This window comes from Eublepharis macularius, chromosome 2, assembly GCF_028583425.1.
Source record: "Eublepharis macularius isolate TG4126 chromosome 2, MPM_Emac_v1.0, whole genome shotgun sequence".
NCBI lineage: Eukaryota > Metazoa > Chordata > Lepidosauria > Squamata > Eublepharidae > Eublepharis > Eublepharis macularius.
In genome coordinates this window covers 182,379,714-182,451,802 of record NC_072791.1, presented here as the reverse complement: position 1 = coordinate 182,451,802, position 72,089 = coordinate 182,379,714, and positions in this window count along the sequence as shown.

Sequence of the window (72,089 nt, the reverse complement as noted above, 5' to 3'; positions counted from 1 at the left end):
ACTGGAAATGTAAGGCTGGTTCCAAAGACCATTGACATCAGTCATATTTGCATCCACAAGGCCTTTGGATCTGACTCCCATTTTACTGCAGAAAAGAAATGAGAATCATCACTAAATAATCCAGCTGTCTCCTGCAGTTTGATGTACTATAGACTACTGTCTGCATATCTGCCTTGGATCTTCTCTTTCCTTCCCATTCCCTCTTCCTTTTCTATCACCCTTTCTCCGTGGCTCAGTTCAGATATCATATGAAACCATGGCTTATTTAAACTAACTATCGTTAGTGTGATCCTCCGATTGTGGGCCATTCCATTTACTATGCTTAGTTAGGCTACATCAAACTAGGATCTGAAACGATGGTTTGAAGTTGGTTTGTTAACTATGATTTTGCATGATATATGAACACAAACATCCTGGTTTGTTTCCCTGCACTATCTACGCTACAATGAAGTCTAGTGTCCCAATCAAGTTCTGTTAGGGAGATAAAAGGAAGGCAGTAAAATCAGTATTTGTCAAGTAAACCAGTATTTGAATGATCATCTATGAGCCAAATCCTGGTTTAATAAACAAATTTTAGCTAAAATAAGCATGATTTCTGGATATCTGAATAGATCCTAGGTGTCTTTTCTCATCCCTCTTTGCACATCTTTTGTCTTCTCTTTCCAAAACATGTTTGTGTCTTTATTCATCTTAGTTGGGGCTGTAGCACATCAGCTAAAGTCCAGTAGATCAAGAGGTGAAGGGGTTCTTTTTTGCCCGTAGCAGTCTGTTGTCTAGAAATGTAGTTACAGACAAGTAGACAAAGGAAACATATATTTATTCTTCTAAATGATGTACAAAGTGGTCCCATGTCATTGTGTGTTCTCCCTTTTCTTGTTTTCCACTCATTCCTATACAAGGGATAAGAATGACTTTTTTCCAATTGTCTTTGAAAAAAATGAGCCTTACAAGGAAATATGTTTAGGAGTTGGACTCTTGATCTGCTAATTCTTATAAAGAGTACACATTCCTTGAATTTCCTTTGCATTTTATAAGGAAATATGGATTCTGTTGTTTCCACAATATATCAACCTGTTGTCTTCTATCAGAAGTTTATCTATTGGCAACACACATGGATGAATATCTTACAATTGCCCTACAGTAAATTAATTAGGACAAAAAATGAGAATTGCTGCTTTTACTAAGCAGCCCTCTAGTCCATTTCAGCAACAAGGTTGCATACTATTGCTAGATGAAAATTATTTTAGAAAATCAGTGGAGTATGAAAGTAAAAGAACAATATGGTAAACCAAACATATCCCAAAGTTACTGCAATATTCTTCTACACTTTAGTTAAATGTTATATATGACCAGAAAACAATCAGAATATTAACAGTTTCCAAGGTTTTAACAAACAAAGGATTAAAGTGTACAGAAATGCACAATGTATAACAAAATACTACAATAGGTCGAGGCAGAGATGAATGGTATAAAGATGACAGGTTGCTAAATAATAAGAGTATCTCTTTGGGGGAGATATTTTAGAACCTCATTCAGATCCCCCTTCCAATGGTAAAATTATGAAAAAGCAGCCGTTTGATTGGTTTAGATTAGTTTTTGTAAAGAAATGTTATGAGAGAGTAAATAATTAGGCAAAAATAAAAGGCCTCCCTGAATTTACGTGATAGATGAGCAAGACAATCCCAAGTGTCACTGATATGGGCCCATCACTGATGCCCCTATGACACTGATATAATTGGCCAATTTCCGACACTTTCTTAGCAGAGAAAAAAGAAATGACAAGAAAGCCCCAGTCTCAAGGAGCTAAGAGCATAGCAACTGCAGCAGAATCCACAACAACACTGCCGACATCCACCCATCATGGAGTGAAAAAGCCAACAACCCCCTCAAGTCAACCTATTATGGAAGCAGCCAACTAAAGCATGGCAGTGCTGGAATGCCTCTGTGAAGGTTATTGTGCCCTCACACACACACATCCCAACAGATTGGAATGAACAAAGGCAGCACCCCTCCCCTCCCCCGCCCACACACACACTGTATGCAGAATTATGGCATGGACAGTAGGAGCAACACTAGCAACAGCAAGTGTGGAGGCACAAGCATTCTTCATATGGTGGAGAACTACAGATTTGATATACTATAATCATTGAGCCAATACTTCTAAGGTGCAGGTTTTGGGTTGCTTTGTAATCACCACTCGTGAACATGCCACCAAATCACCAATTGATTGGACTGCTAATTGCCAAGCAATTAGTTGGAGTTTGTTGGTCAGCTAAAAAGCAGCAAGTGCACCCACTCAGCTTTCACACGTACCTGTTATCGGTTACACAATCCAATGATGCGGCTTTTAAGGCTCAAATCTTTTCTTTGCAACTATATTTCTATCTAACATGAATGTCTTCCAAGATGAATTAGTTTTAAAGTAGAGCCTACTTTTTGCTATTACCCATTAGCGATTTAACAAAACAGTCGGCATGGTTTTCGTCCCTGCGTTTCCAAAGGAGCTTAGCAATAGAATTTCCATTTCTGTCAGACTGTGGGAAATTAGTCCCACTCTTGCCCCAACCCATTTCTGCCCCTACACTGACACAGCTATGCCAGGATCAGGGATCAGGCTTGTATACCAGTGTATCTCAGGATATGGTAGGTTATCTCCGTATTAGTCCAGCATAGGGATTTAGTTGCCATCCTAAGCAATTCAAGGTTTGGTTTAGGATTTTGTCCTAAACCAGATAACACTGAAGGGCCAAGAGTACCCTTATTCAGAATCAACAACATTTACTTATTTTTTTAAGGGAATTTGTATGCTGCCTGTCTTGGGGAACCTGCTCCAAGTGGTTTCCATAATAACATAATAAAACTGAACATGGGTAAAAGTTATAAATATTTAAACTCAGTTAAAAAAAAGCTTTAGTCAAAAGCCTGGTTAAACAAAAATGTTTTGGCCTGATGCCTGAAAGAAAATAATTTATGTGCCTGGTGAGTCTCCAGGGGAAGGGCATTCCACAGACAAGATGCTACAACTGGAAAAGCGTTGCCTCTGGTTGCCACTCACCTCACCACTGAAGGGGGGTCAGGCACAGAGAACAGATCTTGTGAGGCAGATTTTAACTGGTGGGCTGAACAGTCTGCATGAACAAACATACATAACATATGCAACATACCCATAGTCGCTTTAAAATACTCAAAGTCTAAATAAGTACAAAAAAAAACTCTGAAGACAAATTAGCCTTGTTTTTAAGCACAACAGTGTGCAATATGGTTGCAATAAGGTTTAGAAATAAAATTTAGACTAGCTAATTTATGTTGGGAAAATGCAAAATTATTGATAAAATTCACAACCGTTAGAATTATTGTTGTATTTATCGTTACATTAGACAGATTTGATATTTTTAATTTTATAACTATTGTTCAATTGGCTTTTAATTGCCATACAGTATTTTGAGTACTATGTTATAGAAAGCTGTTTTATAAATAAAATTTACATTTTTCAGTGATCCCAGCAGGGTTATCCTGAGGGACAGGAACTGTTGCCCAACACTTTTTAATGAGCTTTACAGCTCAGAAGGGATTTGAATTTTGTACCTCAAGATCTAAACACAACACTACATCTATAACACAAGATTGATGCTGACATTATCCTTGATCTTTTGTTATAATGCTGCATTTCTTCTCTTAGGACAGAATAAAAAATAGTGACTTGGTTCAACTCTAAGGCCATACTATTATGAGCATTTACCTGCAACTAAAGCCACTGAATATAGTGGAATCTACTTTTGAGTAGACATACCTAGGACAGTGCTGTAAATTGTAGTAACCTCCTCAGTAGCTGCTTGTGATTGTGATAAAGTCATTATTATAACTTGATAAGGTGCTGTGGATCTGCCTCTTACTGTTCTACTCTTTCCACTCTCATCCCGTGCAAATGATGGTGTGATCCAAAGTTTGATTTGAATTGTACTACAAGAGCTGAGGAGGAGATATCAAGGATTCATATACACTTCTCTAAATCAGAATGCACTTCTGAACTGGATGAGTAGGGGAATAGTATCAACCAGTGCTGATATTAGGAACCCTTGCATTTCTGTTGAGAATTAGTCTCCCTGTATGCTTTTTGCATTTGACCAGTGGGGATAAGGAAGAAATGGGTTTTTTTAATCCCCATATAGGAAAGCGTGCCATGTAAGAGAACAGATCTGTGTATTCTCTTCTACAGATAGTTTGATGTGTTGTTTTCTCTCCAATAAAATTATTTCTGCATCTATCAATTTATCTCTCACCCACATTGTTAAGCCTGTTAATTAATCAGTTTACAAATTTTAGTAACTAGTTACATTTTTGCCAAAGGTAAATGAAGAATGGTCACATTGCATAGGTGGTCTATGGAGCACGTTATAATTAACTTGGGTCATAAAATGCTGCCATTTAAGGTGAGAAAGAACTCATAAAGCACTTGTCTGAGTGCCAGGTAATGTTTGCATTAGTGTTCAGCTGGGGTGTAGAATGTGGCTGTTTTCTGCTTTATAAAAGCCTTAACTTCCACTAAAATTGAACCCTTTTTAATAGCTCCACTTCTCTTTCAAGCAGAGCCAAGTCGATGACTATCTCACCATCCTCTGCAACTAACTTAACATAAAGGAAAAGGTCATATTGGTGTTCTGCCAAAATGTAATTTGGGAGAGGGGGAAACACATGTAACCTGGAAGTTAATTTGGACAGTTATTGCCATGTTGGCCTATGCTGTTAGAGTTGCAATTCTATGCGCTATAGCAAGCCTTAGTAAATCCTGTGGGTTTTGAATAAACTTGCATAGAAAAAGACTATAAGAAACCCATAGTACAGAGAATCTTATGAAAAACTCTAGATAACCATGTAGCAGTTTCAACCCCCCTTCCCCCGCCTCCCACAACTGCTACACTTTGATCTCCATCTCATCACAAGCTGCTTTGGAGACACAGAAAAGATTCAAAATTTGAAATGTGGCTGGTGCTAGGGGTACAAATATTAAAGTACTACATATATATCAGCAAAAAAAAGGCCTTCTGTGTTGCAGCAAAATAGAGTTGCAGAAAAATGTTTTTTTTAGAGAGTTTACCAAATTTCTAGCTTGAGTCAGAAGTTCAGCTTTCTTCTGTGTTTTTTCTATGCTTGGGTCAAAATGACAGTCACCCCCTCCCAGCCATATTAATGAAATTTGATAGAAACATTCCTTTAAAAATTGACATGTATTTTATATTATTTATTGTAAGTGACACACAAATGTGAAAATAAAACAGGAAATTTGCTAAAGAATACAAGGAGAGGAAAATGTCTACCAGACCATGTATGTAAATGAAAATAAATTTAAAATACATATTTGTACACCCCCTATTTTATAAAGCGGGTCTCTATAAGTTATGCTAACAGGAGATACCCCTCTCTTGCACATAGCATACTTTTCACACTACCCCTTTCACTTGCAATTTGGCTACTATATTTGAACTCTACTGTTGCAACAATACATTGAATTAATAAATTCTATTATAAATATTGTGGAATCTCTGGATGCTCCTTTCAAGTTCATTTTTTGTTGCAAAAATTCCCTGTTTATGATCCCTGTTTCACAACAGCAAGGGACAAACTGGATCACCCGCAAGGTGTTTTATGCCAAAATCTTCAAATTGTCTTAATCCTTCTAATGTAGATTTGAGTTCAGAAACCAATTATACCATGAAGCAAACTGAGTAACTTCGGCTAGTCAAACTCTCAGTCTCCAGTTGCTTCACAGAAAAGTTGTAGGGATAAAATGAAGGGAGGGATTTATGTATGCTTTCCTGTGTTTTTTATCTTAGCTGAATTATTGGATTCACATTTTTAAAAGCATTTTAATTTCCAGAAGAATCTGGGTAATTGCCTCAGATCACAATTGGGGTAGTCTGTTAGTCAATGAAGTCCCAGTTATGAGCTTGGAGCTATTGTAACCATCAATAATGTTTTCAGTTTACTCCAGGTATTTATATTTGCCAGGCCATAAACCCTTTCATTTTTATGAAGCTTCAGAAGAGCAGAACATGAAAATACTACCATGTAAACAAAGAGTCATGTTTCACCTCTGTGTCTCCCCTGCTAAAGTGGGTGTACAAGTTGCATGAAGAGAAAACTATTCTCAGATATATAGCCCACCTAGGTAACACACTTTCAAGTGTACTTCATTTATTTATTTTAGACCATTTTTTTGGCTCAACCTCATCAAAAATTACTGTCTCTCATTTCATTCTGCCTTTCCTGAAATTGTCCAGATTTTGCACTCCGCCGTCTCCAGCCACAGCAAAGAGCTAGGCCAAGAGGGAAAGCTTTTGAAGAGTTCCCACAGCTGTGAAAACATAGGCCTCAGGCTGTGTGTTGAGTTACTTCAAACAGCTGCTTCAGGTGACTAAACACCTTGAATCTCATTCATCAACTGTTGTTTATACTGGCTGACAGACCAGACTTTGAGAATTAACTTTGGACAAGAAAAAGCTATGCTAAGTATCAAGTATGGGAAAGGAACCTAGTTCCTTATATTATGAGAAAGACAGAGAGAAAATTGCTGATGCCCTTGACAGAGCAATCACTCGCCATGGACAGAAATGGCATGATGAGCATAGTCCAGCTGTTTGGTAGAACCTTTATAGAATTCTACTGCATGAAGAATCAAATGCTCATCCAACACACACTTACTGTCCGTGTAAAATGTTGCATTCTTCTGAGCTTGGATTCTCTGCAGCATGGGGTGCATCTCAGTGCCATCCAGTATGCACAAAGATGTTCGTTGGACCCTGTGTTTTTTCAAATCAAATCACCATGCAATCCTAGCCAGAGTTAGTCCCTTCAAAGCCCATTGACGGAAATGGACTTAGAATGGTATAAGTGTGCTTTGGATTGCACTGTCCAACTTAAAATAATACCAAGGAAGCGAATGTTATTGTGGTTTATTGTGATTAAAGTCAAAGACCACAGTTCAGCAAGTAGGACTGCCAACTCCAAATTGAGAAATTCCTGGATATTGTGAGAAGGAGCCTGGGGAAAGTGTGGTTTAAGGAGGAGAGGGACATCAGCAGGGCATATTGTCCATCTTCCAAAGCATTCATTTTCTCCAGAGAAACTGAATTCTGTAGTCTAGAGATCAGTTGTCATTCTGGATATCTCCAGGCTCCATCTGGAGGTCGGCAATCCTATCAATAAGGGATAAGCACACTTAAGCATACTGAGCTGCATCTAACTCTGTTGGATTGTAGAAACAGCTAATGGGACACTGGTTGCTTGCACAGAACAAGTAAAGGCTTTGGAATGAAATACTCCATTATGAAAGCTTATTGTTCATCACTAACATTAAATATATATCATGTTAGACTGAGATACACACACACTGTATTAAGCATGTTTGCTTTCCTTTCAATAAAAAGGGCATATTGAAACAAAATATAAATGTATGTATTTTTAATGCACCCTTTTAACAAAAGGGAAACAATTAAAGGAAACATGCCCAATACAGTTTACACTTATCTGTTTATTGTAAAGATTCTATCGTTGGCTTCAGTCTGTGGGTTATCACTCTGATTGAGATAACAGGCTTTCATCTTTTATACACACAAGAAGGTGACATGATAAGATATTTGCAATCATGTAACTACTTTGCAATGGATCAAAAGAAGAACGAACGGAAATGACACGAGTCAGCTGCCAAGAGTAGTGCTACTGGTTAAGTAAGCTTTAAATATTGAAGAGGATTGTTAATATTTCCTTTTCATCTAGGAATCTGTCACTTGGTGATTTTTTTTTTGAAAAAATGTTATTGTTGCTAACAACATTTTCCATGGTTTTGAATGTAGAAAAACCACCAAATCATGGCAAATGTGGCCATTTATTCTGGCATTATTTCATTTATGCAGAGCAAATTTCAAGGAAATAGGCCATATTTTTCTACCATAGGAACATGCTTAGAATGAGGGCAGTTTATTATTATTAGAGTCTAGTGTAGTATCTTGAGATTTTAATAGTTTTCCTTACCACTGTAAAGTTTGTTTTTTAACAAAGCAAGCACAACACAGTCTTTATAATAGAAAAATAATGGCTGTAGAAGAAGAGGCCTTAGCTTTTTGACACAGGAGAAATATTTCTATATACATAGAAATACACGTGCATATAAAATTCTGATAGAAGTCTGCATAAGGAAAATGCTAATTCATCTATGTCCTGGTCTAGCAATTTGAACATGGTGCACCCACAACAGCTACCCAGGGAAATGTTTCTTCAATGGTTAAAAAAATAAGGAAGCAAAACATTCACTCTGACCACATAGAACATGATGATGGACATGGATTATCGAAGATTCAAAATATTGAATTTATATATTAATTTATTAAAATATTTTAACCCACCTTTCCTCTTGAATCAAGGTGTCTCAACATGATCATTGAAAAAAAAACCTTTCTCATGAACTATTAGACTCCTCCCTGCATAACATTATCCTTCAACAATATCCTGTTGAATTATTAAATGATAGAGTTGGAAAGGGCCCAACCCTACTGGATAGGATAGTCTTAAAACATGATGTTCAAAGCATCCCACACAAGTACATGTCCAACGATTTCATAGAAGGTGATCTCACAACCACAGTAGGCAGATAGATCTCTTAAAAACTTCTTTGGTTGTATATGAAATCCTAAGATTTGTACAAAATGTAGACCTACAAAATGTCAATTTAAAGCCTGCTTCCCAATGCAAAGTATTCTGAGGTGGCTAACATGAACAAGTTAAAATAATAAGTTAGAAACAATAAATAAAATATAATTATTATTTTATTATTTTTATTTTATTTTATCGTATTTGTATTCCACCCTCCCCGTGAACAGGGAGCAAGGGAAAGCAGGGAGTGGAGAAAGATTTTTTGATAAAACCAGCCAAAGGTCAATTAGGCACCAGCCACATTAGTTATTTATTTGGTTTCTCTTCAGATAGTATAAATCATTTGTCTTTTACTGTTTCTCAAGGCTACCAACCTTATTTCAGAATGTGAAGGCACCCAGAACAGTGCTTCTGAGGATCAAAATTGGTGGGCAGGCTGATAGGAGAACAAATGGTCCTAGACTTGGGGCTTTAAAGGTAACAATCAACACTGTGAATTGTACATGGCTGTGAATAGGCAAGCCATGTCATTTTTTTTAAGAGTGAAGAGATGTATTCTTCAAATTAATGCCTATAAGCAAATTTGTCACAGCATTTGGGACTAGTTGAAACTTCCAAACAATCTCCAAAGGCAGTACTTCATAGATCACATTGCAGTTTAATCTGGAAGTGATGAGAGCATAAATAACCGTATTCATGCATAGCCAGGAAAGGCTAGTGGTCATGCACCATCTGATGTTCAGCAAGGGCATAACATAGACGACTCCCTATGTAGGCCCAAATCTAATAGTACTGCTGTGCTGCAAACTTATCCTTTCAAAGGGACTATAATCCATCTAGAAGAGATCAAATCCTTATTATCTTGTTGGCAGTCTTACCAACCAACAGCACCTCCATCTTATCTGACCTGAGTTTCACTTCATTGGTCCTCAGACAGTATATTACCACTTGCAGACTTTAGTTTAGAATTTCTACTGCATCTCTTGACTTAGTTCAGAAAGATTCAATTAAGTGTGATGGTTTTAGTATGTCTCAGGTCTTAGAAGTAATGCTTGGTGTGCTACAGTCTTAAATTACTATTGACAATTTGTGAGACAGCATCCCATTTCTGCTGCAGATTCAATTTGATCTTACACTGTATAAGAACCTGGTCACAAATGCATGCTGATCACTTTGTGGCATGGATCCAGTGTAAGTGTTACAGTGGGTAGGAGGATTTCCACTCACATGGTGGGTGGGAAGATTTCCACCCACATTGTGCGACTTTCTTGTCTAACCTCCCACTTTAGTGTCAGACTATGGAATCCCAGTTATCTAGAGTTCACCTCCCCCTTCTGCAAGAAGCACAAGTTTCTTGATTCCAAAAGGTTTATCGAAAGGCAATGCTCAGAATACAGTTATCCATATTCCAAGGACTAGGAAAGTCTTGGCTTAACAAAGGCTTTGTTGAGAATGACACACAAAGTGAAAGTAACAACACTTCAAACACCCATTCCCAGCCTCCCCCCTTAGTCCTGTCTGGAAGGCCTGGGAAGGCGAGGACGTCAAGGTCGACCGGAATGGAGTGATAAGAATTCTTCACTCCCATGGATATATGCGGCTTGGGCAACACCTGGGCCTGGAGGGAGAGTACTAAACAACTACAGATTATAACATAAGAATATGGCGTAGCTTTGGCTTGTGAACTGACTAGCAAACGGACACTCTGACATTTAGTCCAAAATACTCCTGAAATGCTGCTTCTGGTTGACTAGAACCCCCAGCAACAGCATTTGGGGGCATTTGGGACTAGAGGTGGGCACGAATCGCAATATGAACAAAAAACATGCACAAATCGGGCCGGTTAATGGTTTGTTAAAATACAGTTCATGGGGCCGCATGTTAACGAACCCCATGACTTTTTAGGCCCCGGTTCGTGCGTTTCATGAGTGGTTGGTGAGCCCTGACAGACTGACGCCACTGAAGTTCGTGTGAAATTGACAGCCCTGTTCTCCTGCTGCCAACAAGCGGCAGGAGAAGGAGGCTGTCAGTTTCACACCCCGGAGCAGGTTCAGACCATGGGCAGAAGCCAGTGTGGGGTGTGTGAAGATGACAGCCCCCATCTCCTGCCTCTAGGGAGTGGCAGGAAAATGGGGTTGTCAGTTTCACACACCCCACATCAGGTTCAGCCCATGGGCTGAAGCCGGCGTGGGGTCTGTGAAAATAACAGCCCCCGTTCTCTTTCCACCCAGGGCAGCGGAAAACGCAAGCTGTCAGTTTGACAGATCCTGCAGCCCAGGGGGTGAGTGAAGCTCTCAGCCCCGTTCTCCTGCCAATGGGGCTGTCAGCTTCACACACTCTGCACTGGCTTCAGCCAATGGGCTGAAGCTGGCTTGGGGTGTGTGATAGTGAAATTCCACGAACCATGAACCCGATTCGTGAACTGGGAAGGGTTGTGAAGTTCGTGGTTCCTGGTTCATGGAAATGCGATGAACCACGAATCATGTTGTTTGTTTTTTTTGTTTCGTGCCCATGTCTATTTGGGACTGCAATGGGAAGGGGTAGGCAAGTCACGCTCCATAGGTGGAAACCTGCCCACCTATGGAGAAACACTCCACTGGATCTAAACAACTGACTGTAGGATATAATGAAATATTCTTGTATGTATAATCAAGCTAAAGGAGATTAATTATGGCGAGAACTGTCAGATTATCTATTTTCAATTAGAACACATTTTTCAGTGGAATCTGTTGAAACATTTGGCAGAAAATAATCAAGTCATTAAAGATGAAAGTGGTACACCTGCATGTATGAACCAATCCTAGAATTTTTTCCTTCTTGAATATTCCAACTCTCCACCCATCTTTCTATTTAGAAAAACTTCAAGGAGTCTAAACAAGACTGGAATATAGAGATGTACATAATCTTACTTTTGTTTCAATTTTATTTTTGTTTGCATTTTATTATTATAAGAGTTTTCTTCCTTTTTATGCCTTTTCCGTTTCAAATGTTTTCAGTGGGGAATATATTTCTGGATCTATTTTTCTCCCATCTAATCATGATTTTTTTTAAAAAAAATCCTGAATTTCCATACCTCACAAAGGAGAGAGTCTCTGGTAAATGCCCCTATTTGACTAAAGTTCTCACTTGCAGAGCTGATGAAAGCGGACATTTGGCAACCTCAGAAAGCAGACAAAAAGAAGGACAATGAGGTAAATCAAATATTAATGGACATTTTGGATACCATGAAGGCAGGCGGAGAGGAAAACTTTTGGCAAACTAGAAAAAGCAAATGAAAGTAACGTGGCAGAAGAGGAAGAGAAGTCTGCATTTGGCAAACTAAGAAAACAAGTGGCATAGAGAGAAGTTTGAAGGCAGATAACAGAAGGGCAGTGTTTACACAGAAGACAGAGCTAGTATGTGGAACCCAACCGCAGCTCAGCAACATGGTGACAATTGCAATAGCAAACTCCAAAAAACTCTGTAAACTCACAGGCTGTCTACAGACAACATTATGTGCATTGAAATCCATGTGCACAGAGGGAGAATATGCATGAGCATGTTTGCCCCACTATCTGCCTTTGCACAATCACCAGATTGTGATATGGAGTCTACAAATAAGAAGTGTACCAACATAGGCTGCAACCCTGTGATCACACGAACAATGTTCTTTCAAATATTTCTGATCACGGGGAAGGAGCCTACGAGTTTATACTTTATAATGTGTAATCTCCATGGTCATAAGCTGGTGATCATGCATAGATGAAGAACAAGGCTAGCTTGCTTCCTAGCTTCCTCAGCATGCATAGATTTAAATATGCATATTATCAGCAGCATCAGGACACTTTCTTTCAGAGAAAAACCTTGGCATAGACAGGAAAATTATGATTTACTGTATTATTAAATATTTCTATTCCTTGGGCTTAATTTCCTATTCCCTGCTCCTTGGCTTAGTAACCTAAATGAAATTACCCAGGTTGTTTGGTTGCTAGTTCTTGGGTAATAATGTCTAACAAAAATGGTGGCACAGTTCCTGTTTATAGGGAATCCAAAAGAAATCTTCCCAACATGAGAGAGGCAGTGAAATGATTGACAGAAATAGTGTCTAGAAATGTTCAATGTACACTTTGCTCATAGGTTAATGTGCTTGCTGCTTTCATTATCCCTTCTAACTTCTTGCTCCCACTACTCTAATCAAACTGAAGCAGTATCAATGACCTTTCTTGATTATTTTATATTGTTTAGTATTCAGATTCAGTATGACAACTATGTCAGTGAGTGAGTTATATTTGGTGTGGGGTTTGACTTGTTTTAGTCTGATTATACTTCCATATTGTGTTACCTGACGTCTTGTGGATGAGATCGGAGGAGAGATGAAGTGTATGTTCCTTTCACTGTCTTAACCAGTTTACACCTCAAATTGCTGGGTCTTCTTGAACCCAACTATCCGTATTTTTTTCTGTTTTAGTTCTGTCAACCAAATAGACACTGTTTACTTTACAACAAAATGGGTGTAAATGTTGTCTCTGGAAATCTTCTGCAATGAACGGAACAACAAGTGGAAATCATGAAGAATCTCTTAATTCAAACTAGCAATTGATTTAAACTCAAAACATTGAGAGTTTATGTTAGAATGATTATTCCAGATTCTTCTTCCACACCCAAAAGTGGGGGAGAGGAAAACTGATTCATCCTGAAGTCATCTGTAACCCAATCCACAGTTCATTCTACATTGCTTTATATGAATGTCAAAAGATTTAGAGAATTCGTGGAAAAGTACACGGACTGTTCTTTTCTACTTGATAGTCCACCAATTTTTAGAAAGAGATATAAGGCAATCTTCTTTCAGAAAGAAATTCAATGATGTTTGAGGCTACTTTGAGGAAGCTGATGATGGATTTTCTGTGATAGATTTTTTATTATGTGGGGGTGATTTTTACTGATAGTTTTCAATGCAGATTTTTTAAAATTTAAATTTTGACAACTATTGGCATGGCTATTGTAATTTACCTTGGTCCCTTCAGGAGAAAGGAGAGGTGCAAATATTGCCAATAAATAAATGAGTGATATCAGCATTGGGTTTTTCCCCCTCTGACTCGTATTTTACAAGCTACTGCCTGAAAGGATGGGAAGATAAGCAGACTAGAAAATGACAAAGAGAATACTGTTGGCCAAATTTATCAAGCCTGAAGATTTCTGAGCTTTAAGAAAATAAAACTTGATTCATTATGAGCAATCCTTTCTGAATTCATTCAGCGTACATATATCTTGGTGCCAAGTGGTTCATGTAACCCTATTCCCGTATCCCCATCCTAGTTAGCTTACCTTGGTGCATTTGTTGAATAAGTGCATAAGAAGAACCCTGCTGGATCAGACCAGTGGTCCATCTAGTCCAGCATCCTGACTCACACAGTGGCCAGCTAGATATCTGGAGGACCAACAACTGGGTACAGAGGAAGAGGCCTTCTCCTTGGGTTGCTTCCTGGCACTGGTTTCCAGAGGTCTATTGCCTCTGAAGGAGAAGGTTAACTTTAGTCACCACTGGTAATACTTTTTCTTCATGAAATGTTCCTGCTTCGTGTTGTGCTTCCATTCCTAGTCTCTTGAATTGCTTTTGACTATCATTTAGCAGTCTAAGTGCTGCTAATTTTCTAGGTGAATGCCTGTCCTTTTCCTGTGAATATGATTCCCTTTTGCCAGACTTCAAGTGTTGATGCTGTGTCGCTTCACTCTGATAGAGCTGCCAGGTGCCACTTAGATATTTATCCCTTGCCAAGAATTGAACCTTATCCAAGTCTCTTGATTTCGGATCTCCTTGGATCTCCTTCCATCTGGTAGGATCAGTAACACAGGCAACAAGGAGATGTCAGGGGCAGCTTTTCAAAAATCTATAGCTTCTAAAATTAGATTGGTGTGCAATTTGGTACATCTAGTCCAAAAATATACCCCAAAAATATTTTACTGGTATTTATGTGGTATATTTAACAAATCCAAGATTCTCAAATATACTGATATTAGTGTTCCTGGTTAATTCCAAACATATTTGGAATTATCCAGGTCCATTATTCTCTATGGGAACAAATGACACCAAAACTGCAGTGAGATGAGGACTGCCTGTCCTCTAAAGATGCCCTCAAGTTTCAAGTAGATTGAGTCCAGAGATCCAGTCCTATGAGCCTCTGAACAAGGTCATCCTAGCTACTCTTTATTTTATCCTATGCAAGGGAGGAATCACGTGCTTTTTCCAGGACAAAGAGGCCTTAGCCAAACATATAAAAGCAATCACTCATGCAAAGTATCCCAAAAAGAACTAACAAAGTCCAACAGAACCAGAGAATCCCAGAAAAACCTACTTAGAAGAAGGCATACAATCCTTACCCTGAAGCTGCAGCTTGGGTTTTGCCTCTGAGGGGCTTTTCCGGCTTTTCACAGGTTTCCTGGTCCAAGGAGGGAGAGAGTGGGAGGCATCTCTCACAGGTGAATAGAAGTACATGCTAGTTACAGCTGAACCGTCTGTCCAGTCACAACAATTCTCTCACAGAACCCATGGCAGATTCTGTTGAGTTTTGTTAGTTCTTTGGGGGAGGATTTGGGTCAATGGCTACTCTTAAGCATTTCGCTAAGGATAAGATACAGTGGAGAGTAGCTGGGAGGGGCTTTTTCAAGGGTCTATAGAATTGGACACCTTGACCTAATTTACTTAAAACTTGGGGGGGGGGTTAGAGGACACGCAGCCGTTACGACACTGCAATTTTGAACATAGTTTGCATGATAAACAGCCCCTCCACCAACCCCCAGAAATATTTCCCAATAGGGATAATGGGCACAGTTATTTTCGGGATACCAAAAATATTAGATCCAAATACAAAATTGGTATTTTTGGACCCAAATATTGGGGATACCTATATTTAACAAAATCAAAAAGAGTCCAGTAGCACCTTTAAGACTAACCAATTTTATTGTAGCATAAGCTTTCGAGAATCACAGTTCTCTTCATCAGATGCATGGAGGGCCAACAGAAACTGGTCAAATATAGAGGAGGAGAGGGGAGGGGGGGAGGAGAGGGGAGATGCAAACAACTCCTTTGATATGGAGATGCAAACAGCTCCTTTTGATGTGGGGATCAGTTTGCTTCTGTAAAGGTTCAAAGGAGTTTGCCATGTTAGTCTGTAGTAGCAAAATCAAAAAGAGTCCAGCAGCACCTCCAAGACCAACCAATTCCACTGCAGCACAAGCCCTCGAGAACCACAGCCCTCCCCGCCAGATGCATCTGACAAAGAGAACTATGGTCCCCGAAAGCCCACGCCAGGTGCCACTGGACTCTCCCCGACCCCGCCTATGTAAAGGAAATCAGTTACCTGTGATAATGAGATAACCATTCATAGTTATTCAGTCCCAGCTTGACAGAGTCAAATTTACATATGAATTCCAATTCAGCAGCTTCCCATTGGATTTTGTTTTTGAAAGGTTTCTGTTGATATTTAACAGATATCCAATACTCAAATTTCAAAAATACTGATATTTTTAAGTACAAACTGCTATGGCTACCTTTTGGCATCAACTCAGACAGCTTCTGTACACCACTTTACATACCATAGTGCAGTGGCTAATGGCACAATACCAAATAGAGTTGCAACCTTACAATTAACCAATGTGCTTAGGAAGATGTAGCTCTCCTTCTGATTAATCAGGGATTGATCAAGGGGTCCTCATTCAAATGTCATCACTGCCATGGGTGCAGCATCTGCTTCCAAAAAAATATCCATCTGCCTTTCAAGATTGTTGAAAATATTATTAAAATGTATGTGATGCATATAAAAACATTTATTTATTTATAAATTTCATTTCTATAAGATTTATTTATTTGAAACAGGCAATTGATTTGTTGGAAGTCTTCATTTTTAAGGAGACCTCAGTTCCAAATACTTCCATGGATAAATGAGATGCATTGGTTTTAAGAAAACTTGCTTCTAATTTATAGAGCTTAAGATCATCTATGAAGCTGAAATTCAAATTGAAACAATGTTAATGTTAGAAGTAGAAGTACAAGATGTTTTACTTTTAACCTTAATACCACCTTTCCAAATTTGGCAAATATATAATTAATGAATATTTATCTTGTAAAAAGTTTATTTTCTCACAAGGTTTCATTAGAGATAAATCAAATTTAGTTTGTTTAAACAAAGAAAATATATTTTTCTGATTATACCTGAGCTCACGAGAGCCTAAATCTGGGTTCCACTGCTTTGGCATTTTCCCCCTCATCTTTTCTCATTTATTTTATGCTTTAAAAGTTTGTTTTGGCTGGGATTGAAATTTAATTTGATCTTCAAAGAAACATAACAATGGAAATATAGAAGAAGCTTTTGTTCTCTCCCTAGGAGTTCTGAAAGGTAATAATTATGAAATGATAAGATTCTAAATGAAAATGTCATTTGCAAAGGTTGAGGTTGCAAACAGTGCAGACCTATGTAAAGCGAGAAAACGTCACATTTGATTCATGAACATAAATAAAACGGGAATGATTTAATTTGAAATCATTGGATGATTTATTGTATAAATATTTTGTAATTGTGAAAGGAAAAATCTTCAAGGCATGCTTGTGTGAGAGACATCAAAACACAATGCAGCTTTGGAGAAGCAGTGCAATTTATTATTAATAATAAATACGTACGCTAAACATATGAATAAGTTACCATAAAATGTGGGTAATTATTCACATGCATTCTAACACTGTAATGAACAACAGACTAAGATTACAGTGCATAAAAGCGACCGCATTGAGAGAAACCAGTGGCACAGCTGAAGGTGAAGCATGACATCTCTCTTCATGCAATGAAGCACATGTACCAACTCTGAACAATGCGCACTATAGAGACTTTCCATATCTCCTTACTTATACAATTCATATATTCCAGTGTTAAACCACCACTGTCAAAAAAGCACCCCCTGCAACTTTCCTTGACATGGTGTCCGTGATCCTTGGCAGTGACTATTGCAAGCTATGACAGAGCCATGTCTTCTCCCTTTTCATATTTGCTTAATCCCCTTTCTACCCTGCTGGTCTGGACAGAAATCCAGCAACAGTTGATCAGTACCCTCAGAACATTCAAAGGGAGAAGGAAAGGGGCAGAGGTTTGAGTCAGAGAGCGTTTAGAAAGGTTACTTCAGCAGGCTAGGGATCTTGCACTGTCTCAAGTCACTTGAGGATAAAGAAGACATATTTTCCTTGAGCTCTGTGAAATCTTTACAAATGCTTTGGCATCTATTTGGACTGCATTTCAGAATTTCTTTTGGTAGGGTCATCTTTCTAAGACTTTCTGGATCAAGAAGAGATTAAAATTGTTCTCCCTCAACTTGGAGTGGGGCAAAAAGCTTCACCTTTCTCTGGAGTAGGACAAGCTTCTGAGGTAGGGCTGCCAGCTCCAAGTTGGAAAATTCCTGGAGATCTGGAGGATGAAACCTGGAGAAACTTAGAGAAAGTGGGGTTTGGGGAAGGAAAGGACCTTGGCATGGCATAATTCCATAGAGTCCACCCCCCAAAGTAGCCATTTTCTCCAGGTGAACTGATCTCTCTGGCCTGGAGACCAGTTGTAACTCCGGAAGATCTCCAGCCACTACCTGGAGGCTGGCAACCCTATTCTGAGGGTACCCTCAAAAAAATCATCTTAGAGCAGAACCACAAGTGACAAAAGGCACAGATTGGACACTTGTCAGCTTCCCTCAAGTTTTGATGGGAAATGTAGGCAGCTTGGCGGAATGTTGGACAAGTGACAGTTGAAAACTCCATTGGACAGCAGTCAGAGAGCAAAGCTGCGAGATCAGGATGCCTACATTTCCCATCAAAACTTGAGGGAAGCTGACAAGTGTCCAATCTGTGCCTTTTGTCACTTGTGGTTCTGCTCCCAGATTTAATTTACACTTCTGATCCTGACACTAATGAATAATCTCCCCTAAAACAAACATAGCCAGAGGCGTCTCTCAAGATGAACCCCCAAAGCTGTGATAGAATTTCAGTAGGGGAGAATGTAACCCATGCCATTTTCTCATAAACATTTTATTTTTATTATAAGTTTAGAATTTAGAGCCTAGGGAGTAAAAGGCCAGTTAGTAATGTTGCTCCTATATTACCAACTGTAAGAGTCCCGCCTCCTCAGTCAGTCTGGCCTGCAGCAGGCGAGAGAAGGCCTAGAGCCTGACTGAAGGAACTGCTGGTTTCTTTGCAGCCCCAAACTGAAGACAGAAAGCCTCAAGAGCAGGAGCCATTGAAGAGCACACAGGGGAAGAGACAGCCCTGCATTTCTTCTATAAGTGAATATTTTGGACTTTGTTGTACGGGACACCACTTGTTAGGGCTTGCCTTTGTTCAGGGCACAAAAGATCCTGTCTTCACAAATATTACTACGTTCATAGTAATTGTGATTAAGTTATTCCTGTAGTTGGGAAGTTGCAGGGTTTATGATAAACGTTTGTTATTTTGGACACTATCATATTTAGAGTGTTTTCTTTGTAAATAAATTTCATGATTATTTACTAAGCCACAGGGTGCTGTCATTTATTGACTTGACCCCCCCCCCCCAACTCTCCAATTGGAAATGTTAATTTAGGAAAGGGATCTATGTTGCCAGCATTCTTCTGGGTTACAGAAGAGCAGAAGAAATTGAGAGAAATGCAGGCCTCTCACCATGAGTCAACTTTTCACCCTAGGCAGACCAGATTTTACTGGTAATTCTGTCAGTTACCAGGGAAAATAGAGTCCCTATTTGGCTGTTAAAGACTCCATTTTGAATGTTGAGGACTGCATTTACATCAAAATGTCCCGCACCAGGCTCTTACATTTCAGAGAACCTTATTGGGATAGGGCATTTATCCGACCCCAAAGATGACATAAATATCGACATGCATAAGAAAGCATTGGGGGACCCTATTACATCCCCCCTTTACTATTCAAGTGACACAGCTGAAAATGCATGTAAATCATACCCCGCTGACAAAATGGGTATGGATATTTACAGAGAGGCATCCAGGGTATCCATTACACAGCATTCCGACTCTGAAAAGTAAACAAATAAAAGTGTTGTATTTACATTTATATTTTTATTTATAGTATATCGTTTGTAGCCTTATAGCATTATAATACAGTTTATAATACTATAGTACAGTTTTGACAGGTTATTATTATTTTCATATGGTTAGAATTGTGATCTTGTTTCTGTGTAAGAATTTTGGAATGTAATTTGTAGAATGTTTTTTATCAATGAAAAATATTTTCCATACACACGCACATATACACAAGCAGGGGACCCACAAGGACTTCGAGATGCATTTCATTTTCCCCACCCCTCTTTCCCTTTTCTCTCTTTTTTTTTCTTCCTTCTTTCTGAAAGAGAAGAGTCTAACTGACCTTGCAGAAGGCCATCATTGCAGTACTTTCTGAACTGCCTCCTGTTCTCGTTCCATAATACAGGGTCAGCAAGTGAAAAAGCAGAGAAATGAACAGAAACAGACAGACCACAGCAGGAAGACAGCCCAAAATGATAACGTGTTGCAAGAGGTGCAATCAGTACAAAGATTGATGCAGTGAGAAGGACTGCTTCAGAGATCCCCCCGCCCCAGGTTCCTTTAACTGTAGATGCCAAGGAATGGACCTGCACTTGACACACCAAATACATTGCATATTTCACAATGGGTACTCTAACCTGAAGTATGGAGGGAGAAGGGAAGGGAAGGGAAAGCACCCCTGTCAGAGAGAACAAGGAGAGAATACAATCTGGGCAGAATCCTTCATATTCACTCCAACAAGAGCAAACAAGTCTGCTCTTACAGTGAAAGGGCAGGGTACAATTCCAGCTGCAAATACCAGTGGTAGCTGCTTGAATCCGTGATTACTACAAGCATACGGTGGCTTCTATATGCACAATGGCTCATTAACATGCCACTCGACAGAAAACCTAATGATTGTTTTTAGCTGACCACCAACTTTAGAATTTGGCATCGTTCCTCAGGGTTTTTATCTGTTAATTCATCACAGTAATGATTTTGCTGGTCTTGGATCTTAATAGTGGGTAAGATAGTCTACATTTCCTTGCTTAAAAGAGCATGGATCTTCTGATCAAGATACCATGTTTCGATTTAAATTTCATCTTGGAAACATCAATTGACCCTCATTATCAGTTCATTGAAGTTTAGAGATAGTTGAGTAGCTGGTTTCAGCATTAAAACCTCCCCATCAGTGCTTCTACTTCAAATGTATCAACCTTTTGCTTAACATCCATTTCACTATGATCATTACTATTTTTACCTATCTGGAGGTGTTTTTTTCCCCTATCAGGCTACATGTGAACATAAAACTGTATATGAGCTTGTGAGCTTGCGGAGATGGGAATCGTCGACCAACCTTGATACCTTTACTGTGTCTGCTGATTCCACTTCTTTTATCACTGTTACTGTTGACCTGCTCCATCAGTAGATTTAAGGATTATAGCACTGCTACTTCACTACTGTTGAGACTGAAGTGAAGCACCTCACAGCTATAATATTCCCTGTACTTCCTTTCCCATGAAACGCAGGTGAAGAGTAGAGGTGGGCACGGACTGGGGAAAAACCACATATTTCTGGTCCATGGTCCGTTGCATTGAACTTTTCACAGACCTGCCCTGGTTCGTGGACCAGTTCATCGATCCATGGTCCATCACTTCTGGGCCCAAGGACAGCCCTCTTCACACTCAGAGATGCCAAACTTGCAGGGAGTCTCCTCCAGCCACCCTCCAAGTTTAGTGAAGATTGGATTTCGGATATCCACGTTATAGACACCCAAAGCAGCTGCCTGCAGGAAAGTTCCATTAGATGTAATAGGAGCCGCAAATGCCAATTGACTTGCATTGGCTCCATTGAGATACATTGCAGCACCAAAAAGTTACAATGCAAAAGTGGAATGGAGTTAAAGAATCTTCCTATGAGAACGGAAAGTGCTCTACAGAGGCACTGTTCTCTGTTATTTCTGCACAAGCTTAGATGCACTGCTCTGCTTTGGGCCTAGGGTTGCCAGCCTCTAGGTGGTGGCTGGAGATCTCCATGAACTGATCTCCAGGCCACAGAGATGAGTTCAACTGGAGAAAATGGCTGCTTTGGAGGGAGATATCTATGGCACTATACCCTGCTGAGGTTCCTCTCCTCCCCAAACCCTGCCTTCTTCAGGCTCCACCTCCAAATTCTCCAGGAATTTCTCAGCCTGGAGCTGGCAACCCTATCTGTGCCTGGAATGAAGCCCCCCCCCCAAGTGGAATGACAGTCCCTGGGAGCAGCTAAACTGCTCTGGGGCTGGAATGACAGCCACCAGAGTGGAATGATGGTCTCTGGGACGAGATCAAATGGAGTTGGTAAAAGTCGGATCCAGATGGTTTCAAATGGATCCTCATGAATTTGTATGATTTTTATATTGAAACAAAACTAAAAGTCCATCCTAATCCACAGGCCATCCTAGTCTACAGACAGCACTGAAACAATCACACAGTCACCAATCCATGGTGCCACCATGGCACAAAAACATGCTTAAAAAGGATGGATCCTCATGGATCTTCTTGATTTTTACATGGGGCCACCCAAAATCCACCACACAATCCCATATCATGTCTATTACCACAAATTGCACCCAAAAGAACCATGCACTCTCCGCTTCGTTGCACCACCACAGTGCAAAAACATGTTTTAAAATCACGGGTCCTCATGATCTAGTGGCAAGGAATTCCCCAAAGGGGGAGGGAATCAGATCCTCCTGGAATGAACCCAGCTATGGACAACAAGACCCTCTGCTGGGATGCAGCCAGAGGGTGGCAGGCCAGGGTGAACTGGGGGATGGGAGGATCCATGAGGAAGGAGGTTAAAATCCCTCTTGTGTGTGTGTGTGGGGGGGGTGCATTCACAGTTGGCAAGGATGAGGGTGGTCCAGAGCCCTGACCCACCCAGGTACCTTCCCAGCTGGGACAAGTGCTCTAAATAATAATGATACTGTTAATAAGTATAATATATAAAAGTATTCTGTGAGTCCTCACAGCTTAGCCCCTGAGCCTCGCTGTGGAACAGAAGCAACCAGAATCTCAAGCAAAAGCTTCAAATACCTCCCTCTGTGACTGAAAATCCCACCCTGCAGTTTCTTACTGCCTGCTGGGAACAGAAACCACTTGCTTGAGAGGTGTGAAGGGGGAATTTACTCCTTCTGCTCTCATAGAGAAGAACGGGAGCTCTCTGTATGACAGCCAGAGAAAGTCTGCAGACATCCCCTCCATTGCCTAGGGAATTGATTGCTTGGTGCCAGCGTGTCTGGTCCAACGGACCAATAGTCCGGCCCAAAAGTATTAGTGTCTGTGAATAAAACCCATCCCATGACCCACCGGTTCGCGAATGCCAAACTGGGCTGATCTGTGTCAAATTTTGGTCCGTTTTTCGGTCTATGCCCACCTCTAGTGCAGAAGCATTATTAGGGATATATGGACTTTCACCACAACCAAATCTTCCAGCTGGAGCAGACCCAGAGCCTTCTGCTTTCCAGAAGATGCTGCCTCTGTCCAGAAATAAATGCAAGTGGGTGTTGTCATGTAGCCTGGGATATTCCTATGCTATGCTGCACATACTTCCCATGTCTGTAGGAAGGAAAATAGTCCTGGTTAGGGATGTGCGTTTCGGCATTCAGAATGCCGAAAGAATGCCGAAACAAAAGTGTTTCGGCTTCTTTCGGGGAATGCCGAAACGTTTCGGGGAATGCCGAAACGTTTCGGGTAGCCGAAAGAAAAAAGCCGAAACGTTTCGGGATTCTTTCGGCTTTCTTTCGGCTTTTCAATGGGAAAATGCCTCCGTCTTCCCGGACGTCTGGGGGAGGCATTTTCCCACCGAATAAGCCCAAAATTGGTGGGGACCTTCCTCTAACCCTTCTCTAACAACCACCCAAGTTTCAGACAGATTGGACTTTGGGGGGCCATGTTATGGCCCCCCAAAGCAGGTCCCCCCATCCTCCCATAAGAAAGCGAAGGAGCAGCATATTGTTAGCATGCTGCTGCTCATCTTTCTTCATTATTTCCTATGGGGAAAAAATGAAGAGGCAGGCTTCCTTTGCCAGGGGTGGCATTTTGCATGCAAAATGCCCCCTTACCTCAGGGGCCCTTCTCCCACCCCTCCTCCCACCCCCCACCAAGGCTCAGCCTGCTCCCACTTGGGGGGGGCCATTTCATGGCCTCCCCAAGTAGGTGCTCTAATCTCTACCACTGACAGCTGGGGGAGGCTTGTGTTGCCAGGGGTGGCATTTTGCATGCAAAATGCCCCCAAGCCCTCAGGGGCCCTTCTCCCACCCTTCCCCCCACCCCCCACCCAGGCTCAGACTGCTCCCACTTGGGGGCGGCATTTCATGGCCTCCCCAAGTAGGTGCTCTTTTCTCTACCACTGACAGCTGGGGAAGGCTTGTCTTGCCAGGGGTGGCATTTTGCATGCAAAATGCCCCCCAGCCCTCTGGGGCCCTTCTCCCACCCTTCCTCCCACCCCCCACCAAGGCTCAGACTGCTCCCACTTAGGGGGGGGGCATTTCATGGCCTCCCCAAGTAGGTCCTCTCAGCCCCTAAAGTCCACCCCTTACAGCCCCACACAAACCCAATTCCCCCCCAGCTGCCACACACAGACCCAAATCCCCACATTAGCCCCTCACAGACCCAAATCCACCCCCACCTGCCCCACACCCATAACCCCAGGAACAGGCTGGCAAAGGCCAGCCCTCTCCCTTTGTTCCCTATGCTGGGAACTTCTAAACTCTCTTTCCCTGGGCAATTCTGCACAGCCCAGGGGTGCCACAATGGTGGGCACACTTCTGAGTGCCAGCTGGTCCCTGTGAAAGAGCACCTGAACCACAGACACCCTCCCTCAAATTCCCCCACCACCTACAGAGATGGCTGGCCAGCCAGCCCCATTGTTCCCTATGATGGGAACCAACTGCACAACAAAGAATAAAACAAGAACAACACAAAATAAAGTTTTAAATTTTTTTTCTCCCTTCCAAAGTACAAGTAGGCAAAGCATTATGACACATTACACCAGCAGTCCCCCACACAGAAAAATTAAAACAAAACTCACTTAACATCAGAGAATCACAAAGCACAATTCCTGTCAAAAACACTTTATTTCTTGAACAGCTTTAGGTTACACAGCAGGGGGGAACACCAAAGGGCATGGCAGCACTATCTTACAAAAAAATAACACAACTCACTTAACATCAGAGAATCACAAAAACACAATTCCTGGCAAAAACACTTTATTTCTTGAACAGCTTTAGGTTACACAGTAGGAGGGCACAACAGGACATGATAGCAATGTACTACAAAAAATAATACAACCCACTTCACCGTTTTTGACAGCAATTGTGTTTGTGTGATTCTCTGATGTGAAGTGAGTTGTGTTATTTTTGTGTAGTACACTGCTTTCCTTCTCTGTGGTGCCTTCCTACTGTGTAACCTAAAGCAGTTACAGAAATAAAGTGCTTTTGATAGCAATTTTTTGGGGTGATTCTTTAATGTGAAGTGAGTTGTGTTATTTTTGTGTAAGATACTGCTTCCATGCCCTTTGGTGTTCCCCCCCTGCTGTGTAGCCTAAAGCTGTTCAAGAAATAAAGTGTTTTTGACAGGAATCGTGTTTTGTGATTCTCTGATGTTAAGTGAGTTTTGTTTTAATGTTTCTGTGTGGGGGACTGCTGGTGTAATGTGTCATAATGCTTTGCCTACTTGTACTTTGGAAGGGAGAAAATAATTTTTTAAAAACTTTATTTTGTGTTGTTCTTGTTTTATTCTTTGTTGTGCAGTTGGTTCCCATCATAGGGAACAATGGGGCTGGCTGGCCAGCCATCTCTGTAGGTGGTGGGGGAATTTGAGGGAGGGTGTCTGTGGTTCAGGTGCTCTTTCACAGGGACCAGCTGGCACTCAGAAGTGTGCCCACCATTGTGGCACCCCTGGGCTGTGCAGAATTGCCCAGGGAAAGAGAGTTTAGAAGTTCCCAGCATAGGGAACAAAGGGAGAGGGCTGGCCTTTGCCAGCCTGTTCCTGGGGTTATGGGTGTGGGGCAGGTGGGGGTGGATTTGGGTCTGTGAGGGGCTAATGTGGGGATTTGGGTCTGTGTGTGGCAGCTGGGGGGGAATTGGGTTTGTGTGGGGCTGTAAGGGGTGGACTTTAGGGGCTGAGAGGACCTACTTGGGGAGGCCATGAAATGCCCCCCCCAAGTGGGAGCAGTCTGAGCCTTGGTGGGGGGTGGGAGGAAGGGTGGGAGAAGGGCCCCAGAGGGCTGGGGGGCATTTTGCATGCAAAATGCCACCCCTGGCAACACAAGCCTCCCCCAGCTGTCAGTGGTAGAGATGAGAGCAGAGCACCTACTTGGGGAGGCCATGAAATGCCCCCCCCCAAGTGGGAGCAGGCTGAGCCTTGGTGGGGGGTGGGAGGAGGGGTGGGAGAAGGGCCCCAGAGGGTTGGGGGGCATTTTGCATGCAAAATGCCACCCCTGGCAACACAAGCCTCCCCCAGCTGTCAGTGGTAGAGATTAGAGCACCTACTTGGGGAGGCCATGAAATGGCCCCCCCAAGTGGGAGCAGGCTGAGCCTTGGTGGGGGGTGGGAGGAGGGGTGGGAGAAGGGCCCCTGAGGGTAAGGGGGCATTTTGCATGCAAAATGCCACCCCTGGCAAAGGAAGCCTGCCTCTTCATTTTTTCCCCATAGGAAATAATGAAGAAAGATGAGCAGCAGCATGCTAACAATATGCTGCTCGGCATTGTAGTTCCTGACGTTTCGCCAGCAGCTGTGGCTGGCATCTTCAGAGGTGTAGCACCAAAAGACAGAGATCTCTGTCTTTTGGTGCTACACCTCTGAAGATGCCAGCCACAGCTGCTGGCGAAACGTCAGGAACTACAATGCCAAGACCACGGCAAGACAGCCCGGAAAACCCCCAACAACCATCGTTCTCCGGCCGTGAAAGCCTTCGACAATATGCTGCTCCTTCGCTTTCTTATGGGAGGATGGGGGGACCTGCTTTGGGGGGCCATAACATGGCCCCCCAAAGTCCAATCTGTCTGAAACTTGGGTGGTTGTTAGAGAAGGGTTAGAGGAAGGTCCCCACCAATTTTGGGCTTATTCGGTGGGAAAATGCCTCCTCCAGGCGTCCTGGAAGACGGAGGCATTTTCCCATAGAAAAAAGCCGAAAGAATGCCGAAATAATGCCGAAAGAATCCCGAAAGTCGAAAGCCGAAAGAGATTCTTGTTTCGGCTTTCGGCTTTAACGATAGAGAATCTTCTTTCGGCTTTCTACTTTCGGCTATAGCCGAAAATTTTTGGCTTGCACACCCCTAGTCCTGGTGCATTTGTGCAAGTGTGCCAGTCCCAATATTTATTTAATTAATCATTTATATGCTTCCACACAAAGTAAAAACTATTCAATAAAATCATAAAAATAACAATTGCCAATATTAAAACAAGACAGAGAAACTAGCCCATGACATAAAGGCAGCATAAAGTATGTTTCTGTCCAAATAGTGGCAGGGGGAGTTTTGCATACTTGCTTTCATAATGAGAGGATTTATTAATGGAACCTCTTATCTAGGGAAGGAGGAGGGAGATTACAAGAAGGTAATTTAACTCTTTTTCACATTCACCCTCCCAAGAGTATAGTACTGATGCCCCAGTTTGCCAATCTGGTTTGTTTACGTTTCTGTTCCTTTATTTAATATCTCTGTTTTTCTGTTCCAAGTCTCTGGTCATGGAAATAGTTGTCATGTTGAACTGAGCACTTTTCTGTGAATCCTTATTCCATCAATCAGTTCTGTGAGCTGGTTCTTGGCAGGGCAGGTAAACCTGGAAAATGAACACCTCACCAATGGGAAGTGACAAGGATTTCAATTCTCCTGGTACTGGTTGTCAACATTAGGCTTTCCCCATCTTCTGTCTCCCAAAGGAGAATCCACATAAGCAAGCCATATTGGGTGATTTCATTAGCCCAGAAAGAAGAGATGCTGAACTGTTACAATTACAGCTAAAGAAATAGTTTTCATCTTGGTCATCACTGTGCAAAGGAAGCACAGTGACTGCAGAATAAGACCTTATTTTCCTCAGATAGCAAAGGGAAGGTTCACAAAACCTGTTAAGTTGCCAGATCCATTCACTAATAGCAGAGGACTTCTTTTTCAGTTTTTAATGAAACATTGGTTGTAACCCATTTTTATTTCTACTGTAAGTATTTATTTATATGCCTCTTTACAAAGTAAAAACAATATAATAAAATTATAAAAATAACTGCTTCTATTAAAACTAGGCAGAGATACTAGCCAGTGGATAAAAACAGCATAAAGCATGTTTCTGCCCATACAGTGGCCGGGACAGTTTTGCACCCAACCCTCACAGAGAATTTGAAGTACTAGTCCTTGTGTGTGAGGGAAATAAGGAACAGCTTGTGCAATGCTGCTGATGAGAGGGTTGAGAAAATAAGGCTGTTTGAAGCTGTTCATTCCTCATTTGATGCCTCTCCTCCCCCTCCCCGGAACTTCCCGCACATCTCTCCCTGTGGCAACAACGTGGAATTAGCTAGTTGATTTGGGGCCAGCCAGGAAATTTGAGGGCCCTTATCTGATTGGCCACAATAACTGAGCATTTTTAATCTGCTTCAGATACAGGGCTGGGCAGTTGAGGCCCTGCATGAGATTGATAGTATTAGAACAAGTTAGGTGCTTATTGTTTAACTAGAAACAATGGCTGATACGTGAAAAAATGCAATGGACTCTAGAAAACTGATTTGGTGGGCACCTTCCCCATGGCAAGTGGGTGCTTTGCAGTGACTTGGAGGCCAGAGTGGTAGGGTGCTGAAGGGAGGCATGAGGAGGAGTGCTTAGGCCGTTGATTTGACAGGCCCCCTCCTGGTGGCAAGCAGGTACTTTGCAGCAGCCTCGAGACCAAAGTCATCGGCAATGCGCCTGCTCGAGAATAAAAAGTGAGTCATCACCAATACAATTTGCCTTTTATATAGTAGGATTAGATTGGCAAACACCCTGAGACATCCAAGGAAGGGCAGGGAAGGCACCCAAACCTCTGATGGCTGCATGGTCCAGAATGGTTGGGGAAGGTAAATCCCTCAGTATTGCACGTCAGTGAACATTTGTACTGTACTGTGTGGGGGGATAGAGGTGAATGATGTGGCCATGAGGAACTTGGAGCTAGGGGCAAGGGGTTGTTCAAGTGTTTGCAAACCTAAGGGGCAGTCTGTTTAGGAATGTACATGATGAAGAGAAGTAGTTTAACTATTTGTGTAGTTCAGATTGTAATCAATAAACCCTAGTTTAAGCCAGACATTTTGTGTGGTGTCTTCATTTAAGGGTATGTGTGCAAACAGCATTCAGTGTAGTAAAGAGGGTCCAGATGATTCATAGGAACCTGCCCCTCAACAGTAGAGATGGGCACGAAACGAACCACGGAACAAAATTCCGTATGGAATAGCTGGTTCGTTCGCACTGAAACACGTGTTCCGTGGGAATGCGTGTTTACAGAACAAACCAATTTTTCCAGCCATTCCATAGACGGGTTCAGAGTTTCACAGACCCCGCGCCAGTTTCAGCCCATTGGCTGAACCCAGCATGGGGTCTGTGAAACTGATAGCCCCTGCACAGGAGAAAGGGGCTGTCCATTTCACAGACCCTGCGCGGGGTTCAGCCGATGGGCCGAAACCAGCGCAGGGTCTGTAAAACTGACAGCCTCTTTCTCCTGCTGCCCAGGCTATCAGTTTGTCAGTTTCACAGACCCCGTGCTGGAACTGGTGCGGGGGCTGTGAAATGACAGCTTCTTTCTTATGCTGCCAGAGCAGCGGGAGAAAGAAGCTGTCATTTCACAGCCCCGCACCGATTCCAGCACGGAGTCTGTGAAACTGGCAGCCCGTTTCTCCTGCTGCCCGGGCTGTTTGTTTCACAGACCCCACGCTGTGGGTCTGTAAAACAGACATCCTGGGCAGCAGGAGAAACGGGCTGCCAGTTTCACAGACCCCGTGCTGGAACTGGCGCGGGGTCTGTGAAACTGACAGCCTCTTTCTCCTGCTACCCGGGCTGTCAGTTTGTCAGTTTCACAGACCCCGCGCTGGAACCATGTGGGGTCCTTAAAACTGACAGCCCAGGCTGCAGGAGAAAGAAGCTGTCATTTCACAGACCCCCATACTGGTTCCAGCGCGGGGTCTGTGAAATGACAGCTTCTTTCTTCTGCTGCCAGGCAGCAGAAGAAAGGGGCTGTCTGTTTCAAATGCCCCACACCAGCTTCAGCAGCCAGTGCAGGGCAATTGAAATGCCACGGAACAGTGAACCATAAGCTGGGAAAAGGTCGGAAGTTCATGGTTCGATGTTCCGTGAAATGCTACGAATCACGAATCACGTGGTTCATTTTTTTCGTTCCATGCCCATCTCTACTCAACAGTCTTAACAAATGCTGAAACATATAAAATTCTGTCATGTGTTTTATGTGGGCAATTTCTCTGTAGAGCAGTAGGGATACATCTATTGAATACATGGGGTTCTGATTCATAAGAGAAAATCCATAAACTCAGGGGTTGCTTCCTTTTCTTGGGACCCAGGAACACCCTTTGTTTTGAGAGGCAAATCCCCATGGACCCTGTATTCCAGTAATTCTGGAACATTTAAAACAAATCTTATTGTGCGTTTTGTTGATTGATCCTGTAAAAATGCTTTGACTGCCGGAATTGTCAATTCTATTTTTAAAGAAAGTTGTACTGTGCCTTTAATGGGGCTTAGGCTCTTGCTCATGGGTAGTTTTTCTCCCCTGAATTTTAGGCATTTAAAAATATTGAGTATAAAATCTTACAAGTGAATGTTCACTTTGCAATCTTACAAATTGCTACAAGAAATTCAAAACTTCATGTGTTGTTTAGGCAGACAATATTTAGCTATATTGCTGTCCATCCAAATGAAATACAGACATGAAATGGCTGGAAATAAAACCAACACAAACTAAAAGGTGCATCCTTTGAAAGGATGAACCATTTGAAGAAAAGTACACAGGTAATTTCCAAACAGGTCCCTGGAGGCGAGTAGTACTGCTCTTTTCAAATGTTCCTCTGAACTCTGTAATTGAACTTTTGGGGTTGCAATTAGTACTGCAGCCACATTAAATTCTTTTACATGACCAACCAACATTCATTGTGATTTCACCTATAAAGTCATTAGGAGTTACTTTTCTGGTATGCAGTTAAACAACAATCCAATAATGTAACCTCTCTTCCCGACCTCCGAGCGTAATACATAAGTGATGGGCTGTGTACAGCAGGATATTGGCAATATTTGTAGATCCTTTATCAAAATGCACATTAAAAAGTGCATACAACTACTAGTAGTATGAATTCCTGGACTTCACCATCTGCTCTGGATCTTTTTCAATACCAATTAAAAACAGCAGGTTAACTGACATTTGGTTCATTAAAATAAAGTATTCAGAGAGTTTGAAACATCTAATGTGGCTTTGTCTACATTTAAATGAAGGGGTGAGGTTGATAGGGAAGCAGATGAGGTTGAGCAATTGTAACAATGAATTGCAGGGGAAAGTGTGTTTTAAGAATTCACTTTAAGAACACAGAGAGCATTTTAAGAGCAACAGACAGCTTATTGTACCAGCACCCTCTCCACCTCAAAGACACAAGACTCCAGTATATGTGTTAAATTAGATGCTATTAAATAGTTGATCTGAATCATCAACACTTCACTCTAATTTTCAACTGTGCATTAGGCAGCCCCTTTGGCTACCAGCAACTTTACCCTGGTTCCAAACTTAGCCAGTGTAACTGCCTTCTTTATTAACCCTTGCCTGCACATTAATTGTGTTGAGAGGTGCCAAGACTCATCTCCCTCTGCCAACATGCCACTCAAGAAACTAAGGATTAGTTTGATGCTGCCCAGAACCAAAGGAGTCACCTCTATAACTTCATAGCATTGTCAGGGAATTGCCTGTCTCTTTCATAACCTGAGACAAATGTCAGCTTACATTTCAAAAGTACAAATGGCAGTTTACAGCCAGTTCCACACATCCTTAATGGGATGGCCTGCCATGTGGCAGCTGCTGGCCAGTCAGCCCTGTATACTTGCACAGTACCCAGGCACCTGTTGCCTCTTCTTCACAGGCAATGTAGGGTTTGGGGCATAAATCCTCTTTAGTACTTCTTAATGGTGATTACTGAGCACTACCTGTTGTCTCGTCTCATCTTCTGTCACTGACTTTCAGGGTACAAAATACTAAAGCCTTATGCAAATGAAGGTTGGTATGCTTCAACCAATTCAATGAGATTGTGTCTTCCCCAAGTTGATTTGTTTTATGCCAGTTCTTATTTGTGGGTTGTTTGCACGAGTGGATCATGATGATCCCAGTTGCAAACCCAGCTGGAATGAAGAGACAGACACAGACTTGGAATTAAAGGGCTGTTTATTAAAATGACCATTAACATAAACAAGGCAAGGACCAACTAAGCGGTAAAGGTCAAGCCACGGGGTCAACTCCGGACCTCCGCCTTGACCTGCCTGGGCGAGCCCCAAAGCCCTGGGTGTAGGCCATCCCTTGAATGGCTGCAACCCAGCCAGCCAGGCAAGGGATCCCCCCATCAAGCACCTAACGCCCCAGCCATACAGCATGAGGGAAAGCCTTGTGCCTGGGGATTCCCGCAGGCACCTGCCTGTGCTATGGTAGCCACCACCAGCATACCGCACTAATGGCAGACCCTGTTCCCCACCCCTGGGGAAGTGCCACCGGGTGCTCACCAGCCCGCACCCTATTCCCAAAACTCTCCTGCCACCGCAAGGGTCAAGCCTCTGCTTAGACCCTTGCACCCCACATATGGCTTAAAGCCAACTGAAGCCCTTGCCACAGGTCATCCAGAAATATGTCATTGCCCACAGTCGACAGGGGTACACCGTCGCCTCTGTAGAGGTGGGCAAATTTGGCCCTAATTTTAGGGTGTGGCAAATAAATGCCCAAGCCATCCCCCAAGGACTTCTTGATGGCGCGATTAGCCTTACGCCGAGCCCTCTCAATTGCCCTGGGATCTAAAGCTTCCCGCCAAACCCGTCTCTGTAGCGTCTCTGACCAAAATATAAGCATGCCTGGCCATCGGCTGCTTATAAATCGCAGGTCCTCAGCTACTTGCAGTGACAAGGCCTTGCCCTGCATGAACCCCAGGTCATTACCACCAAGGTGAATGACCAAAATGTGTAGGGGAGGACCCTTCCGTCCCCGAAACAAAAGGGGCAGCAGGCCTGGCCATCGAAGGCCTTGCCTGCCCTGCCACTCCACAGTGGCCACAGCACTCAAACCCAGTTGAGATCCAGTCAGCATTCTCCTGGCTTGGTAGGCCACCCAGAACACCATGCTGTGGCCACAAATCAGGATCCTCTTCCTCCCTTGGCCCAACACGGCACCTGAGGAAAGAGCAATTAGTATGGCCTTTTAAAACTGAGACAGGGGGCGGATATAGGTCCTAAACACCCCTGACCACCACCTGCCCACTCACTGTATTGCCTGCTGAGGGTACCCCATAGCTGCTGCCGTAGAGGCCGCCCCAATCTGGAAGGAATGGGTGTCAAATTTGACCCCTGACAAGCCTATTTTCTTAAGAGCCCTCTCTATCAAAGCCCAAAACTGATACTTAGTTAACAGGGCCTGATCTTTGTGTCGGAAGAAGACCCCTTGGTCCTCCCCACGAAGTGTGACATACACCCTGAGGGCCTTAACAGGGCAAAGCTCCTTTTCCATGCATGAGCCCAAAAGCAAAGTGGTCCCCGCTGCCGCTGGTCCGTCTTGGACCGCCTAATAAAAAGGGAGACTTTATCCCCAACAAATTTAACATCTTTGGCTGACAGGGCATGGCCAGAAGCGTCCATACGAGACGAGGACACCAGCTCACTGACCCGCAAGGCCCCAAAGAATGCTGTCAAGGAAGCAGCATGAAAGAGCTTCCTTTCAAAAACCGAGGAGCACACCCCCCCCCAAGTAGTCCCCAACCCCTTCAATACAGATGGGGAGATGGGCTGCCTGGGGTCTCTCGGGGTACTAACTTCCCTGGCCCAGCACTCCAGCATCTTTCTAATCCTGAAAATACCCGTGAATTCAGGTAAGCCACGTGCTTTGCTGGCAAAGGCTAAAGCGGCGTGCTGTCCCCTAATTGACTTCACCGAAAGACCCCTCCCACGCTGCACCACACAAAAGTGCATCAGGTGTTCCGGTGGGATGGGCCATGACTGCTTGAGCCCGTCCGATGTCCTAAACTCGTAGAGCTGCCCTACCGCATGGTCGTATGATCTGCGGGTGCTTGGGGCAATGGACAGTTGGATCGCTCTATTCGCTTCTGCTGTCCAAGCTGCCAAAGCTCCTGGGGCATCCTTGCCGGGTGCCTGTCGGCCCAAGGGGCAAGCTGCCAGAATCGTTCCATCTGTTGGAGAGACAAAGCGTCTGCCACACCATTGTTAACACCCGGAACGTGTCTGACCCCAAATAAAATGTTTAATTGTAAACATTTCAAAGTAAAGGCCCTTATTAGCCGCATCACCCTGGGGGATCTAGAGGCCAGAGTGTTGACCACATTCACGACAGCCAAGTTATCACACCAAAAGTGGACAGCCTGGTTAGCCAATTGTGGTCCCCAAAGCCACACAGCCACTAACAATGGAAAGAACTCCAAAAACATAAGGTCTTTGGACAATCCCTCGGCTACCCAATCTGCAGGCCATTGGTCAGCACACCAATGCCCCCTAAAAAAGACTCCAAAGCCCAGAGACCCAGAGGCATCTAAGGTGACTTGAAGTTCAGCTTCTAACAAAAGATCCTCCCTCCAAAAAGTCACCCCATTAAAGGTGTCCAGGAATTCCTTCCACACTAATAAGTCATCCCACATGCCTTTATTAATTTGTAATCGATGATGGGGCAACCACAAGTTCCCCATAGCATCACACAGCCTCCTGAGGAAAGCCCTCCCAGGTGCAACTGCCTTACAGGCAAAGTTTAAATGGCCAACTAATTGTTGCAACTCAAGGAGAGATACCTTGTCTCTACTCAAGCAGTCCTCTAACCGGGCCCTAAGGTCTACCACCTTCTCTACTGGCAACCTTAAGGTCTGTTGTACCATGTCAAGTTCAATTCTTAAAAACGTTAGGACTACAGATGGCCCCTCCATTTTCTCATGAGCTAAAGGAACCCCTAGTTCCTCAGAAAGCTCCATGAACCCTGCCAGTAGCCCGACACACTGCCCCGTGTCAGCTGGCCCAGACAACATAAAGTTGTCTAAATAATGGATGGTGTCTGGGCACGCACAGCAGCGATGCAACTCCCATTCCAAAAATGAACTGAAGCGCTCAAAAGCCGAGCAAGATATGGAACACCCCATTGGAAGGGCCCTGTCCATATAAAACTTGCCCTCAAATGCAAACTCCAGGAGCTCAAAGTCTTCTGGATGAACCGGGAGCAGGCGAAAGGCAGACTTAATATTGCACTTCGCCATCTCGGCTCCCACCCCACACTGGCACACCACCTTGACCGCTTGGTCAAAGGAAGTGCAGTGCACCATGCAGAGTTCATCAGGAATGCCATCATTCACTGATCCCCCTTTGGGGAAAGACAAGTGGTGAATGAGGTGAAACCCTCCAGGCACCTTTTTTGGCACCACCCCCAAAGGGGAGACCCTCAGGGACGACACAGAAGGGGCGTCAAAAGGCCCTAAAATCCTGCCCTCAGCACATTCCTTTAAAATGTTACGGCGGACCACCTCTTCCATGCCAGCCACTGATCTAAGGTTGGCTGCCATGAAAGGTGTCCAGGGGCCCTGAAAGGGGATCCTAAAGCCAAACTTAAAACTTGAAAGTAAATAGGCAGCATCCCTGTGCCTTGGGTACACCTGAAGCAACTGTTCAAGTACCCTCAGCTTTACTGGACTGGGCCCCTTTTCCAGACCCTTGCTGGCCGCCTCCGCCCTGGAAGCGTTTTCCACCCTGCTTTGCCTTGGGGCAGGCTGAATATGGGTGGGTTCCAGCGCATGCAGGACACTCGTGCCTATACTTGCATGCTTTTCTATTGCAAACCCCCTTGGACGTAAAGTCCCAGCAAAGCAGCCATAATTGAACCTGCTGCCCCGCAGAGCTGCAGGAACTTGAACCCAGAGAGGGCCGAATTATCATATGACTACTGTCGGTCCTATCCCCGAGGTTGGACTTGGCAGGGGCCATGACCTGCACCCAGAATTGTATTAGAATTTGATCCCAGGGGAGGCTGGGATTCAAGGCAGCACGCATGCAGAACTCCTCATCGTACCTAAGCCAAGCTGCCCCTTCAAAGTCCATGTATCCCCTGTAAATAATATTCATGTATTGGAAAAGGGGGAGAGCCCTGCCCGGCTGCACCCTAGCCAATACCCCTGCATAAACCAGGAACCCAGGCAACTAATGTGCCCATGTCCTGTCAATCCGTCTGTGGCAGATCTTCTCCTTATCCCTATCGTCTAGATCATCTTTATCCTTCTTCTCCAGTTCCCTGAAGAGAAGGGTAAAGACGTCCACGTACTCGCTTTGTATGATTTTTTCCCAGGTGGCCTGAGTCAAGTGATCTCCCAAAGGCAACACCATGTCCCTGGGGGGCAAAGCACTATACGGGACTGTGCCATACGCAGAGAAACCCAAAGGTGTGGGACCCAGCTGAGAACCATACCCATATGGCCATCCCACAGTGGAAATTGGAAGAACCTGGCTGCCCCCACTGGCAGCACCCCCAAACACAAGAACAGCCTGCGCCTGCTGCTGGCCAACTAGCCCAGAGGCATAACCCAGCCATGCTGGCATTCCTGCTGAAGGCCAGCCCTGCATGGGTGAAGAATATGAAGGCCAGCCCTGCGTGGGTGAGCAATATGAAGAAGGCTGAGCCGCAACACCTGAGGCTTCCTGCTGAGCCAAAAGGCCCCATGGCCAATTGCCAGCCTGCTGAGGCATAGATGACTTACTCTCATTGACAGGTGGTTCCACTGCTATGGCCACCTGTCCACCATCCGCTGTTCCCTCCGACTCAACCTCCACCACACCCTCAGGTAATGAGGTCGAAGGTTCCATGCCTCCACCGCCATCGCCAGCTGCATCCCTAGATGAGCCCTTGAGAGCAGAAAGACGAGACAGGAATTCACTGTAAAATTCAGCTCTAGATACCTTTTTTGAAGCCCACCGTGGCCGCACCAGTGCCGCCACCAGCGCTGACCTCCTTTTCTTCTCTAATGCAGCAATCCACTCCAGAAGCTCCCGCCTGGTGGGCCCACTGTCATCCACATCTGAAGAGGAAAGAGCTGGTGGGGGCTTCCTTGGCACAGGTCGTTTAACTGGCTGCTTACCCTTGGATGGGCCACTCCCTTTTTAGTAGGCATTCTATTAACTGAATCACTGTGTAGTCACCAATCAACTGTCCCAAAAGTGGCAAGTTCACAGCCAAGCCACTTAACCAGCAAGGTAATATATCCCCGCAGTAACCTTGGCTAGCCACTAGCTGGCACCACTACAGCCCAAAAGAAGCACACAGAAAATGGCCACCACCAATAACTGGGCTAAAATGGCCACCAGGCGGGGACCCTGACACAGAATAGGCCTGGTTACCACTAATGGCACCTTATAATTAAATGCCAATTATTAGCCAAGGTGATGGTCAGCAAAGAAACCCCCTAAATATCCCCCCACAGGAGATGGGCTCTAGCTCTTGACGCCCAATGGGCCTTCCCAGTAAGTGGAAAATGGGCCTACACGTGGGAAAGGAGAGAGGGGGAAGAACAATGGCCGCCACATATTTGCACACATAACCCAGTACACGGCAAATCAGCCAGCTATGGAGAGCACTGGGCACCAAGCCTGCACCGCACACAGTGGCCGCCAGTTGCACTGTCTCTGTGCCACAACCGCTGGCGTGAAGAAGCCAGCAACCTGGGCAGCAGAGCTGCTCACCCAAACGGCACAGACAGGGCCACCGCCACTGCTGCCGCTGCCACCTCCGCTGTTTCGAAGCTGTCCGAGAGCTCTGCAGCTGAAAGCGCCAACAATGGAGCTCCATGGGCCGAAAGCTCCGCCCGGGGAAGCAACAAGCCAGCCCAGCTCAGTCAGCTCTCTGCCCCTCGTGCTCGGAAGGAGAGGAGAGGAAACACTACTGCATTCTCCGAGCACGTTCAGCAACTACAGCTGGGGGAAAGCGGAGCCGCCTGCAAAACGCTCGTGGCTCCGCCCCTGGCCAAAGCCCTGGATGCCCAGAAAGGGAGCCTGTCTCCTTTCCTCCGGGCGGGGCTGCAACGATCGGCTCCCAGCTCAAGCAGCTATGCTGCTGCTGGGATAGCCACATTTTAAAGCATTTTTTTGTGAGACCTCTTTTGGTCCATGTTTATGTTTGATGCAGGTTTTCTGCGTGATTATCCTACCGTATCAATGCATTCTGAGGCTTTTTTGTGCTTCACAAGAAGAGCCCTCCCACAAATCTCCAACCCCTCCTCTTGCCATTACCCCTCCTTTAAACATCACACATGTGTCTAGCTCGCATGTACGATCCTATAATCTCCCCCTCCCCTTTAAAACTTTTTAAATGGTGCTTGCCCTATTATGATATCTACATATACAAAGGGAATTATACTGCGGTGCTTGCTATATTGGATCACTCAGTGATTGGACTATCAGTCTAGGAACAACATTGAGAGGTAAAAGGACAAGACTTTCTATTCAGTTGTGGTTAGTTTGGTGTGATTGACCAGAACAGGAAGACTGAGCATGGCAGCATGCACCACATCAGCAGTGCTATACTAATGATAGTATACTTATAATAATTCTGCACCACGTGAAACAGAGTGGACAGATACAAAGTGTTGCATGTGGTATTCTGCTCATGTAAGCTGACTTTTACATTTTCTTTCCAGTGGAGCTTCATCCCCTCTCCTAAGACTACGGTTAGATGTAGGACTGCAAATTTAACATGTATTAATTTAATTAATTAATTTAAATATTGATAAGCCTGCCTTTCCCCCAGATAACTGTAACCCAAGGTGGGAAACAATGATAAAATCAGAACTCTGTAGTGGAGCTCTTTGTATATCTTGTGTTAAGATTTTAAAGCCTACACCAAATATACTGAATTTATATTAGTTAGTTAGAATGTTTTCTGTTGATTTTAATAAGTTTAGAGTAAGTGTTGTCATACTGTTTCCATTGGCTACTATGTTATGACTCAAACAATCTGATTTCCAAAACTAAGAAAACAGTGTGTATATATGTCCATGTTATTTTGTTTGTATCTTTTAACCGATGAGCATCGAATTGGTACAAAATATGCTCTGGTTTCAGGAAATCACCCACATTTAAAAAAATACTGGCTTATAAATGAATTATTCCACAGTAGTATAATGATGAGGCCTTTACTTTTTCCTCTTTATAGATTTAAAGCTAGACTTTGATATATCATTACCACATGGATGCAGAAAAATAAACTTTTCCACACACAGGCATGGCATGTTGAACCTTTTATTTGCAGCAATATAAAAGAAAAGGTTCCCCACGCAATTCTGCTGAGAGCCAGAAAAAAAACTATGCCATAACAGGCTAAATTTCATGAGTCCAGCATTACAGTGAAACCCTTTCCTGAAAAAAGGAGCCAAAATGGTGAAAAGCCAGAGTAGGCAAAAAATTAAGGAAGTTTGGAATGAAAGATATTTTAACTTTTGTTCCAGCATGAAACGGTGATACAAGTAAGTAGTTCCCATACTGTTGTGTGTCTGTTTATATGTGTGTGAAGAAAGCCTAAATATTTATTTCATTATTTCCTATTTCTCTTTCTCTCTCCTAGGGATAAGACCAACTGCCAGAATCTGTCTGCTTATATTCAAAGATTCCAATTTGTGTTTCATTTCTTCCTTTTGAGATCTGCACATCTTTATTTGAATATTAATTTCTCTTCCTTTGTACTGGGTTTTTTTCTTTAAACATATTTTTCTATTTTACCTTTGTGTCGGTTCTATATAAATGATACCTATATAATGTATCAATAGCATAAAATGGCATACCGGCAGCAGCAAAAATTAGACAAATGGAAATGAATGACAGTGATGACATAAGAGCTCAAAATGAAAAAGAACATAAGAGTAGCCTTGCAGATTGTACCATTGCTCCATCTAATCTAACATTCTGTCTCCCATAGTGGTCAACCAGTTATTCTGAAGGGCCAACAACATGGCATAGAGGCCATGGCCTTCCCTTGATGTTGCCTCCTGGCACTGGTAATAAGAGGTTTACTGCCTCTGAATCTGGATATTTCCGTTAGACACCATGGCTACTGGCCATTGATAGACCTCTCCGTCATGAATTTATTTTAATCTTCTTTTAAAGCCCTCTATGTTTATGGACATCACTACCTCCTCTGGCATTGAATTCCACATTTTAATCAGTCATTGGATAAATATGTACTTCCTTTGGTCCATCTTGAATCTACTGCCTATCACCTTCACTGGGTACACTCAAGTTCTAATATTTTGGGAGAGGAAGAAGTTTTGCCTATCTACTTTCTCTGCCCCATTCATAATTTTATGAACTTCTATCATGCCCACCCTCAGGGATCTTTTTTCTAAACTGAAAAGTCCCAGTCTCCTTAGCCTTACCTTTATAATATTGGACATTTGGTTCATCTGTAATATCTTCTCTATATTCCTTAACCATCTCTTCCAACAAGGTTGGAATATCGACTCATACTGCACTTCATCAACATGAGTTTGTATCAGAGTGAACTGACTCCCATAGATCTAGCAGTGTGTATGTGTGTGTGTGGCGGGGGGAGAGTTTTTCAATGAGTGGCCATTAGCCATGATAAATAGGATTTCTGCTTTGATGAGAAGATGGTACCTCTGCTTTGATAGGGAGCAGTCAGTCGGTGACATTTTTGCCACTACTTGAGGGCTTCCATGTGGCATCTGTCTGGTCATTGTGGGAAAGAGCATGCTGGTCTAGATAGTCTAGATGGACCATTAAACTGACCCAACATGAATACACTTAAGTTCATGTCCTGAAACTGTTGGCAGTCAATGCATAACTTTGTAGCATTTTGTTTGATTCTTGCAGTTGGATTCCACCACACGAGATCCATCCATTTATAATTGTCTATTTCCTATCATCCCAATTTTCATGACATTTTAACCAGTCATTTATAAAAGATGTCTGCTAATCACTGTGCCCAATAAACAACAAGCCTTGATGGGTGAAGGTTCTTTGCAGTTTCAGTTAAAAAACTGAGAATTGGCTTTCACCAAAATTGTCACTTTGGTTGAGATGGGATAATAACCGTCACCATTATTTGTGGAGGAGGGGAAGAGAAAAAGAAAGATGGGTTGAGTTTGGCAAGTCATCCATAAGTTCAGGCATTTGCCCTATCTGCCCACACATTTTGGTCTGTTACACAGGACAGGAAATCTCCATAGAACACATTTGCTTATGACATCAGATGGAGATCTTGTATTCTTTTTGATATTTTAGCATGACTAGTTGCATGTGTTGCCAAAGACCAATTTAAAAGGACAAATTAAAACATCATGCAGCTATTTATGTTCTTTAGAAGATGCTTTGGAGTATATTTTCATCTAATAAAAAAGAAAAATTACTGGGCAGAATTCTGTATATTTATCTCAAATTAGTGGCCATCTCCCATACGTTACAGCCTGTTCTTTCCTATCATTATTGGACATGGTTTCTTCATACAAGCAGATGCAATTGAGGCAATGCCTCTTGAGCAATTTCTTATTATGCCTTCCCTCTGTTCTTTATTACACAATTTCTGCCTACCTTGATTTGCATGTAGCTGCCTTAGCCATCAGCTTGGTACTTAAGTGATCTAAATCTTTCGCTATGAGATCACAGTTGTAGACCCTACTCCAAGGATTAGCTATTCAGCATCATACTGTTGACAGGGCAGGTTCACATATCATATCAATTATTTCTCCAGTGTTAGAACCATCACCCATTGACAGCAGGCCTCATCAAGTAGAGCCAGAAAATGACCAAGAATATCAAATATTTATCCCTTTCAATTTTTTTGTAATGTATTCTCCTGGGGCCTGATTACAGAATATTTAATGCTTACAAATTTCTTCAGTGCCACAGCACTAGTTTGTTTCCAAGGAAACAAATGCACTTGTACTGCACCGCTCACATTCTTAATCATTAAATTCTATAATCTCTTTCCCTCTTTTTCTCTCTTTGAATGGAGAACTTCTAAAAACTGTTTGTTTTCGTCAAAGTCCCCAGCCACAGTTTTACTGCAGGTAAATTTCCTGACATGCTCTCAACAAAAGATTATTTCAAATCCAATTGTCAAGAGGTTTTTGGAAATCATCTTAATCGAGATAAATATGTGTTCTTTGTTCTGTTATTATTTGATGTAGGAATGTTGGTTTAAAAAAACAACAAATAGCTCTTGTGTAGTTTGAAGTGAAATTTTTAATCTAATGGAATAAAATGGGAAAACACAAATGAATCAGCATATTTAACTAGAACACAACCAATGTTTTATGCTTATAGTGGAACACAGTTATATAGAGAGATGTATTTTTTCTTGCATGCTAATTTGTACCTTCACTTTGTAGATTAAATACACAGACCCAAATATGTATGCAGGAGTTGTGGAGTATATGTATAGACTTGCATTAATCTATATTTTTATTCATTTATACTCTGCCTTTGTCACCAGTGGGGCCCAAAGCAGCTTATATCATTCTTCTCTCCTCCTTGTTGTCCTCAAAACAACTCTATGATATAGATTAGGCCCAGTGTGTGTGACTGGCCCAATGTCTTCCAGTGAGCTTCCATGGTAAAGTGAGGATTCAAAGTTGAAGTCCACCAGATCCTAGTCTGTTACTCTAACCACTACATCAAAGTGGTTGTGTAACCTGTATAATTTAATGTGATGTGAAATACACGTAATTTCATAATATGTATGCTAAGTGCTCACTGAAGAATGTTAGAGTATTAGAGAGGCTACTATTGTGACTCTAGTTGGGCACAGACCAGGAAAGAAACACAGACCATTGGCCCATGGTCCATGCATTTCACAGACCACGGACCATGAACTTTTCATAGACCCACCCTGGTTCGCAGACCAGTTTGTCGGTCCATGGTCCATCATTCTGGGGGCCATAGGACCACTGACTTTGTACTCAGAGATGCCAAACTTGCAGTGAGTCTTCAGCAGACTCTCCTCCAGTGACCTTCCAAGTTTAGGCAAGATTTCATTTTGGAGGTATGAGTTACAGACCCCCAAAGCAGCCACCCCCATGAAATTTCCATTTGCTGTCAGATTCTTCCTTGCAATCCGAACAAAAGGGGTGGAAGGGGGTGCCTTCTTTGAGGTGCTCTAAAATGCCCTCCCTGAAGTCCACAATTGACCAAATTCACAGGGGAGCTACTCCTAACTGTTATCTAATGAACCCCCCCTCCCAGTTTCAGGGAGATTTGACCTTAGGAAAGGCAGGAACTAGGTGTTTATCCAGTTCCAGTCAGATTTTTCCTCGCAATAGGAACAAATGGGGTGGAGAGAGGCAGCTAGATCAGGTTACTGTCTTCCTCCTGCATCTTTCTCAGGCAAGCTACCAGTTAGCAAGCACACTCAACTAGGGCTGCCCCATTGTGCGCTCTGTGTTAAAAAACTACAGATCAGTTAAAAATGGAGTCAGCCGACATGGGTTTAACTCCAGAAACTCAGAGCCCTAGCCTACCACTCTGCAAGCAAATAAGAATAGAAAGGAGAAAAATGAAACAGAAGATTGAGCCCTCAGCCAAGGAAACTCAATAACTTATAATAAGCTTGCTGCCAGAGTGTTGCTGCAGCACAAGCCCCAAGCCTCCCTCGTGTGACATGCAATGCAAAAAAACTCCTGCAACAAGCAGTTCCTCATCCGGTAACTGCAGGCTGGAAAGCGAAACCGCAGCTCTGCCCTAAATGCTCACATGGAGAATAATGGGAGCTTCCTGATTGGCAGCCAGAGCTGCCTATCAAGGTTTTCAGGGCTAAGTTTGGTGTGTTCCAAAGGCAGCAAAAGGTCTGCAGGCAGTTCTTATATTGCCTAGGGAATTGATTGCTCAGTGCTGGGATCAACAAACATGCCCAAAAGTCATGGCTCTGTGAAAAATGTACCTCCCACGGGTTGCCTGTTCGCAAATGCCAAACAGGGCAAGTTCATGTCAAATTTAGGTCCATTTTCTGGTCCGTGCCCACCTCTAATTGTGACAATACATTTTGACAAGACTAGCAGATGATAAACAAAGTAAAATAAATAAATAAATCAGTGGAAGGAAGGAGGGAAGGAAGGATGATCCAAACATCTATCCATTTATTTTACTTCATCTGCCTTTTTCATTGAGACTCAAGGAGGATTACAAAATTATAAACATTTGTAATAAAAATGTTATAAAGACAAGTTTAATACATCTAATAAACAATGCAATAAAACTAGAAATTCATTACACTGGATTACATAATTAGAGAACAATGAAATAAGGACATCTAATCAGGGCTTTTTTCTGGGAAAAGAGGTGGTGGAATTCTCAAGAGGGAAATAAGGGAGAAACACATGGTATTCTTTGAAATAATATTTTCATGCACTATGGACTTACATCAACTGTGTGACAGAACCCCTACCTTGTTGGGGGTGGTGGTATTAAATGACATAGGAACTACCCAGTAGGATCATACAGTAGTCATGAATTTTTGCCCAGGGAGCAAAATTTCTTCAGCCCCACCTCTATACTCTCCCCAGGGCAGCCGAGGCAAGTCCCTTATATCTGTTCGGGAGAACCATTCCTCACAATGATCCAGACTCCCCTCCCTGAGCAGCCACTCATGCTGGATCTCCACGCAGAGCCAAACAGCCCCTCAGAAGGTTGCACCCGGGGCAAGAGGTGCTAGAACTCCATTCCACCACGTTCTGGCTGAAAAAAGTCCTAAAAATGCAGTATGAAGGGTGGGAAATCTGATCATTTTTCACAAATAATTAAAATGATATTCGTATTCCTTTTATAAAAAGTGCCTTTCTGAACAATTCTGTTTTACCACATTCTTTTTTCTTAACAAAAGTCAAATTTATTTATAAGAACATGCATGTGATGGTTGCAGTGTTCTGATAAGCATATTGGTTTCAGAATAGTTCTTAAGCTTGGCAGTTTCCACATAAACATAGATTCACTCAGGCTTTTCCACAAAGCTTGCCTGACTTAGATAAAATAATCTCTTTCAGATATATGCAAACTGACCTGAGTTCCACACAGTTTGCCTGACTTAATTTGAATAAATATTTTCTCTCAAAAACATACTCTTTCAGGTTCCACACAATTTTCCTGTTTTGACCAGAATGAACTTTCTCTGAGCGCACTGACTAAAAACTCTGGCTCATTCTGCCCAGGACAGCCCTTTGAGTGTTTTAGTACTTTCCTGGAGTGGGCACTGCATCACTGGCAGCATTGCTGGGACACCACCGACTATTTAGATGACGTTCTTTTCGTAGGCGTAGCAGGTTCTGGTCAGTGTGCCAGGCTCCTGGAAGACTTTATTAGACTTTCCAGGGAGCTCGGTGTACCCTTGGCCCACGAGAAAACTGAAGGCATATCCCGGACTCTTATGTTCCTGGGTATTGAGCTGGACACTGTGAGGCAAACTTTCCAGTTGCCGGCAGATACGCTGAGGGAGCTTAAGGTCCACTTTCGCGGCCTTCTTGGTAGTTGGAAGGTATTGTTGCTGGAGCTTCAGCAGGTAGTGGGGTATCTCAATTTTGCGTGCCATGTTGTGGCGCCAGGTAGGGCCTTTTAAAGGTGCCTTTGCGATGCCATGGGTTCCCTTAAGTTTCCGCATCATCAGATGAGGATTAGAGGTGAGATGAGAGAGGATGTGGCTGTTTGGGTGGAATTTTTGTACTCCTTTAATGGGGTTTCCTTTTGGACGCAGGATTTCTTGCTCAGAGGGGACCTGCGGGTTTCCTCTGATGCCTCCAGTTCAATGGGCTTTGGGGTTTATTTTAGGAGGCACTGGTGCTTGGCCCAATGGCCTGATGATTGAGTGGAAGCTGGTTTTTGTCAGGACTTGACCTTCCTGGAATTCTTCCCTATCCTGGTGGCAGTTTATTTGTGGGGGGATGAGCTAGTGAACCATTCAGTGCACTTTTGGTGCGATAATATGGCTGTGGTTCACGTAGTTAATTCCCTGTCATCTAAATCAGCTAGGGTAATGAAGCTGGTGTATGCATTTATACTTAGGTGCTTGCACCTTAATATTTTGTTCTCAGCCAGGCATGTACCTAGCATTAACAATGGAGTAGCAGATGCCCTGTCTCATCTGCAGATGGACCAGTTACGACTGCTTGCCCCCAAAGCTGACTCATGGCCAGCTCAGATGCAGATTGGGAGCATGAGGCCTGCAGGGCCATTCAATTAGCTTTGGCCCCTAGCACTCAGAGAGCATATGACTGGACAGTACAGCACTTTGCCGAATTTTGGTGAGAAGCCGGTCTCAGTCAGTTGTGGCCCATCCCAGTGGAGCACCTTTTGCTTTTTTGCGTGTTCCAAAATGGTAAGGGACAGGTGGTGAGGTATATTAGAAGCCAGCTGGCGGCTCTGGCTTTTGCAGCGAAGGTACATGGCTTTGCTGACTCAACTGGGGACTTCTGCATACAGAAGATGTTAGAGGGTTGGACTTGGGAGGCAGCAGCACCCAGGGATCAGAGGCAGCCTATTTCCCCCAGCATTCTTTTGGGCCTCAAAGCGATGTGGGGGGAAGTTTGTAATTTCTGGTTTGAGGAAGTACTCTTCCACGCTGCCGCCTTGAGAGCGTTGAGGGTTAGCGAGCTATTTCCCCAGTCGCTTAACGACCCAACTGGTCACACCTTGCTTGCCAAGGATGTTAAATCTGAAGGCGACAAGGTTGTTATCATGATCCGTCACTCTAAGATGGATCAGAGGCAAAAAGAAGTGGCTGTCAGCCTTGGCCCCTGTGATGTGAGAGATTTGTGCCCTGTGGTGGCCCTTCAGGACAATATTGGGCTCTGGGGGGACGAGCAGGGGATCCTATTTCGCCATTTGGATGGCTCTCCATTGACCAAATATCAATTTTGGATGGTCACGGGGCAGGCGTTGAAAAAGCTGGGCCTGGAAAGTGTCCATTTTGGAACCCACTCATTCCAAATTGGGGCTGCCTCTACGACCGCTGCTATGGGTTTTTCGGGGCCCGATATACAGAGAGTGGGGCGTTGGCATTCCTCTGCTTACCGTGCATACATTCGGCCACTTTGATATGTTAAATTTCACCCAATTCTGATGCGGTTCTCTTTTCCAGGTGCTGTAGGTCGACAGGAGAAGTTGAGGATCCTCATCTGTGGCCACAGTATGGTTTTTTGGGCAGCATACCAAGCCAAGAGGACTGCAATTGGGTCTCAGCTTGGCCTGGGTCAGTGGGTCACCGTCAAGTGGCAAGGTAGAAAAGGCCTTTGGTGGGCCAGGGTGCTGCACCTCCTGTTTGAGGGGATGAGTGCTCCTCCGCCTCACATTCTGGTTGTTCACCTGGGCGGGAACGACCTCAGATTAATGAAGGGTAAGGCCCTTTCCCTGCAGGTGGAAGTTGAATAACTGGAGATTGGCAAGCCTGGCATCCTCATCTTCTGGTCGGCTGTCCTTCCATGCTGGGTATGGTGGTAAGAGTTGGACCATAAAGGGGTAGAATGGGCTAGGCAGCCAACAGAGCCCTTTTCAAGGCATTGTTAGCTGGGTTGGGAATTTATTTGCCCCATCCATTTATTAGGGCTGAATACGCTGACCTCTACCGAGGAGATGGGGTACACTTGTCTCATAAAGGTAACAGCATATTTTTAGATGATTTGCGGCAAGGGTTCCGGTTGGCCTTACGCCATTTGTGGGGTGCTTTGGCCTAAGCAGAGGTTTTGCCTCAGCGGTAGCAGGTGAGAAGATAGGGGGAAATGAGCGGGCCGTTGAGCACCCTTGGCATGTCCCCATTGGTGGGGAAACTGGGGCCTGTTAGGAGTGGCTGGGTGCTTTACGGCCCAGTTGCGAGGACAGACACCCTGGTGCTGAATCCCTGGACAAGCCAATCTCCCCTCACAGCTTTACGGCCAGGTGGGGGAGCTTTAAAGGGGTGATCCACTTAGCCTGGCCAGGCTGGGTACCAGCCATACGATGGATGGCTCGTACAAGGGGCAGTGGGTGACTCACCCAGACAGGTCAGGGCGGAGGTCCAGGAGTGACCCCAGGGCCCGACCTGTACTACTAGTTTAGGCCCTTGCCATGTATTGATAATATGTTGCTATTATATTAATAAAGCAGCCCTTTAGATCCCAACTTATGTGTCCCAACTTTATTCAACTGTGGTGGCAAATGTATATCATGTCTATTTTGAATCATCTCCACTAAGAACAGGTGGTGTTTAGATTTTAAAATCTCTTAAATCTTTAAATCTTTAAAATCTTCTAGATTTTAAACAAACAACTGTCCTTTCTTCTTTTTGTTCTTCTATAGAAAGCAAATAGCTTCGAACCACAGACATATGCATGTGCACTCTCAGTCCAATACCAAGAACACTCTCCTGGGAGTAAGCTGTATAGATTTTAGTAGGTTTTTGAGTAGACCTGGGCCCTTTTCACACTCGGACTTTAAAGTTTTCAGTATCTGTTCTGCTTCCCATGTTTGCAGGAGTTTCACACTTTCAAGGTAGTCACGGGATGCAGTACCGTTGTTTGTTGGCAGTATCCCGAATTTTTCACGGTTATTTTGAAGCCACTGCCGATTTGCAGCTGGCACGATTAATGTTGGTGTGAACTCTATACTCCCCTTCTCTTCTCCCCCCTCTCCTTTTCCCCTGGAGCTGATTGGTCTGTGTAGAATTAACCACTCCCACCCTCCTCAGCTCTCTGAACTCCTTTTCTGCCATTTTCTTCATTAAAGTGAGGTAAGGATCATGAGGCTGCTTCTCCATTGGCTTCCTTTCTCCCAGGTATGCACAAACTCTTCCCCCCCCCCCAAAGCCAGGAATGATTCCTAATCTTGCTGCTTATTTCATGATGGCTTTAAAAGCCAGGAAAGGGTTAAATGGCTGCTTTCCCCCCTTTCTTTCTCGGTGGTATGAGCACATTCTTGAAAAAAAAGCTATGAAAGTCTTGTAATGTTATTCCTCATTTCTTCTAGTTTTAAAATCTAGGCAAGGGTTAAATGGCTGCTTTCCCCTCCTTCTGGTTATCTTCTGCCAATGTAAAAAAAAAGTATTTCGCACAGCCATTTGCAAATCAAAGTGGCAGTGAGGGAAAGAAGCAGCAGCATATTAACCCTTTTCTGGCTTGGCTTTTTAAAAAAATAAATGAGAATGATACATATTCCCCCCCAGAACTCTGCCACCAATTGCCTCTTCAGTGGGCAGGGGACAGCCAATCAACAAAAGCAGGGGGGGGGATAGGTTCCAACATTGCAATGTTACTATGCATGCTCAATGTTTTTTTAAAAAGTGTGATGTGAATTGCAATGCTCTGAAAGCCCAAAACTGCACCAAGACTTCAAAGCCAGTCTAAAATAAATAACAAGACATCAAAGCGAAATTGCCCGACAGTGTGGAATATGGGAGTGCCATGCCAAAGCCACTGTGATTGAGGTGAATACTCATAAATGGCGGTTTAAACCGTACGTGCAAAAAGGACCCTGCTTAGGATTGCTTTGTTTCATATGCACAGTGAGCTTTTCAGTACCTGAGAACTTTATGCCTTTCAATACATGGCACTGATCCATAAAAGCAAGGAAATACACATAAAGATCTATTTTCTCCAATGGAGTGAGTGAGGTAGAATACCTGGTTTGGAGCAATTACCGCTAACATTATCTCTCTTTTAAGAATGGAAGGAGGTGAGGAAAGAGGAATATATCATAGTCAGTGAAAGACCAGAGTCCATTCTTTTGTTCCCCATGTCAGCATTGTTCTCATTACAGCAGGAAGAGAAGACATTTCTCAGTTTGTACATTCATGTATTTGAATGCTTATGTCTCTGTAATACTGTCCTGGAAATTAAATAATAGTAATGTTATTATTACCATTATTAATAGCTGGGATTAACATTAATAGTATACTGGAGTGTAATTGATATTGAAACCATAGCAGTCTTCAAGATGAGGGGGGGATTCAGAATTTGAAAGTTAAACATAATAACTAGCACTTGTTTATATTCCATTGAAAAGGAGCAATTTTCCAAAGGTTTGCTAGCATTTTCAGAATGCTGCTCTAAGACATAGTTGTAATTATGGTCCAAAGACTTTGGAATATATGTATGAATGAAAAATACATTATGTTTCAGCAGCAGCAACTTCATGTCTTATATACGTTGGGGTAGCTTGTCAAAAATATATAACATACGTACTGTTTTTTCTTGATTCAAATGGGGAAAGCCTATATCTTTAAAATAATAGACAAAACCTTTGAGAAAGGGGTTCAGCCAGAAACTGTTTGAAGGTAAGTTTTACACTCGTTCTTTTGAATTTAATGAGCCATTGTTAGGAAACGAGAGTGCAACTATTTTAGTCAAGTGGGAGGAATGTGTAAACTGTCTTTTCAAGAAACCATAGTAAATCTTATAACTATAAAGAGTGTCTGACTTTCTCCTTGAATTACCATGTTGGCAAAGAGGAAACTGCAACAGACTGATAACAAATGAGATCTGTTTAGATTTCCCCCCCTTTTGCTCTAGGAAAGAGAATTAGGTCTTAAATTTAACTCTATAAATCCTAATTTTAGCATCTGAGGGAAAAGCCAAAATCATGCTGAAAAGCAAGCTGTTGCTTCAGTGTGGAGGTTACATATGCTCCCTTGTTCTTAAGAAGTATATTCTGTGAAACTTCAGTTGCCCGTGTGGCTTAACTCTAATTTTTTAAAATAGTACGGAGGGAGAAAAAAGAGAAACAGTTTCTTAAACCAGTGGGAATAAAACAACTCAGTTTGTTACCTAGGAGGCTTCAAGGTAAAGGTCTTGGGTTCTGAGGCACTATGCTCCACCAGTGTGCTTGTTAACCTTGGGCAAGCAGCTTAAAATGTGCCTCTTTTCTTCAGCCTGAAAAGCCTATTTTAATATTAAAAAATTATTAGTTTATAGTAGCCATGTAATTCCTTCAGCCATTCCTTTGATGTGCATCTTGGTTCCAGCTGGTGTCCCTGCCCCTCCTGCTGTCTTCTAGCCCTGAGTAAGAATTTCTTTCTTTGTTAAAGCCAGTACCACTGATTTGTTTTTAACTTTGAGAAGGGCTTTTATCCATTTTGAAAGGGGTGCTGCTGAGATAACTTTTCTTGGTCCTGTGAAGGAGAGTTCTATTTACTTGTTTTCTTTTTTGGTTATTTTATTTTCTTCTTCCATCCTCCCCACTCCTGTTCCATCCTTGTGTCATGTAAGTTAATTTTGGCTACAGATAGGTAAATGTTCTTTTCTAGTAAGGCAAAGCATGAAAAACAGCAGGATTGGATTTAGATCAATGTTTTCTAATAAGAACTTGATACATATGCTTTTAGGACTACTCTGGGTCACTTAACAGGAGATCTGCCATCAAATTTTAGCCAAATCAAACTTGCCAGTCTTCTTTCTACGTAGACAAAACACTGGGGTAGTTTAGGGGAACCAAAGAGTTTTGAATTTTGATAAGACTGGTGAGCTTTCTTGGGAAAGGTTTATGTGTTTACTACCAATATTCACTTATACCAAAATTCCAAGGAAAATCTTAGAGACTGCTGCTTAGTCAAAATATCTCTAGAATTTTTGGAAAAGCAAAAAACAAAAACAAAAGAAATCCCAAAAACCCACAATCCAATAGACTGGGGGGGGAGGGATTTTTTTTACATCCCAATTTAAAAGTACGTGGGAAATTTGGATTTTGCTAACATATTGGTAAATATTTAAAATTATAGTGTTGTAAATTCACATTTCATATCAAACGTAAGCTTACAAAAATGGGCAGAGTCAGTTTTCTTTGGGAATTGGGCTCAATGAATCATTAGTCTAGTTTGATTTCATTCAAAGGAACACATTGGCAGCATTCTAATTTTCTCCTATCAGTGGTTTCCTTTCAATAGACCTACAACAGTCATCATATGGCTGTTTGCTGAGACTGTATACATTTCTTGGCAAAACATTGTTCACGGTGTTTCAGTTTTTCACTTAAAATGCAATGGTGATATGAAAAGATGCCTCTCAAAAGTGCAATGTGTAGTAAAATTGTGATCTGGGATTGCATAAATATGTATCAACAACATTGGTAAGGTAAAACACCTTTTAGATTTAACAGGTTTTTTTATCAAATGTTAATATGGAGATTTGACCCCTTTCAAAACATCCCCCATTTTCTCAGTTTCTCTGGAACTTATTAAGAGCAAAAATAGATATTGTACATTCAGTATATTAATTTAGGAAGCACTCTGTGAACGATTTGTTAGGACATTTGTTTTTAGCTAAGTTTTATTACCCATCATGCACAGGAGACTTTGCATTCTTCTCAACTTGCTTGCAAGAGACAAGACTCTAGTACTTTCTTTTCTCTGCCCTGTATCTATTGCTGATCAATTTCATTGTGCCAGTTTAGCATTCCACAAAACTTAAAAATGTCCCCAGAAATAATTACTAAAAATAAATACTCCCTCTCCCCAAGTGTCAAGTTAACCAAAAAGAATGTCTTGTAGAAAACCTGAACATGAAATCAAAATGAATTTTTGTATTCAGTACAGAGTAGTTAGGACCATTGCCACGAATCAGGTAAGAAGTTAAAAGAAATTGGCTTCTAAGTATGCACCACCAATGGCTACCAGCCTTGGCTGCTTAGTCTGATGAATAGTGGACGTTCAAGCTAAAAACTTGACCACGTGCTCTTTTTCTTTAAAAGAAAAAGACCCTCTCTTCCCCCAACATAATATTTATGTAGACTTTTGAACCATCTCTCAATAATACTTGAACAGAGCCCTCTGCAAGTGCCATCCTGGTACCCCCATCTTACGAAATGGCCTGCTTGAAGAGGCCACGAAAGCTCCCATTCTGCTAGCTTTCCAAAGGATGTGCAAAACTGAATAATTCAGGATGATTTTTTGTACAGGTAACTAGAGATGGGCACGAACAGCAATACGAACTAAAAAAAGCCATGAGCAGCCCAATCAGCTGTTTGCGAACAAGCTGTTCGTGAGGCCCCATTCTAAACGAACAGGTGCAAGCCTCATTCATTGCTGTTCGTTGCTGTTCCTCAAGCCAGACAATCTGACCCCTGCAATCAATTCCCTTGGCAACTGGAGGCAGGAACTGCCTGAACTCTGTCTGAACTCCTGCTGTTGCCCTGGAAACCCCAGTCTAAGCCCAATTTAGCTTGATAGGCAGGTCTTCCTTTCAAGTGTGGAGCTCCAAATTTGTTACAAGGAAGCAAAGAGCAGGGGGGAGGGGGGCTCCCAGCTCTGGTTTTGCAGACAGTGAGGGAGAGACAGTTGCTGTTGACATTTTGAGAGATAGACAGGGAGAGTGCATTGGAGCTTGAATTTTCTTTGTTTGTGGTGGGATAGGGATCTACCTCTTCAAGTTCCAAGGCTGCTGCCAGGCTCTGGGCCAAGCTATTATTTATTATTGGTACATTTCCTCTGTTATGTAATTTTTAACAATTTACCCATGTTGTATTTCATATTGTAAACAGTTTTGTTAATAATTGAAATAAATATATATATATTGGTACATTTCCTGCTGCCTGCTCAGGTAGGGTTTCTGGGAGCAGTGTGGTAGGGATCTTGATGGCTGGAGGAGAGCCTGCTGGCCCCCATGAACAGGTCATGTTCATCAATCTTTGTTGTTCGTTGTTCGTGGATGGCAACGAACATCGAACACCATGTTCAGTTTTTCTTCTGTTCATGCCCATGTCTACAGGTAACAAAGCTGTGTTGGAAGGAAATGGTTCAGAGAGATGCATTGCTGGGTTTCCAGCCCCCCTATGGGGGAAGGGGATCCCCTGCTCCCAGCCTCTGCCCCCCCCATTTGGCTGGTGGGGGAGGGAAGGAGTGGGAACAGGCCTAGGAAGCCTGCAGCACACTCCTGTGCACTCCAGAGCACTTCCATGTCACACCAGGAATGACATAATTTCTAGTAAATTCTCCCGTCACACGCTACCACAATCCCCCGATCACTCACTTTTACACCCAGGGAACCTGGCAACCCTAACAGTATATTACCATGTCCTGTCTGTTGCTATAAATATGCTCCTACTGGATAGTTCTGTGTTGTTTTATGCTTTGTTACAGCATTATTTTTGGTTTTGTTGTTCTTCATCTCTGTATTGGATTTCTCCTGGTTTTCACATTTCTGCTATACCACCCTATTGTATTGTTTATTGAATGTCCCGGCCAATGTTTGTATTGATTTATGCCATGTAATCCACCTTAAGTCTCAGTGAGAAAGGGAGACTACAAATAACAAAAGAAAATAAATCTAGTTTGGTTCTTGATTTAATAGTGCTTCCTTTTTTCCTACTAGGGCTAGTACCAACTGTACTGGGGAGATTTTTATCATGAAAGGGGAAAGAGGTTATGTTGAAGTTTTAGTAGTGTATAAGCTGTGTGCCCCTACAGGTCTCTTATTCAGATGTTGTTATAACAATATGTCGAAGTAAATTTAGTTCCCCTTTTTCTATATATTCAACTGGACAGCTAAAACACAGGTAAAGGCAAAACAACACATTTTATTTAGCATAAAAAAAGGTATTCAACAGAGTAAGTATTAGGTATGGAAAGTTTCAGCTTATAAGGTTAAAGTGATTTACTACTACGAGTGATTCTCCTCTCCCAGCAGTTATGTCTCTGTCATGTGATCAAATACTTTGTAACTGGGCCTATCCACAGCAAATAAACTCTGAAGAGAAATTCTTGCTACCTCTCCTCAGAAAGTTTATTTAAGGTTAGTAAGCTTACTAAATCAGCAAGAAGCGGTAGGGTTCAAAGCAATATAACACCGACTAGGGAAACCTCCCAGAACCCAACAAAACACACTACCCGGTGTATCAAATATTTACTTCATTACAATTGTACCAATACATGCAATGAATACATAACATAGCACCATACATATCAATCCATGTCTTTTTACAAACTGTAATATCCAGTCCTCTTCCTACAAAATTCAGTCCTGAGTCCAATAATTATTGTGGTCCTCAGTTACAACATCAGTCCAATGTGTCCTTCTGACCTTCAAATAAATTCCACATGTGTAGATTCTTTTGGCTGAAACTCGCCCACCAAACGGCCAACAGACCGGGAGATTGGCAACGAGCCTGCCAGCTTCTAAAGTGCTCGTTTCGGCAATTCTTCTTCACAGCCAATTATTTGTCCAGCCACAGTAATACTGTCAGAAGTCCATATCCAAAGAAAGCTCCTGCCCTTTGCCAGAGCTACTGGCTAATTAGCAGTAGCTCTAGCAAAGGGCAGGAGCTTTCTTTGGATATGGACTTCTGACAGTATTACTGTGGCTGGACAAATAATTGGCTGTGAAGAAGAATTGCCGAAACGAGCACTTTAGAAGCTGGCAGGCTCGTTGCCAATCTCCCGGTCTGTTGACCGTTTGGTGGGCGAGTGTCAGCCAAAAGAATCTACACATGTGGAATTTATTTGAAGGTCAGAAGGACACATTGGACTGATGTTGTAACTGAGGACCACAATAATTATTGGACTCAGGACTGAATTTTGTAGGAAGAGGACTGGATATTACAGTTTGTAAAAAGACACGGATTGATATGTATGGTGCTATGTTATGTATTTATTGCATGTATTGGTACAATTGTAATGAAGTAAATATTTTATACACCGGGTAGTGTGTTTTGTTGGGTTCTGGGAGGTTTCCCTAGTCGGTGTTATATAGTAAGCTTACTAAACCTGGTTACCAAAATTCAGGTTCTTTCAAAAGTGTAGGTTTTCCCCTTTCCCCTCACAGAGGCTCTCAGAAACTGCCTGATAGATTTAGTGCTTCTGGCTTTTACCATTGTACTTATTTATCACCTAAAAATATGCATTCCTCACAAAACCTACTCACCCTACCTAAAAACCCAAATAAAACCTCTAGTTGATCCGACATTCTTAACTAGATCCTCCAAGCCCCTATATGAAGAGAGAAGGTTTTTTCACTTCCTTTTAAAATCTCAGGTTTGCACCTCTCCCATCCAGTGGAGTTCCAAAGGCTCTGATTGGATGACAATCACTTGGATTTGCCCAAGGCTGTAACCACAAGGATTAGTTCAGAGCCCTCAAGGAGAGGTGGGACTTTTTGGGTTGATTGCGACACCACCTTCCCCAAATCAGATTACCTGAGGCTGCTTAAAGAAAATTAAAGTGACCAAAAGATCTCTTATCCTCCTGGTCTTCACATCTGATCTGGTTTAGTCTTGTCAGTCTCCCTTTTGTGTTATTATCACTGACTGTAGTGCACACACATTAAGATGCCATGGAAACTACCTTAAATCCAGAGGGTTTAAGTGAATTATTGGTCTTCAAGAAGGAGAGTGACCACAATTACAATATTGTCTATATATAATACTGAACCATTAAGTACTCCATTGGTAGAATTTTATTAAGAAACCTGGCATATATTATGTAGACCAAGAACTAGTGGCTTATGGGATTCTGAGGTGCACATGGAGCTCCAGAAATGAGTTTCCTCATCCTTTTCAACATTGACAATTACATAATGGAGCACTGCCAGACCTTTAAGTGACTGGGCAATAGATAATAGACTAACTGAACCTTTGATTTTCTAACTATGGGATATGAGGGTCTAAATTCGTTCTTGTACTCTATAACATCATCACAGGAAGACAGACAATCTGCAGATAAGCAGAACCATAAGGAAGGGGGAAGCAGAAAAATAACACATCTCTAATATTAGATTCTAAAACTCGGAGGGTTGATCCAGTCATTGGTAGTCATTAGCAGGACAGGAAGGAGAGCAAATTCATATGGTAGAAACTTGTCAGTGTTGTCATATTTTGGTTATTGTGGTAGTAATCAGAGGAGGACATGTGTTTATAGAATGTATAAAGCAACAAGAATCAGGATAGTTTCTATTGTCCTGATATCTTGGTATAGAGTAACAAACAGCCATTACTCAGCCATCTGTGGTGAATTTCCAATATACTGCAAGTCGAATCTCACTGTCAATTGAATAGGTGGGTGTCAGAATATAGGTTGGTGTCAGAAGCAAAGTTTTTATATTTGAGTCATCATTATAATTATTATTTAAAATATTTCTATGCTGCATTTCCACCCAATTCTAGGTCCCTAAGGTAGTGAACATTACAATATCAAAACAAAACCTTAAAATATTTCAGATGTATAAAATATATAAAGCTTGTAAAATATAAATATAAATAAAACATAATATAAATAAAACATAATATAAACACATTAAAAACACAGACAAGGAAGAGAGCTAATAAGAGTTAGTGAGGCAATACCAAACAAACAAACAAAAAGTCTTCACTGCTGGTGGAAGACAGTGACAGAGAGAGATACACAAATTGCCCCGAGGAGTGAGATCCAACATTTTGGCACCATGACTGAAAAGACCCTTTCTGAAGTTGACACCCATCTATCCTTAGTTGGTGGAGGCAGTTTGAAGGCCAAAGCTGGGCCTCCAAAGATGACCAGAATGGTAGGATAAGATTCTTTTGGTTTAAAGACTTTTTGGTGATAGTTTAGAATATTTAGAATGTTTATGAACATTCTATAGCATTAGAGTAGCTCAGCAAAAGATTGGTTATGCAGAGAAGCTGTTTGTTTCAACAAACTGAAGCTGGATCTCAACAGTTCCTTTAAATAATTTGTAACTCTGAACTACATATTCTGTTACATTAGAGCAACTCAGTCAATGGTTGGGAAATGCTTTCAAATTTTCAAGAGATTTCTGTGTGTGCATAAAGTTCCATCAAATCACAGCTGACATAAGGTGACCTTATAGGATTTTCAAGGCAAGAGACATTCAGAAGTGGCCTGCTATTGCATGCCTCTGCTTAGTGTCCCTGGATTTCCATGGTGGTCTCTAAGTGCTAACCAGGACCAACCCTTCTTAACTTCTAAGATCTAATGAGATTGGGCAAGGCTGGTCTGTCCAGGCTTAATTTGTTCTTTTTGCTTAATTTGTTTAATTCCACTGTCTGTGACCTTTTGGTATATTATTGAACTACTTGGGGGCAGGGTGATAATTCTATGCTAGAATTCCACTATGTATAGAATTCTTCATGTATAAGCATGGGCCTTAAAAATATGACACATGCACACTTGCTAAGGAAACAAGACAGAGAAGTTTCAGTGTAAGGACATGAGCTAGTTGGCCTTTGTGCTACCTTCCAATTCTATGATTCTGTTCTTATGATTCAGTGTGGTACAGTGGTTACAGTGTCAGACTTGGGCCATTTCCACATGCTCTTAAAGAGACGACCCACTCACCGAACGCTGGTGGCTTTCCTCCAGGAATCCAGATGGCTCCATTTGCAAAAGGGCTGTGGGCCATTTGGCTTCCTTTTTTTGGCGTGCTGTTCTGGAATTGTGGAAAGTGCATTTCCAGAAAAACATGCTGAAAAAATAAGAGCCAAACAGATCACAGCCATTTTGCAAATGGAGCCGTCTGGATTCCTGGGGGAAAGCCACCAGCGTTCGGTGAGTGGGTCGTCCCTTTAAGAGTGAGTGGAAATGGCCTAGAATCTGAGAGACCCAGATTTGAGTCCCCACACTACCATAGAAAGCTGCTGGGTGACCCTGGGCCAGTCACGCACGTTCAGCCTAACCTACCTCACAGGGTTGTTCCACGGATAAATTTGAGAAGAGGAGAATGTTGGGGAGAAACAATGGCTATAAACGAGGAAAATAATATAAGAAAAATCTAGTTTTAACTTTTTTGTTGATTGAAGTTTTTAAAAGATAGTGTTTGTTTTTAACATCTACTATGGATGTTGTGAATTTCACTGTAAACACATTCAATAGTTGAACTCACCATGTTAAAAAATAGCAATCAGACATGAGATGTTGATTCAATGCTGTGCGGCTGCAAACGCCTGCCAAACTGGTTTGCATTGGGTTTTTCCAAAACTCTGCATGTCCAAGAATGCTGCTGATTCAAACTGATCGGCAACCATTAGCATCATCAAGGACTACTCAGCCAAACACTGAAAGGTAGGATTTTATTGAAACCCAGCATATATTGATGGCTGATTTATATGAGTTGTGAGCAATCTAATTGTCTATCTAAACAATTGGGTAGAGCAGTTATCAACAAGGATGGGGAGGTAGATCTCAATTGGGCTGTTTAAGAAGCTGTGTGCACAAAAAGTCAATTATGCAGAAAATACAGTGAAACAAATTAAACTCCCACAAAGAGACTGAACTATTCATCAAAAAATGTCTCTGTTCACAACTGGTGAACAGGGCACTAGCCAAACCCAGTGGATATTCAAGCATCCCTAATACCTTTAAGTATTCTTTTTTAGTCAATGGAAGATTTTTCATTGTTTTTTTCATTGTTTCATTTGAAGCTGTGTAAGTGACTAGCGCTGTTTAACTAAATATGTTAATAATCAACGGGAAGCCTTATACATCTTAGAAAATACTTCTGCGCTTTACTTCCTAATGTCCAATGTGCAACAAAAGGCTGTGACACAAGATTTCTTGTTAGACAATTCTTCCTATTACTTCTAGTATACTATCAAGATTGCACGATAGAAATGGAATCCCTTATTTCTTGCAGTTTAAATAGAAGTTATTTCATCATCACCCATGCTGAACAGGTATCTATATTTAATGAAAACCTAATTCTTTCCTGACAGAAAAATAATGAATCTATGTTGAATTTTCTTTTCTGATATCAACTCCAGCAAATTCTAGCTAATGTTGCCTTAAAAGAAAGAATGACTTATGGTATGCAATAACGGCATATGACATAACAACGACATGTCTGTGTGTGTGTACATATTGTACGCAAGCTATGCCCTTACAGCACACGTAGAAAGTCTTCAACATTTCTTAGTGGCAATGCGGAGATGACAGTGATGGAGACAGAAATGGGAGGGTCCCACCCTGTCAAAAGGGGAGGGTCCCACTCTGTCAGAAGATGAATGAGCTGAGCTTGCATGGAGTGAATCGAGGCTGACAGCAGCAAGGTGGAATCAAAGACTGAGCAACTTCGCACAACACATGCTTCACAGCTCTGACCACTGAGGATTGACACGATTATCTCCAGACAAAATAACTCTGAGTAAAAGGCTTACATACACTTAAATTAAACACAGCAGGGTTTTAGTAATCTCTGTTTGCATTTTACTTTCTGTTAAGAAGGAAATTGCTTGGACTTGGAACATTTCATTTAATGGCATTTTTAGTTACCTTTTGTACTACTAATGCCATCAACTAAATTCACCCCAAATTACCCAGTAAGGCATGGAAACTTTTGTCCTTTATTTTTAATTGCAGTGGCTTCCTTACCAATTTTTCAAAATTCAATGCATTTTAAAAACATCCCTGTAGTCGAAACCTAATTATCCCAATCTCTCGATGAAGTATAGCTAACAATGCAAACCCCATTTATGTAATTTATTTGGTGAAAGGAAATAAATGAAATGCTGTTGAACTAATGATACACAGGTACATGTTTTTATTACCTCCACACTCACTTTCCTCTTTCTCACATGCATACATCAAGTCTCCCCCTCTCTCCCAAGAACTGATACAAACTGCACTTTTAAAAGTCCAGCACACTTCAAAAAAGATATATACTATGTAATACGTAATGCAGGAACATGCCACTTGCAAGTTTGTAGTAAGCATCTCATGTTATTACCTTTGTAATTAGCATGGGGAGCTTTTCTTTAGTGGGATCCACTCCACCCTTTTAGACTCAGTTATGAGAAAGGATTATGGCCAGAATCCAGCAATAAGACAAGGATGAAGATCATGTCAGGTATTTGTGCTGCATAAGATATAATGACTAAGGGATACAGAGTTGAGACCCATTAGTACTTCAACTACCATTCAAGAGTGCCAGTTTGGTGTAGTGGTTAAGAGCACAGGACTCTATTCTGGAGAACTGGGTTTGATCCACTCTTCCACTTGAAGCCAGCTGGGTGACCTTGGGTTAGTCACAGCTTCTATGAGCTCTCCCAGCTCCACCCACCTCACAGGGTGTTTGTTGTGGGAATAATATTAGCATACTTTGTAAACCACTCTGAGAGGGCATTCAATTGTCCTGAAGGGCAGTATATAAATTTAATGTTGTTATTATAAGATGCCCCCATAGTTGAATTTTTTTTAATCACCTGGTCCTAAGATCCGAAATTCTACTATTGCTGGAGAAGCCTTGCCAATTGTTAATTTTTTGCTAGTTATACTTATAGCAGATTTTCTTCTCAAGCAACATAATAAATGCCATATTTGATGAGAAGATAGAGTAAATATAAACCAATCACAATTTCAGAAAAACCTTGCTTTAAGCTACCAACGGTATTTAACCTCAGTTTCTGTTCAACGGATCTTCTCAAAATATCCGCCCTGATCAGACCAGGCAGAGACAGATTCAGTAAATGGTTTTATTCAGGAATTCCAGTACAAGCAACTAACATAAGGCAATTGCTGAGATTGACTGTTTAACTGTAACAGTGCTGACTATATACTCCTTGCCCCTCCCCTTTTCCTGTGGAATAGAACTTTTGGCTTTGACAGCCTTTCAATGCTAGAAACCTAAACTGCAACTATGTAACTTCCCTACCTTCTATGACTGACAGGTTAACCCCTGTCTGACATTCTGCCCCCCCCTTTTTTTCAACTCCCCCTCGGTTTATCTGGATATCATTTGTGAAACTCCTTAACTAACTTTGGAGCTTTAACATTTTCCACTGTGACTTTGATTAAAATGTTTCCACCGAACAAGGTATAATGTCCCTCGTTTGCATTTTGAATCCAGAATAGATTCTACTTCATGATGAGGTTGGCTGTTCATCATAAAAGGTGGGGGAGTCCCCAGGTCTGGGTGCCAGTGGTCCGGATCTGCTGCTTTTTTTAGGAGGCTGCAATGGAAAATGGGGTGGACATTGTTTAAATTTTTTGGCAGCTTTAATTTTACTGTTACTCCATTAATGACTTCTATTATTTCAAATGGGCCTACAAACTTCCAACCTAATTTTTTACTAGACTGTCTCCCCGTAAGTTCTTTGTAGATACAAATACCCGTCCCCCTACTTTTAAGTCCCATTGAGGCGAGCGCTTCCTGCCTGCTTAGGCCTTGTAGTCCTCTTTTGCTTTTCTCAGGGTTTGTGAAATTAGGTCCCACTGCTCTACAATTCTCCTCCACCAGTTGTGGAGTTCGGTTTTCTCCCCTCCTCCTTTCCCTGGAGGAGTGTCTCTAATAAACGGCATCGCCTTGCCTGCAAACTCTTGGGTGATCTTGAAAGGCGACACTCCTGTAGAGCTGTGAATGCTGTTATTATAACAGTATTCAGAGAAAGCTAAATATTCTGTCCAATTATCCTGCTGATAGTTTATATAGCATCTTAGAAATTGTTCCAACACCTGATTGACTCTTTCTGTCTGCCCATCTATTTCTGGATGGTATCCCGATGACATCCCTTGGGTGATGCACTTCCATTAATTGCTTCCAAAATTTGTCAATAAACTGTGGGCCTCTATCCGAAATTACTTTATCAGGGAAAGAGTGACGCCTCACTACATGCACTGGCTAGCTTCTTGGCTGTGGGTAGCTTGGCACAAGAGACAAAATGGGCCTGTTTCGAGAACAGGTCTACCACTTCCCAAATCACCGTCTTTCCTTTACTTGGAGGAAGATCCGTGATAAAATCCATTGATACTACATACCAAGGTTGAGGGGGATTCTCCATTGGTTGTAACAATCCTGGTGGTTTTCCCCATCTTGGTTTTCCCATTAGGCACAATTGACAGGTGGCCACATATTGGAACACATTCTTCCTCATTTTGGGCCACCAGAATTGCCTTTGGGTTAGATTTAATGTTTTGAGGTAGCCAAAATGGCCTGCTAGCTTACTATCATGGCAATTTTTTAATACTTCTCCCCTCAGTCTCGGTGGGATATACATCTTCCCCTTTTGATACCAACATCCATTTATCCTTTTTTCCAATTGCTCTGGTAATCCCTCCCCTGGTTCTTTTTCTAGTTCTCTCTTCATCCTTTTTTCCCAATCCATGGAGAGGGACAGCAGTGGGGAAGTCACCTTTCTAGTTTTGCTCCTAGTAACTACTGCCCCCCTCCAATTGGGCAGGAGAAAACATTGTGTCTACCACCTCCTCTCTCTGGCTGGCATGCTGTGGGAGGCGAGACAGGGTGTCTGCCAAAAATTTAATTTCTCTGGGAAGTGTTTAAGGGTGAAATTAAATTGGGAGAAAAACTCTGCCCATCTTAGCTGTTTTGCTCCCAGTCTGCGCTGCTTTCTCAAGGCTTCCAGGTTCCTGTGGTCCATCCACACCTTGAAAGGTACCCTGGCCCCTTCCAACTAATGTCTCCATGTGCCTAAAGCCAGTTTAACAGTGGCTTCCTCCTTATCCCTTCCAGGGATTTTAATTTCTCCCCTCCTTCAGACTTGGGTCTCACCACACAGTGACACCTGGCATGTGCTCTTTAAGTGTAAGATTTCGCAATTTTACCTGGGAGCTGTAGTTTTAAAAAGAGTTGTTGGATAGAGAATGATTCACTCTTTTTGTAAGACAAAGAGTTGGGGGGGGGGGTTGAAAAAGAAAAGAAAAGATTTAGCAAGTTGCTTAACTCCTTAGTTGCTGAACTACATAGTCTCTTCCTCCCTGCCTCCTCTGGGTGGAATTTGCTTCGGGGGAGGAGACTGTGAATTTCAGCAACTGAGGAATTAAGAGAGTTAGCCAAAAGCTTATTTTCTTTTCCACCCCTCTCTCCTTCCCAATTCTTTGTTTTACAAAAAGAGTGAATTCTTCTCTCTCCACAGAGATACCATCCAGTAGCTCTTTTAAAACTACAGCTCCCAGGTAAAATTGCGAAACCCAGCACTTAAACATCATGTGCCAGGTGCCACTGTATGGCGATACCCAGTCTCATTTTACCCCAAAAGGAAAACTGCTGTTTCCTTTTCACCTCCCAGGCTCTGTGGCTTAGGTGTGACCTGGCTTCTCCTGGGTGGTCTATTTGCATTTCTGTGGTACTGGGTGGCTTCATGCCTGGGAGAGAAGTGATATTATCTCATCTTTCTCTCCCCTTCCCACCAGCCAGCAAAAGGTATTTTATAAATTGTGAGCTATACAGAGTGCAAACCAAACTATGATAAAGTTTGACATAAATTCTGGGGCATAAGGCATCTCACCACATGCCCAAGCCTACCCCACATAGTCACCCCTGCAATGATACTCAGAATTTTGGTTTCTGAACACAGAGTTCCATTTAGTCATCATTGGTAATGGCTGTTGATAGTTATGTTCCCCATGGAGTTGTTTAATCCCCTTGTTAAATATAACTGAACTAGTAGCCATCACCACATTTTCATATTGAATTCCATAAATTAATCCAGCACATTGTTAAGTATACTTAACTCCAGTGAAATCCATGAGCTGAAAGCATCAACTCTGTACTGTATTTTAATCTATGTTTTAACTAATCTTTCAAATTTTAATTTTGGTGGGAGGCTAGTATAAGATGTTTCAAACAACTGTAAAGTAAATAAACATAAGGTCAGCTAAAATATTTGTCATTTTAATATCTGAGATCTGGAACACATCAACATTCAAAAGTATTTTATATAAGCAATATGAATACACAGAATTAAAAAAAACTAGTTCCCTTTTAGCTAACTTGGGATTCATTTATTTAAAATATTTCTATCTTGCCTTATCTTCCCAGACTCAAGATGATTTATTTATTCAGAACTGAAAAGAGTTTCAACTTAGCCTCTCAGGTCTGCAGACATTTTATTAGAAAATGTGATTGTTCAGTGCACCAATCCTCAGGTATCAACCAACTTCATTACTACCTGATTAACTAACCTGTTTAAAGTGTGAAAGTTGACACCTTGTCATTAGAATCTATGTATGGGAATAATTAATGAGAAACTATGAAATAATTTGTTTCTCAATTAAAAAACCTGAAAGGAAAGGTTTTATTTTATCTCATTATTCTTGTTTCCTGTTATCACCTATACAAAGCCAAGAGGAATTTTAAAACTTATGTCTGAAGAGAAGGGAAGGCTGCATAACATCTCAAGAAGCACTTCACAGATCTTTAATAAAATGTGCTGTTATCCAACACCAATAGATAAGCGGGGAGGGTTGTAGGAATAATCAGTTCACCAGACAGCACAAATGGGAATACCTGTCCTTTATCTAATGTGGGTTATTTGCTTTCAAAATGAACAAAAGGTTCAAAGAGTACTGGAAGTAAAATTGATGATTATAATATGTCACTGTTATTTCATAATGATGGCCAAGAAACCCAATGTGTGTACTTTATGCAACAGTTCACACCAGCTAATTTTGAAAAGGTTGTTACAAAGTTCCACACACATTTATTTGACGTGAAGATAAATTCTTTACAAATCAGAGTCTCTTACTGTAATTAATGTGGAATTCTACAAGACAGAACAATCCTTCTGAAATAGCCCATATCAGGGAGTATGACACTTACATTTATCAATACATTCCCAAACAAAGTTATATCCTCCTTAGTCTACTAAAGCCCATTGGCTAGAAGGATGTAACTTTGCATGTCGTGTTGTCCTGGTTGAGGTCCAGGAGTCAAGGAAGGAGTCGTTACTTGAGCTGGAGCCAAGAGTATAACATCTTAGATGTTGTTCCAGCAAAGGCTGAGGGTGATTAAGCCTTAGATACCCCTCCAGGGAGGTGAAGATACAAACTCCATCTCTGCAGGAGCAGACTACTAGTTTTTAAAAATCCTGCACCTGGTTATGATGGTGAGTGCACTAATAGGATGGAGTTGGTCCTTGGCTTTGTGGGGCTTGTGGTTAGTTGTGTAGAGACCGCATGCTGTAGTAGGCTTTGAGATGGGGGAGGGGTTCAGAGACCAAATCCAAGGAGGAAGGCAGGGCTGTATTCCATGGCGAGAAAGCCTGGAGTTCTACCTGTACAAGCCAGGGGGTTCCTGGAGGCACCACAACATCAGAATAATCATCAGGCTTCCCACAAATGCAATCAAAGGTCATCCAGAATAAAAATGTCTTCAGCCTACTCTGGAACTTGACAGCAGCTGAAAAATCCCACCTGCAAATCTGCCAATCAAGTCTCCAATAGGGATGTGCGTTTCGGCATTCAGAATGCCGAAAGAATGCCGAAACAAAAGTGTTTCGGCATTCTTCAGGAATCCCGAAACGTTTCGGGGAATGCCGAAACGTTTCGGGATTGCCGAAAGAAAAACCCGAAACGTTTCGGGATTCTTTCGGCATTCTTTCGGCATTAGAGAATCGCCATTTTGTTTTTGCTAGCCGTTTGCCTTAGCAAGCGGCTAGCAAAATCCTGCTGGAAGCAAAGGCTTCCTGCAGGCTCTTAGAAGAGGGGAGGGGGGGAGAAGGAGTGAATCACTCACTCCTTCTGTCACCCCCCACCCCTCTTGCAAAGGAGGATAGGGAATCCTGCTTTGCCTTGCAAATGCAAGGTGCAAGCATTGCATTGCACTTTGCATTTGCAAAGCAGCAGAGATTCCCGCCAAAACTAACAGGTAGGGGAGGGGGAGCAGGAGGAGGGTGGCTCTTGGAGTGTGGGTGGGGAAAGGCAGGGGAGGGGGGACTTTAGGAGTCACCAATCCCACTGCTGCATTCTCATGCCAGCCAATAGATTTAAATCTTTGGCTGAGGCTGCAGCAGGGGATTTAAATTTGGAGCAAGACTGTCTGGAACACTTCTGTTGCTGCTGCTGCTGAGCTGTGACCGAGAGAGGAGAAGAAGAGAGACTGCACCTGGAGCCTGGAGGACATCTGCCTGGAGGATCAACTGTGCTGGACATCCTGAGAGGACACCTGGTAGGCCTTTTTTAAATTTTTGTAAATTTTTTTGATGCTGGGCAATGTGCTGCTGTGGCCTGCCTCTGCAAAAAGGTGTTGCAGTTTATTCTTGGCATGGCCTGGGGGACAGGTTGGGCAGACAATGTTTAATGGTGGGGTGGGGGTTTCAGCATTGGTTGTTGTGCTTGCCTTCTTTAAGCTTGATCCACTGTTTTAAGATTAAAACAAGAGTGTGCCAGCTTTGGGCCTACACAGGCCAGAAGCCTTTCTTCTGGCTGGCTCTCACAGTTGTGCTTCACAATCTGGAATGGTGTGGCTTGCTTTTCTGTGTCTGGTCCCCTGCTTGCAAGGATTCCCAACAGGCTCCGTCCTGATCAACTGTGCCAGCCTGTGGGCCACACACAGGTATGCTGCTTTGGCCAAGGTAACCCTTTTTGGTTGCAGGCCTGGCACTCACAGTTGTGCTCCACAATCTGGAATGGTGTGGCTTGCTTTTCTGTGTCTGGTCCCCTGCTTGCAAGGATTCCCAACAGGCTCCGTCCTGATCAACTGTGCCAGCCTGTGGGCCACACACAGGTATGGCCTGGGGGACAGGTTGGGCAGACAATGTTTGATGGTGGGGGGGGGGGGGTTTCAGCATTGGTTGTTGTGCTTGCCTTCTTTAAGCTTGATCCACTGTTTTAAGATTAAAACAAGAGTGTGCCAGCTTTGGGCCTACACAGGCCAGAAGCCTTTCTTCTGGCTGGCACTCACAGTTATGCTCCACAATCTGGAATGGTGTGGCTTGCTTTTCTGTGTCTGGTCCCCTGCTTGCAAGGATTCCCAACAGGCTCCGTCCTGATCAACTGTGCCAGCCTGTGGGCCACACACAGGTATGGCCTGGGGGACAGGTTGGGCAGACAATGTTTGATGGTGGGGGGGGGGGGTTCAGCATTGGTTGTTGTGCTTGCCTTCTTTAAGCTTGATCCACTGTTTTAAGATTAAAACAAGAGTGTGCCAGCTTTGGGCCTACACAGGCCAGAAGCCTTTCTTCTGGCTGGCTCTCACAGTTGTGCTTCACAATCTGGAATGGTGTGGCTTGCTTTTCTGTGTCTGGTCCCCTGCTTGCAAGGATTCCCAACAGGCTCCGTCCTGATCAACTGTGCCAGCCTGTGGGCCACACACAGGTATGGCCTGGGGGACAGGTTGGGCAGACAATGTTTGATGGTGGGGGGGGGGGGGGGTTTCAGCATTGGTTGTTGTGCTTGCCTTCTTTAAGCTTGATCCACTGTTTTAAGATTAAAACAAGAGTGTGCCAGCTTTGGGCCTACACAGGCCAGAAGCCTTTCTTCTGGCTGGCTCTCACAGTTGTGCTTCACAATTTGGAATGGTGTGGCTTGCTTTTCTGTGTCTGGTCCCCTGCTTGCAAGGATTCCCAACAGGCTCCGTCCTGATCAACTGTGCCAGCCTGTGGGCCACACACAGGTATGGCCTGGGGGACAGGTTGGGCAGACAATGTTTGATGGGGGGGGGGGTTCAGCATTGGTTGTTGTGCTTGCCTTCTTTAAGCTTGATCCACTGTTTTAAGATTAAAACAAGAGTGTGCCAGCTTTGGGCCTACACAGGCCAGAAGCCTTTCTTCTGGCTGGCTCTCACAGTTGTGCTTCACAATCTGGAATGGTGTGGCTTGCTTTTCTGTGTCTGGTCCCCTGCTTGCAAGGATTCCCAACAGGCTCCGTCCTGATCAACTGTGCCAGCCTGTGGGCCACACACAGGTATGGCCTGGGGGACAGGTTGGGCAGACAATGTTTGATGGTGGGGGGGGGGGGGTTCAGCATTGGTTGTTGTGCTTGCCTTCTTTAAGCTTGATCCACTGTTTTAAGATTAAAACAAGAGTGTGCCAGCTTTGGGCCTACACAGGCCAGAAGCCTTTCTTCTGGCTGGCTCTCACAGTTGTGCTTCACAATCTGGAATGGTGTGGCTTGCTTTTCTGTGTCTGGTCCCCTGCTTGCAAGGATTCCCAACAGGCTCCGTCCTGATCAACTGTGCCAGCCTGTGGGCCACACACAGGTATGGCCTGGGGGACAGGTTGGGCAGACAATGTTTGATGGTGGGGGGGGGGGTTCAGCATTGGTTGTTGTGCTTGCCTTCTTTAAGCTTGATCCACTGTTTTAAGATTAAAACAAGAGTGTGCCAGCTTTGGGCCTACACAGGCCAGAAGCCTTTCTTCTGGCTGGCTCTCACAGTTGTGCTTCACAATCTGGAATGGTGTGGCTTGCTTTTCTGTGTCTGGTCCCCTGCTTGCAAGGATTCCCAACAGGCTCCGTCCTGATCAACTGTGCCAGCCTGTGGGCCACACACAGGTATGGCCTGGGGGACAGGTTGGGCAGACAATGTTTGATGGTGGGGGGGGGGGTTTCAGCATTGGTTGTTGTGCTTGCCTTCTTTAAGCTTGATCCACTGTTTTAAGATTAAAACAAGAGTGTGCCAGCTTTGGGCCTACACAGGCCAGAAGCCTTTCTTCTGGCTGGCTCTCACAGTTGTGCTTCACATTTTGGAATGGTGTGGCTTGCTTTTCTGTGTCTGGTCCCCTGCTTGCAAGGATTCCCAACAGGCTCCGTCCTGATCAACTGTGCCAGCCTGTGGGCCACACACAGGTATGGCCTGGGGGACAGGTTGGGCAGACAATGTTTGATGGTGGGGGGGGGGGGGTTCAGCATTGGTTGTTGTGCTTGCCTTCTTTAAGCTTGATCCACTGTTTTAAGATTAAAACAAGAGTGTGCCAGCTTTGGGCCTACACAGGCCAGAAGCCTTTCTTCTGGCTGGCTCTCACAGTTGTGCTTCACAATCTGGAATGGTGTGGCTTGCTTTTCTGTGTCTGGTCCCCTGCTTGCAAGGATTCCCAACAGGCTCCGTCCTGATCAACTGTGCCAGCCTGTGGGCCACACACAGGTATGGCCTGGGGGACAGGTTGGGCAGACAATGTTTGATGTTGGGGGGGGGGGTTCAGCATTGGTTGTTGTGCTTGCCTTCTTTAAGCTTGATCCACTGTTTTAAGATTAAAACAAGAGTGTGCCAGCTTTGGGCCTACACAGGCCAGAAGCCTTTCTTCTGGCTGGCTCTCACAGTTGTGCTTCACAATCTGGAATGGTGTGGCTTGCTTTTCTGTGTCTGGTCCCCTGCTTGCAAGGATTCCCAACAGGCTCCGTCCTGATCAACTGTGCCAGCCTGTGGGCCACACACAGGTATGGCCTGGGGGACAGGTTGGGCAGACAATGTTTGATGGTGGGGGGGGGGGGTTCAGCATTGGTTGTTGTGCTTGCCTTCTTTAAGCTTGATCCACTGTTTTAAGATTAAAACAAGAGTGTGCCAGCTTTGGGCCTACACAGGCCAGAAGCCTTTCTTCTGGCTGGCTCTCACAGTTGTGCTTCACAATCTGGAATGGTGTGGCTTGCTTTTCTGTGTCTGGTCCCCTGCTTGCAAGGATTCCCAACAGGCTCCGTCCTGATCAACTGTGCCAGCCTGTGGGCCACACACAGGCATGCTGCTTTGGCCAAGGTAACCCTTTTTGGTTGCTGGCCTGGCACTCACAGTTGTGCTCCACAATCTGGAATGGTGTGGCTTGCTTTTCTGTGTCTGGTCCCCTGCTTGCAAGGATTCCCAACAGGCTCCGTCCTGATCAACTGTGCCAGCCTTCGGCCCACACACAGGCCTGCTGCTCCGGCTTTGGTAACCCTTCCCGTTTGCTGGCCTGGCACTCACTGTTTTGCTTCACATTCAGGTTGTTTATCGTTGGTGGACCTCTTCTGGACTGGACTGCACTTGGTGGACATCGGCCTGCAGATCTCTGCGTGGAGGATCAACATTGCTGGACATCTGCACTGGTGGACTGGTAGGGTTGTTGTTAAATTTGGTTTTTGAGCTTATGTCTGCTGCTGTGCCTACCTGCGAGCATATGCTTTGGCTCTGTCTTTATGGCTTGGGCTGGGGGGGGGGGCATTTTCTGGTTGGGCAAGAGGATATTGTTTGGGGGTTAGGGGGGCCAGCATTGATCGCAGTGCCTGCTTTCTTTCATGTTTCATTTTTCAAGTTTGAGTGTGGGGTGGGCATGAACTACTGTTTCACAGGACTAAAAAATGAGTGTGCCAGCTTTTGGCCTGCACAGGCCAGAAGCTCTGCTGGGTGGATGTGTTTTGTTTTGCTGCTGGTTGGCCCTAGCCTTTCAGGGGGGGGGGCTGACTTGGCTTGTGCAACGGGGCCTTGAATTTTGGGGGTTGCGTGTGCGGCGTGTGGTGTTGACTCTGCTAACATTTCCAATTTTCTTGACAGCATCGTGGAGGAGAGGAGGACCAGCTGCAAGACCGCCTGAACATCGCTGGACTGCAGGACTGGTGTTAGTGTGAGCGAGTCCGGGTTCACATTTGGGTGGCCTTGGGGGTGGGTTCTTGCTAGCTTGGGAGGGGGGAGGCTCATCTTCAAAACACCACATCCACACCCCACACCGACATACCACAGATACATCGGTCCCGCTAAATAGTGTCTCTTAGGTAGGTAGGCCAGTTGGTAGGTGATCAGTGGATAATTGCCCTCAACATAATTATTAGGGAAACCGAGCCTAGTTTTTTTTTAAAAACTAAATAGGGACTCAGCAGGGAAAGCATTAGTGAGTGAGTGTTAGGTTTGAATTCTATATATATATATATATATATAAAAATTTGTAATAGCTGTCAATAGGCTTCCCATTAGTGCCCCCATAACTAGGGTTCCACTGCCCATCTCTGGCACCCGTGGTGGTGCCAGGCCGGCCCGGGCATACTAGTGTGTGAGTGTTTAAGGCTTTGTCACCTGTTATTGGGGTTTAGGGCCAGCTCAATTCCAGAGGAATTCAGCTGATTGGCAGGCTCAGGTTCCCTGACATAAATAGGGTTGCTTAAAAAGGCACTTGATTGTTCATCTCCAAGTCACAGAGCCACTAGAAGCACAGATTTAGAGCAGGTTAGTTAGGTCTTGAAAACAAAGTTGACCTTTGTTTTCTAAATCTTTTCTGATTAGTTAGGGTTGAATTGGGGAGGGGAAAGTATGTCGGAGAGGAAAGCAGAGAGGGGCCCCGGGGGAAAGGCTAGGGAGAAATCTAGAGGGGAGGAGGGGAGGGGAGGGGGGACTGCTGCGGCAGCCCCTCCATCTGAGCGGAGGAGGCCCTCCCCTGCGCTGCTGCCGTTCACCAGCCTGGCTTCTGGTGACAGGAAGAGGGTTCGCAAGACTCTCTTTCCTGAGGCAGCTGCTGGAGGGCCACCCCCAACCCGGGGTGCGTGAGGCAGGGGCTGGCACTGGGCGGGGGCCTGCTGCTGAGGCTCCTCCTCCTCCAGTGGTTGCGAGCCAGCTGCTGGAGGAGGGGCAGCATGTGGT